We start from the raw sequence: 72,089 nt of genomic DNA, 5'->3' as shown, positions 1-72,089 counted from the left end.
ATGTACGCCCTGCATCCTCTAGAGGTTAAAGGGGTATTCCGGTCTTAGACATCTTATCCCTCCCAGGCGCTGCTCCAGAGACGTGATGTCATGCCACGCCCCTCCATTCATGTTTATGGGAGGGGACATGACAGCACTCCGCTGGGACCCCAACGATCAGACATTATATCCCCTATCCTTTGGCATAGGGGATGAGGCCGGAATACCCCTTTAAGGAAGGGTTTGTATGTACTTATATATGTATAAAGTATGTGCGTATAATGAATCATATATTTATGAAATCAGCAATGGCATAACAAAGATATATGATCTTATCACATCACGTCTGTAGAAAAGATCTATCATCACATGATAAATCTGCTCTTCACCATTTCCATCCCCACCCAAATGTCATCATACATTCTGGGTACACACTGCGGCAAAAGCAGTGCCAGGGGAGAGAAAAAAAGCCTTAGAAGGACAGATTGCAGGCTGAGTGGATAAAGAAATAAATAACTCGTCATAACATTAATTTTGTATTGCTTGGTGTAATATATGCTCATCCAGTGTGTAACTCTGTATCTAACAGTTAAATATGATCCAATAATGCAGTGTGTTGTTATTGTGTATGTAGCTGGTCTGCTCTGGTGCTGTCTGCACGTATCCTATAGTATTGAGAAATCTTAACCCCTCAGCACCCAACTCCACTATGCAAATGAGACCAGGAAAGCTGGGTGCCTTACTTGGAATTGGTGAGTAGTTTGGGTAAACTATGACATCCAAACACTATTGCACTTCTCCAGTGCATTTTCTGTAACAGGCAAACTACTGCCCCAATGTCCATGCCCTCGACCAAACTCTCATCATACAGGTCATCAGCAATTTCTACTCAAATGCTTAAAAATCTGTATACACACTATCCAAATGTCGCCAGACCCCAGCATTTAGCTCTTCCCTCAGGCTCTTACAACTGAGCAGCCTTCTGCCAGACTCAAACAATCTCTTCTAGGACATATGCCAGAACCTGAACCTTCAATTGGGGCTGACAGCTCAGAAGACTCCCATTCTTGTTACAAGCCACAGTGATCCAACATGTTGCCACCAGCCACTGCAACCCTCCATCATGCTGTTCTCCATATAAACAGAGCTAACATACAGTTGTGCTCAAAGGTTTGCATACCCTTGGAGACATGGTAAAATACAGTATGTACAAATTTTATGTGCAACTGTCAATTGAATTACACCTGCTAAACTGACAAGTCTACAGGGATTAGTGCCCCCATTAAAGGCATACCTTTGTAAGTGTATATGGTGGCCTTTACAGTGATATTTATGTCAGGGTGAACTTGAAGGTAAACTTAAGATTGTGCTTAGTGTCAATGTCCTGCTGGGAAGTCCAAGAGCATCCTATTTGCAGCTTTTGTGCAGAAGAATACACATTGTCTGCCAGTATATTCTGATAACATACTTCATTCATCTTGTCATCAGTTCTCATAAGATCCCCCTGCTGCCTTTAGAGTGTACACACTCCCTAAACATCAGTGAACTATAGGCCTTGCCACTCCGAATTACAGTGTGCCAGTAGCTGCGAGGAGTGTCAAGGTGTTATCGTGCATCTTGTAACCAGGCTTTTTTTGTGGCATTGGTGCAGAAAAGGCTCCTTCCTGGCAACTCCACGATGAAGCTAATTTCTGTTCAGGTATCGTCATATCGTGCTTCTTGAAACAACCGTGTGTCTTTTTCCAGAGCAGCCTGTATTTCTCCAGAAATATTTCTTGGTCTATCTGGCCTTGGCTTTGTATTAAGGGATCCCTTAATTTTCCACTTAAGATATGATTGAACAGCACTGACTGGCATTTTCAAGGCTTAGGATTTTATATACACTTTTCCATCTATATAAAGTTCCATTACCTTGTTACTGTTACACCTTGCGCTCCATCCGTGAGCGCACTCTCCCCCCCTCTCCCCTACTGCCGGCGGGGCTGGGATTCGAATCGCGGGACGCGCCTGCATGCGAAACCCAGCCCGTCACTTACTACGTGGGGCGAGGATCTCCTCCAAACTAGACCTTCGAGGTGCCTATAACCTGATTCGCATAAGAGAAGGTGACGAATGGAAGACTGCATTTAATACTCGGGATGGACATTTTGAGTATCTGGTGACGCTATTCGGACTATGTAATGCTCCAGCAGTCTTCCAGGAGTTCTTAATGATATCTTTCGTGACCTCCTATACACCTGTGTCGTGGTCTATTTGGACGATATACTCATCTACTCACCCAATCTTCAGACTCATCGTTCCCACATCCGCCAGGTCATACAACGTCTTCGTGACAACCATCTTTACGCTAAACATGAGAAGTGTGTTTTTGAAAAGTCCAGTCTTCCTTTTCTGGGTTACATTGTTACATTGATGGATCCAAACAAGTTGTCAGTTGTACTGGACTTGCCCCGACCGGCTTAAAAGCTATTCAGCATTTTCTTGGTTTTGCCAATTACTATCGGCAATTTCTTCCGCATTACTCCACCTTGGTAGTGCCCATTTTCTCTCTCACCAAGAAGACTTCTAATCCCAAGGTCTGGACTCCAGAGGCTGAAGATGCTTTTAAACAGTTAAAGTCTGCCTTCACTTCGGTTCCATTCCTGCCTAGACCCAACTGGCAAGCCTTTTCTTTTGGAGGTGGATGCATCTTCGGTTGGGGCAGGAGCTGTCTTAACACAAAAGTCCTCTAAGGGAGTAATTGTAACCTGTGGCTTTTTTTCTAAAACCTTCTCTCCCGCTGTGAAAAACTATTCTATAGGAGACCGTGAACTCTTGGCTATAAAGTTGGCCTTGGAAGAATGGTGTCTTCTCTTGGAAGGTTGAGTACACCCTGTTACTAAATATTTTGACCACAAGAACTTGCTTTATCTTCAGACAGCCCATCGTCTTAACCCCCGGCAGGCCCGATGGTCTCTCTTCTTCTCTAGATTTGACTTTTACATCCACTTCCCTCCTGCAGAGAAGAATCTTCGAGCTGATGCTCTTTCCAGGTCTTCTGATGTGCAAGACTGAGAATCTCCTCCTGAGCATATCATTCCTCCTGAGCATCTCATCCCCGCAGTGCTAGCAAATCTTCAGCACCTGCCTCCTGGAAAGACTTACATGTCTCCCGGTTTAAGGCTCCGGATCTTGAAATGGGGCCATTCCTCTCTTCTGGCTGGTCATTCTGGAACTTGTAAGTCCTTATAGCTCATCTCCAGACAATATTGGTGGCCTAGTTTAAGACAGGATGTCGTTGATTTTGTCCGTTCCTGTTCGGTCTGTGCCCGGGATAAGACCCCTTGTTCTAAACCTGCAGGTCTTCTAAAGCCTTTGCCTGTTCCAGAGCTTCCCTGGACCGATATTGCTATGGACTTCATTACTGACCTTCCGTCTTCTGGAGACAATACTGTCGTTTGGTTGGTAGTGGACCGATTTTCTAAAATGGCTCATTTTGTGCCGCTGCCTGGACTTCCATCTGCACAGCAGCTTGCTAAACTGTTCCTTTGCCACATCTTCCGTTTGCATGGTTTGTCCTCACATATTGTATCTGACCGTGGAGTCCAGTTCATCTCTAAGTTCTGGTGGGCCCTCTGCTCATGTCTCCAAATTAAGCTAGACTTTTCCTCAGCCTACCCCACCCTCAATCCAATGGACAGGTTGAGAGGGTGAATCAGGTCTTAGGAGACTATCTTCGCCATTTAATTTCTGCTCGTCAAGACGGCTGGGTCGATTTACTTCCTTGGGCAGAGTTCTCATACAATCATAAGAATTCTGAATCTACTGGAACTTTGCCTTTCTTCGTAGTTTACGGACGTCATCCTCGTCCTCCTCTTCCTTTGTCCTCTTCTTCTAGAGTTCCTGCGGTTGATGAGCAAGTACAGAACTTTTCCACCATCTGGCAGAAGACATGTTCTTCTCTTTTGCATGCTACGTGTCGAATGAAGTCTCAAGCGGACAAGAAAAGATGTTCCCCTCCCGAGTTCTCTCCTTGTGACAAAGTCTGGATGTCTGCCAAGTATATCCGCTTCAGAGTGCCCAGTTATAAACTGGGCCCTCGCTACCTTGGTCCCTATAAAATCAAGAAACGTTTAAATCCTGTGGTCTATTCTCTCCATCTGCCATCCTTTCTCCGGATCCCAAATTCCTTCCATGTCTCCCTCTTGAAACCAGTCATTCACAATAGCTTCTCTAAAAAAGACATTTCACCTACTCTTATCTCTGGTACCTCTGATGTTTATGTTGTAAAACAGATTTTGCACTCCAAGTTTATAAGAAGAAAACACTTTTATCTTGTGGATTGGGAAGGATTTGGTCCGGAGGAGAGATCTTGGGAGTCTGAAGAAAATATCCTGGACCGTGATCTACTCAGTAGATTTCTGAACTGCAAAAGGTGGGGGAGACCAAAGGTGGGGGGTTACTGTTACACCTTACGCTCCGGCCACTTCCCCTGGCGCACTGTCCCCCTCTCCCCTGCTGCCGGCGGGGCTGGGATTTGCATCGCGGGACACGCCCGCATGCGAATCCCAGCCCGTCACTTACCACGCTCCTCTGCTGCTTCTTCCTCTGCCTCTCAGTCCCTGGCTCCTAGGGCGCGCGCCGGAGCTCTGAAATTTAAAGGGCCAGTACGCCATAATTATGTGAAACACCTGACACTATTCAATAAGTCCCTGCACCTCCCACTCTTCCCTGCCTGAGATTAAGCGTTCCATACTGTCTGTTTGCCTTGCCCATGTTCTGACCCTTCCGCTACGTTATTTGACTACGCACCTTTGCCTCCTACCTAGACCTTCTGCCTCATCCTACTGTACTTCGCCTCGCCCAGTTACCTGTTTGTCGAGTCGTATCGGGGGTAGCAACCTGGTTGTTGCCTGCCACAGCAAATCCATCCTGCCTTGTGGCGGGCTCTGGTGAAGACCAGCGGCACCTTAGACTCCACTCCCCGATACGGCCCGTGTCATCAGCCACTCAGGTCAGTAGATCCACATCCAGCATTGTTACAGTTACACAGGGTTTTTACAGTTCTTTTCTGACTAAGATCTGTTAACAGATCGAAACGCATCGATGTTTCAAGGACCTATTGCTTTTTATATTTTTTTGGAATATGATTCACACATAATGTTTTAAGGATTTTCTAATAAATAGATTTGGGAGCCAGAGACCATTTTTTTCCTCTCTTTTCTGCCTCCCATAAGTAAAAATTATGTAAATAAGTTATGTACAGTAAGGGCCACACGTTAGCCTCGATATAATCACCTTCCGGAGTAGTATAAAAAATACACCTAATATCAAAGAGTGTATAACCAATACCAAAAGAAAAATTGTTAAGTTAAGTTAATTCCATGATTTAAAAAAAAAAATAGCCAACCTTACTATTACAGTGAAACTATGGTAATAGTCTGGTTGGCTATTTTTTTTTTAATCAAGGAATTAACTTATTCATTTTTTCATTTTGGTATTGGTTATACTCATTTTGATATTGGGTGTATTTTATATCTATTATAATTAAAAGCTACGTTTTATGGCACCTGCTTTTCTAGATAATTTTTGTATTGCTCCCCATAGCTAAGTATCTACCCTGATCAGTGCATCCACGAGAGCAGAAAATTAATTGACCATTTATACACAGACACTAATTGCAATTTAAAAAACACAGATTCCAGGTTAACATGTGGGTTAGCCTTGTTGTCATCCAATGAAGCATCCACATTGCAGCCACCCAACATAAGTGACATGACAATTACTTCAACAGTGGATCTCTCTCTCTGTGGCGTCAGCAATGATCAGAAATAGGCAGAGAATTTCTATTGGATGTGAACAGGGATATGCATTACATACAGATTTAGCTACATAATATTACTATTCCACAGAAGATTTTTCCAACAGAAAGTGGTTACTGCAGAAAAGTACACAAAATTTACTGTGTAGTCCTTTGGGCACTGTTGCAGACCTTGAGGGAATTGCATCTGTCAATTCATTAATAAAAAAAATTTCAAAAGATAACATAGTTTTACCAATTGCATCATTACTATATTTCTTAAACAGCAGATGGCAGCATTGTCTTGTAGTTTAGTTTGGGCTTCCTTTCTCTGCTTATCTTTACATATTGGCATATTGTCTCTTGTTTGCAAATGGAACAACTAGTATATGAGTAGGGTTTTTGAATGAATGCATATGAATACAATGTCTTAAAGTAAATCTGTCACCAGTGTCACCTGCACTAACCTGTCAGTACCGACAGGTAGTGCAGGTGACACTGATGACAACAGTATTCACCTTGTCCCATTCCATGCAGGGGATCTCTGGTAATCTCCTCCGTTAGCTTCAGCTCCGGCCTGGCTTGGGGCATGGGCAGAGCTTAGAAATTTGACCGCTGCTGTTCTCTAGCAGCGGGGCCCAGCAGAGAGCAGCAGCGGGGATGTCACTAAACTCCGCCCATGCCCAAGCCGCTGATTTTCTATGTTGAGTCCTGCTGCTAGAGAACAGCAGCGGTGATGTCACCAAGCTCCACCTGTGCCCTGGGCCGGTGCTGAGTCTAACGGAGGAGATTACCGGAGATCCCCTGCACAGAATGGGAGAATGGGACAAGATAAGTACCGGGACCGACAGGATAGTGCAGGTGACACTGGTGACAGATTTCCTTTAAGATGTTCTGTGGTTTCCGAATGTTCAGTTTGTGTTTCTGCAGTAATAAAACATTGCCCTCCAACAGTAATGAGAAATGCCAGTGGATTTAATAATATTTTTTCAGACTGATCAAAAGAAAAGAAAATTTGTAAAAATTGGCCTACGGTAAATTGTAAATGCAAATAACTGAAAGCACTATTTATCCTTGTTACTATGACGCACATAAATCATTGTTACTAAAATAGTCAATTGATCATATAGAGATCAAGAGCAAAAGGCAGTTGTTGATGTTGGTATTTAATGTTTTGTTTAGTACTCTTTATTGCCGCTCTACTTGAGAAATAGATATGGCCCTTTTAATTAATATTGTTTCCTCCTCATTCTGTATGTTTTACCACATTAAGCCAGATTTGTTTGTTTATAAAAAGTTTTTTATTGTATTATTGCAAAATCTACAATTCCATCAATTCCAGATACCGCTCGCTATAGCAGCAGGCTACAGACGTACCAGATTTTTGTTCTGGAATCTGATTATATAAAGGCCTCACTTGCTAGCTCCTTTCTTGCACAGTCACTCAGTTTTGGAATTCACTTGGCTTTATGCTGATTTGCACGATTGCTTTAAAGGGGTAGTCCACTGGTGAAAAACTTATCCCCTATCCTAAGGATAGGGGATAAGTTTGAGATTGCGGGGGGTCCGACCGCTGGGGCCCCCTGCGATCTCTCTGTACGGGGCCCCGGCTCTCGGCCCAGATAGCGGGTGTCGACCCCCGCACGAAGCGGCGGCCGACACGCCCCCTCAATACATCTCAATGGCAGAGCCGGAGATTGCCGAAGGCTCTGCCATGGAGTTGTATTGAGGGGGCGTGTCGGCCGCCGCCTCGTGCGGAGGTCGACACGCCCCCTTCCCGCGGGCTGTCGGGGCTCCGTACAGGAGATCGCAGGGGGCCCCAGCGGTCGGACCCCCGCGATCTGCAACTTATCCCCTATCCTTAGGATAGGGGATAAGTTGCTCACCACTGAGTCACCACTGGATATCTCCTTTAAAGGGGTTGTCTGGGCTTTAAAGGGGTACTCTTCCCCTAGACATCTTATCCCATATCCAAAGCCACTGGGAACCCCGGCAATCTTGGCTGCGGCACCACAGATATCCGGTGCATGGAAGAAACTTCATTCCATGCCGGATGACTGGCGATGAAGGCAGAAGCTCGTGACGTCACAATCACACCCCGTTCGTGACTTCACGGCCACGCCCCATCAATGCAAGTCTATGTGAGGGGGCGTGACGGTGATGTCACCAGCCTTCGGCGCTGCACCGCTCTAAACGAATGCCGGGTGCAGGAGGGAGATACGATGTCTAGGGGCAGAGTACCCCTTTAAGGCTGGGCTCACACTGTTCAGACATTCTATAAACATGTTTCACCTGTAAAAAAAATAAAGGTTACCAATGATCCCATCGTAAAACTGCTGCAATGCACTGTAAAATGCATACAGTTTTTCAGCTTTAGGTTTCCAAAAACTTAGCTAGGTTTTAAAATGCATTACAACATCATACACAAAAAAACACAACGTGAACCCTTTAATATGGTCCCTGTCCTTTCAACAAACTTTGCATAAATCAATAGTACGAACGAATAGGAAAAGCTTATTTGTCATACACCTGTCACATCCCAGAGAAGTAACACCTTCGATACTTGAACTCTGTTTGGGTGGTTAGAGTCTCTCTCAAGGTGCCTGTCTCTATTTTAGGTCTGAGTTTTATTGAAAATGTATTTTATTCTGTTTCTCTGTGCAATAGTTAATTGTGTACACTTGTAAGAGCTGGGGAATAGCCAAAGGTCTCCTGCAGCCAAGCAAGGAAGTCAACCACATTGCCACCCTACCCCTCTGGGAAAGGGAAGAAATTCCCAACTTTCAGTTAGTCACATAGTCACATGATTTCTGCAGCCAGTCAGTAGAGCAATCCTTATTGCTGCCCATACCTCCTGGGATAGGGAATAAATTCCCAACAGTCAGTTAGTTTAGCCTCTGGTCAGGGAAGGAGCAGGAGCTCCTGTGTCAGTCTCCTCTTACCTCACTGAGGAGATTACAGTCCTATTTTCTACTTTTATACCTTTAATGGGGGTAAACACCAAGTCACCTGTTCCAGACTTAGCCGAAGTCCTCTGTGTCAGAGCCCGCTGCCGAGATAGTTCCACAATTTAAGCGGCACTTTAGGGAAAAATCGCTTTGCTGTTGGGCTCTATAGCTTTTGGATGAAGGTACTGGTTATCCTCTGAACCGCATCTATTCCTGTGACAGACTAGCATCTGGGGTCCCTCTATTGAATGCTGTCAGTGGTGTCTCGACTACACCCAAGAAAACGTAGGTGAGGCAGAGGGACCTTTCTTGTTGCCATGCACTGCCTCCGGGAGAATCTCAGGGTGCGCACTTAAATTGGAACTAAAGTCTGACGTTTTCGGTAACCGTTAGTCAGTCAAGTCAAAATCCAGTCTAAAGCCTTTAGTCAGTCTAAGTCTTCAGTCAGCTTTAGCATAAGACAAGTATCAGGATTCGGGTTGGCGGAGGGTGAGGACACTGGAAGTGGATCCTCTGTACCAGAGAGGTGATGTCGTGGGCCGTACCAGGGGAACGGAGTCTAAGGGGTTACTGGTATTCACCAGATCCCGTCGCAAAGCGGGATGGACTTGCTGCGGCAGGTAACCCCCAGGTCGTTCCTCCCAGTAGCGACTCAACCTCTCTGGCGGCTGAGATGGCGCGGTACAAAAGGACTAGGCAAGGCAAGGTCAGACGTAGCAGAAAGGTCAGGGCAGGCGGCAAGGTTCGTAGTCAGGGGCAACAGCAGAGATTCTGGAAACACAGGCAAGGACACACTGGAACGCTTTCACTAGGCACTAGGCAACAAGATCCGGCAGGGACAGGAAGGGGAAGTGATGTTTTATAGGGGAAACAGTGATTGGACTAGATTGGGCCAGGCACCAATTAGTGGTGCACTGGCCCTTTAAATTTCAGAGAGCCGACGCGCGCGCGCCGAGCAGGGACAGAGGAAGGACGGAGCGGGTGAGAAGGGACATGGGATGCGATCCGTGAACGGGCACGTCCCGTCCCACGGATCGCATCCCCTCCGGTGACAGGGTAGCAGCGCTCTCGGTCAGCAGCACCGACCGGAGCGCTGTAAGCAGAGTAACGCCGCGAGCGCTCCGGGGAAGCAGCGGGACCCGGAGCGTTCGGCGCTACAACAAGTCAAGTCTGTAACCAAGTCAGTCTCAAGTGTAAAGTAAAGTAACAAGCGTACTACAAGTACCACAATTGCCTTTAAGTAAGTGACAGTGACTATTCACCATGCTCATCTGCTTCAGTGTAACTTTTATCTCAAGTGAATTGCCTATTGTATGTTACTGATCTGCAGCCATTTAAGTGGACAAAGTCTTAGCGTTTGAGGATTTATTTCTCGGAGCCCTGATCCCCATCTCTACAAAATGTTGGCCTCCTACATATCTTTTTATAGAAAATGGTTCTTTCTTTACTTATAAGCAACTTTCTCCCCTCTGACAACTGTACTTATCATTCACTTTTAATTTACTGCTAAAATCTGTTTTGAAAGACCAGGAGGATTTTTAGCTCAATGAGGGATCAGGTGACATGCTGTCCATATAAGTGAGGAGGTGCAGTGATGGAGATAGAGATGCAGAGAGTAAATTTTTTGCTGTCTTGTTCTGGTGGTGGGCTCACCCTCAGAAGCAGCAGTGACATCATTATTTTCTGTGCTGTACTTCTCCATGTAAACTACAGTGTAAAGTGTTTCTCACTTGTGACACGTCACTTCTGTGATGTCGAATCTGTGCCTGTAGCCATTGAAAATGGCAAAACCATGTTCATAACTTTGGCCAAATATGCAGCATACAATCTGCAAAACTGCAACAAAAATCGGAGGATACTTTAGATTTCTGCTATTGATTTCACAATGGAATTTTCCAAAATAAAAATCTGTTGTCTGAACATGCCCTTAACGACCACGGACGTAAATGCACGTCCTGGTTTGGCAGGACTTCGCACATCAGGACGTACATTTACGTCCTGTGTATGACCTCGTGCATCGGAACGGTGCTCGCGTCATACACGGCAGGTTCCGGCTGCTAGCAGCAGCCGGGGACCTGCCGGTAATGGCCGACATCCGCGATCACACGGATGTCCGCCATTAACCCCTCAGATGCCATGATCAATACAGATCACGGCATCTGCGGCAGCACGGTACTTTGAATGGATGATCAGATCGCCCGCATCACTGCCGTGGCAAACCAATCATCCAGCATGGCGGCCGGAGGTCGTCTCCCGGGGTCTTCTGCTCTGGTCTGAGATCGAGCAGAGCAGAAGATCACCGATAATACTGATTAGTGCTATGTCCTCTGCATAGCACTGAACAGCATTAGTAATCAAATGATTGCTATAGATAATCCCCTATGGGGACATAAAAAGTGTAAAAAAAAAAAAAAAAGTTGAAAAATGTAAAAATAAAAAGTTAAAAAAAGTGAAAAATCCCCTTCCCCCCCAAAAATGTAAATTGTCAGTTTTTCCCATTTTACCCTCAAAAAGTGTAATTTTTTTTTTCATAAACATATTTGGTATTGCCGCATGTGTAAATGTCCGGAATATAATGTTAATGATCCCATACGGTGAATGGCGTAAACGTAAAAAATAAAAAAAGTCCAAAAATGTTGCTTTTTTGTCACATTTTATAAAAAAATAAAAAATTATCTAAAAAGTTTATATATGCAAATGTGGTATTGATAAAAAGTACAGATGACGGCGCAAAAAATGAGCCCTCATACCGCCCTATATGAAAAAGCCATGGCATTTTCTTTGTGTATTTTCTCTTTCCTTTTCTTCACCATCCTGCTCAGACTGCCTTGAAGACTTCTAGCCATGACTCATCACTGCACCCATCTTACCTTTTCTCCAAAATGTCCCATAAAGAAATAATGATGCCACCTGTGGTGGCCCACACAGCAAGGGGGGGGGGGGGGGGGGTGTCGTTGAGGGGTAGGTAATTGGGTTAAAGGAGTATGTAGGTCTTCCCAGTAGGTAGGTAGGTCACCCCCATTAGGCTAGTAGGTTCCCCAAATAGTTAGATCTCCCTACTAAAACAGGTCCTTCTGGTAGAAAGGTAGGCCCCTCGGCCCCTCAGTGCAAAAGCATTTCCACCAGTAGGAAGGCAGGTCTCACTGTAGGTAGGTGCTCATTGGTAAGCAGATTGTCCCTGTCATGTAATGGAAGGCTTCTGATGGTAGAGTGGAAAAACAAATTCACTAATTTAGGCGGAGAGCCTCCTACAGTCTGTAACAGAACTGCAGCATAGGAGATTTATTTTCCAAAAAGACATTGATGCTATGCATAAAACTAGAGCTCCTCACTTTTGGCTTTAAAATAAGAATGCTAATGTCCCGTAGTGGTTTAGTGAGAGTCCAGACCTCAATCCAGTTGAGTATTTGTGGCTGAAGTTAAAAATAGATGTTCACTCACCTGCAACCAGACCAGCAGAGCCTGAATACTTTCTAACAAGGAATATTACATTTGCCCACTTGTATAGAGATCTACATACACAGACTTTTGGCAGTAAATACTGACTAGTAGAAGGCTAAGTGTTATTCATTTGTCATTATAAAATATATCCCTCTTAACCAGTGTAAAAGGTCTGGTTGAATCTTTGGTGATTTCCTATTGCTATACAGAAAGAATTTACAGTCATGGCTCACAGAAAAGGATTGCAGTAACACATGTTTTACTATGCACATGTTTATTCCCTTTGTGTGTATTGGAACTAAACAAAAAATGGGAGGAAAAAAGCAAATTGGACATAATGTCACACCAAACTCCAAAAATGGTCTGGGCAAAATTATTGCCACCCTTTCACAATTGTGGAAAAATAAGATTGTTTTAAGCATGTCATGCTCCTTTAAACTCACCTGGGGCAAGTAACAGGTGTGGGCAATATAAAAATCACACCTGAAAGCAGATAAAAAGGAGAGAAGTTCACTGTCTGAGGACTTTATAAAACAACATTGTGGAAAAATATCAATAATCTCAAGGTTACAAGTCCATCTCCAGAGATCTAGATTTGCACAACATTATCAAGAAGTTTGCAACCCATGGCACTGTAGCTAATCTCCCTGGGCGTAGGTGGAAGAGAACAATTGATGAAATGTGTCAAAGCAGCATAGTCCAGATGGTGGATAAGCAGCCCCTAACAAGTTCCAAAGATATTCAAGCTGTCCTGCAGGCTCAGGGAGCATCAGTGTCAGCGTGAACTATCCATTGACATTTAAATGAAATGAAACGCTATGGCAGGAGACCCAGTAGGACCCCACTGCTGACACAGAGACATAAAAAAGCAAGACTACATTTTGCAAAAATTAACTTGAGTAAGCCAAAATCCTTCTGGGAAAACAGCTTGTGGACAGATGAGACCAAGATTTTTGGTAAAACACATAATTTTGTTTACCAAAAACAGAATGAGGCCTACAAAGAAAAGAACACAGTACCCACAGTGAAATATGGTGGAGGTTCAATGATTTTTGGGGTTGTTTTGCTGCCTCTGGCACTGGGTGCCTTAAATGTGTGCAAGACATCATGAAATCTGAGGATTACCAACGGATTTTGGGTCGCACTGTACAGCCCAATTGTAACGGCTGTGGTCAGGTGGATCCACTGACCTGTTGAGGAAGATGGCTTGGGCCGAACCAGGGTGCGGAGTCTAAGGTGCCGCTAGTTCTCCCCAGAGCCCGCTGCAAAGCGGCAGACGGCACCCAGGTCGCTACCCCTGTTACAACTTGTCCCCACAGGCAGCCGAGGTATATCATGGCACAGGAAGGATGAGGCACAGACGTAGTCAGGACAGGCAGGAGGTCAGGACAGGTGGCAAGGTCAGGTCACGTAGCAGGAGGTCAGAAGGCAGGCGGCACAGAAGCAAAGTTAGTATGCGTATCAAGGGATCAGATACACGGCAAGGCAAGACACAAATATACGCTTTCTCTTGGCAACTAGTTATTTACAATTGATCGCTATGCGATCACTAGTACCCCAAATTTCCCATCCACTATTAAAATATAACTTTTATTGAGCCATGCTTAAAATCAAATTCACAAGTGCTCAAGTAATTATGGTTGCATGCAACTGCATGCTGGTGATCTGTGTGGGAGAACTGTGGCTGCAGTCCACAATTCTCTAAGTGAATAAAATTAAAATCAATCACATATTGCCCGCCCGCCCGACATTTCGCCACAAGCTGTGGCTTTCTCAATGGCTTAGAGGCAAATGGCTCATGGCAGGGGTGGGCAGGAGGAGAGGAAAGCGAGCGAGCATACCCCGCAACCTGAGAAGAAGGTCCACCAGCGATAAATGAGGACAGGGCGGAAGGTAAGCAGCAGTCCGGGGTTCGCATGCGTGCACGTCCCGCAATGTGAACTACGGCACTGCCGGGAGCAGAGGGCAGAGCCCTAACACCAGTGTCAGAAAGCTGGGTTTGCGTCTGAGATCTTGGGTCTTCCATCAGGACAATGACCCCAAACATACGTCAAAAATCACCCAGAAATGGATGGCAACAAAGCGCTGGAGAGTTCTGAAGTGGCCAGCAATGAGTCCAGATCTAAATCCCATTGAACACCTGTGTAGAGATCTGAAAATTGCTGTTGGGAAAAGGCGCCCTTTCAATAAGAGAGACATGCAGCAGTTTGCAAAGGAAGAGTGGTCCAACATTCCGGCTGAGAAGTGTAAGAAGCTTATTGATGGTTATGGTTATTGATTTCAGTTTTTTTTCCAAAGGGTGTGCAACCAAATATTAATTTAAGGGTGCCAATAATTTTGTCCAGCCCATTTTTGGAGTTTGGTGTGACATTATGTCCAATTTGCTTTTTTTTTCCTCCCTTTTTTGGTTTAGTTCAAATACACACAAAGGGAATAAACATGTGTATAGCAAAACATGTGTTACTGCAATCCTTTTCTGTGAGAAATACTTAATTTTCTTGAAAAATTTCAGGGGTGCCAACATTTACGGCCATGACTGTATAGTCTAAAGTTGGATGAACACCCCTTATGGGCATTCGTGGACATAAATACCAGCAACATCTGCTATAGGGACAAACTGCAGGGTCCTTCTCTAAACAGAGGCAAAATGCACTTAGTGATCAGTATCAGTTATGTAAAGGGAGAGCTGAAAAGTGGAGGCTTTATTCCAAGTTTTGCTATGAAGTCACATGGTAACTTGTTGCTTCCCTGCTATGTGCATTATCCTTCTGCAGCATCACATTTTGCATAATAACATCAATGTATGCACTATTAGGTTTTTTTTTTTATAGTAAGACCCTTCATTTTATAGTAAAATGTACGGTGAAGCAAAAAATAAATATATTTTTTTGTTGGGTATAATTGAAAAATTAGAATATGAATATGAAAACCTATTTAGAAAATCACCATATCCTGACTTTATTTTATGTTCTAAGTAGCTGTATGAGGAAGCTTTTTGACCACTTTATGATCAGATTTATTTTTACATGCTAGGTGACCAAAAATCAGCAATTAGGGTATTGAGGTTTATATTTTAAAAAACAAATTTTTACTTTTTAATTTCAATTTTGTAAGTGTGATGGTTAGAGTGCTTGACTAGTTCACTTTAATACATTTGTACTGCAGTAAACTTTCAATTCTACGATCTATAAGAACTGCCTGACTATGGCAGACTATAATAGCAAATCTACCATGGCAGCCACCAAGGCCTTCATAAGGCTCCTGACTGATATAACAACCCATAATTGCATTTCATGAGTAACAATTGGAACACTGACAGGACTACCAATTGTCAAACAGTCTAGATGCCTTAGTCGCTATTGAGTCGCTACCTAGTCACTACCTAGGAGGTTAGTCGCTACCTAGGAGGTTAGTCGCTACCTAGGAGGTTAAATAAACGGAATCAAAGTGATCAATGCCGTTCACTGATATTGAAAGTTGGCTGCAGATAGTTGCTCGCACCGGCCAGGAATGGAGTAGGCTCCCTGAGCATGCATCTGCCATACATGTAACCCATGATAGCTCTATTGACTGTCAATTAAATGGGTTATCCAGCATTAGAAAAACACAGAGCTGATTTATAAAAAAAAACAAAAAACACATTTGTCATCAGGTTGTATATGGTTTGGCAGCTCAGTTCCATTGAAGTGAATTGACCAAGTTTTAATACCACACAAAACCTGTTAACAGGTTTGGTAACCTGCTTAAAGGGGTATTCCAGGAAAAAACTTTTTTGTTTTTATATCAACTGGCTCCAGTAAGTTAAACAAATTAGTAAATTAATAAAATAAATAGATATATCACCCGAGCTGGAGGATACTGTGGGCTAAAGACCCTGCTGCGTTACTCCAGTACGCTTCCATGTGAGGCACACAAAAAAGGAATAATAAAATATAAATAAAATAGGAGTACGCGATGGGAAAGATAGCAATACAAAATGACAAAGAGTGTAAAAGAAACAATGGCCTACCTTCCAACTAGTAGTGCTTCAGTATGTAGTAGCAATATGGATAAAATTCTGAAACACGAATACCGTATAAACGCCAGTATAAGCCGAGTTTTTTTGCACGATTTTTCGTGCTGAAATCACCCCCCCTCGGCTTATACTCGAGTGAACTCTCCACCTTCAGTGGTCTTCAACCTGTGGACCTCCAGATGTTTCAAAACTACAACTCCCAGCATGCCCGGACAGCCATCGGCTGTCCGGGCATGCTGGTAGTTGTAGTTTTGAAACATCTGGAGGTCCGCAGGTTGAAGACCACTGTGGCCTTCGTCATCATCCAGACCCCACCCCCCTTTTGTTTTGTACTCACCTCCCCTCGGCGGGAAGGGAGGGTGAGCTGGTCCGGGCCATCTATGCTGCAGGGACCGTCCGATGGGGAGGGATAGTCGTTCTGGGGTGTCCATCTTCACCGGGGGGGCCTCTTCTCCGCTCCGGCCCCGGACTAGTGACATTGCCTTGACGACGACGCACAGGGACATTGCGCATGAACGTCCCTGTGCGTCGTTGTCAAGGCAACGTCACTAGTCCGGGGCCGGGCCCGAAGCGCGGAGAAGAGGCCCCCCCGGTGAAGATGGACAGTCCAGAACGACTATCCCTCCCCACCGGATGGTCCCTGCAGCATAGATGGCCCGGACCAGCTCACCCTAAAGTCCCGCCGAGGGGAGGTGAGTACAAAACAAAAGGGGGGGGGGGGGTCTGGATGATGACGAAGGCCGCAGTGGTCTTCAACCTGCAGACATCCAGATGTTTCAAAACTACAACTCCCAGCATGCCCGGACAGCCGATGGCTGTCCGAGCATGCTGGGAGTTGCAGTTTTGCAACATCTGGAGGTCCGCAGGTTGAAGACCACTGGATTGACAGGTGGTGATGATGACAGGCGGTGATGATGAAGGGGGGTGTGGGAGGATGACAGGCGGTGATGATGAAGGGGGGGGTGACGGGGATGATGAAAGGCGGTGATGAAGGGGGGGTGTGGGATGATGGCAGGCGGTGATGATGAAGGGGGGGTGTGGGATGATGACAGGGGGATGATGACAGGCGGTGATGATGAAGGGGGGTGTGGGATGATGACAGGGGGATGATGACAGGCGGTGATGATGAAAGGGGGATGACAGGCGGTGATGATGAGGGGGGGGGTGATGACAGGCAGTGATGATGAAGGGAGGAGGATGACAGGGTAATGATGAAGAGGGGGGGATGATGACAGGTAGTGATGATGAAGGGGGGGATGATGAAGGGGAGATGATGAAGGGGGGGATGTTGACAGGGTGATGATGACGGGGGGGGGGGGGATGGGATGATGTATTTCCAACCCATGGCTTATAGTCGAGTCAATAACTTTTTCCTGGGTTTTCGGGGTGAAATTAGGGGCCTCGGCTTATACTCGAGTATATGCGGTAACATTTTTTTTAGGTAACTGTAAAAATAGTTGCAGGTTGGTACTAAATATGTGAGTACTAATTTGCAAATTATTTCATATAAAATACCTGGTAGAAGAAATGCAGTATAATGCAGTTAAGCAGTTATAGAGCAGCAAATAAGTGAATCCTTCCTTTAGTGTAGTGGGCCCGTTTTTGTGGCACTCCAGCGCTGTAATTATGATAAAAACAATCTCCTTAATGTCTTAGATATAGGTAAAAATTGACATCCAAACATCACTTCCCTGGTAAAAAAAGGGTACCTGATGTTTATTGGTGATCGTGATAGTCTCCTTCCAAGGTGGTGATCTTCAAACAGGGTAGTGGGAGAGCGCTTCGGCCGGTAGCGCCTCGACCAGCTAGCGTCCTCGTTGCAAGTAGCTCGGTGATGTGAGTGATAGTGACGTCACTCAGGGTAGATGCTATTTCTTATATTTAGTAGCAACCTGCAACTATTTTTACAGTTACCTTAAAAAAATTGTCAGGATTCGGCAGGCTGGAGGTGGATCCTCCTCTGTGTCAGAGAGGGATTGGCGTGGACCGTGTCGGTGGACCGGTTCTAAGTTGCTACTGGTTTTCACCAGAGCCCGCCGCAAAGCGGGATGGACTTGCAGCAGTGGTAGCAACCAGGTCGTATCCACCGGCAACGGCTCAACCTCTCCGACTGCTGAGATAGGCGCGGTACAAGGGATTAGACAAGAGCAGGGTCGGACGTAGCAGAAGGTCAGGGCAGGCAGCAAGGATCGTAGTCAGGGGCAACGGCAAGAGGTCTGGAACACAGGCTAGGAACACACAAGGAAACGCTTTCACTGGCACAATGGCAACAAGATCCGGCAAGGAAGTGCAGGGGAAGTGAGGTATTATAGGGAAGTGCACAGGTGAAGACACTAATTAAAACCCATGTGCCAATCAGTGGCGCACCGGCCGTTTAAATCGCAAAGACCCGGCGCGCGCCCGCCCTAGGGAGCGGGGCCGCGCGCGCCGGGACAGCACAGACGGGGAACGAGTCTGGTAAGCGAGTCGGGATGCGCACCGCGAGCGGGCGTGTCCCGCATCGCGGATCGTATCCCGGCTGGGAACATTATCGCAGCGCACCCAGTCAGCGGGTCTGACCGGGGCGCTGCAAACAGGAGAACGCCGTGAGCGCTCCGGGGAGGAGCGGGGACCCGGAGCACTCGGCTTAACAGTACCCCCCCCCCCTTGGGTCTCCCCCTCTTTTTAGAACCCGAGAACTTGTGGATAAGATCCTTGTCAAGGATGTTGTCCTCGGGTTCCCATGATCTCTCCTCCGGGCCGCAATTCTCCCAATCTAGAAGAATTTTTTTTTTTACCTCTGACCGTCTTGGATGCCAGAATTTCTTTAACCGAGAAGATGTCAGAGGACCCGGAGACAGGAGTAGGAGCAACAACCTTAGGAGAGAAGCGGTTAAGGATGAGTGGTTTAAGGAGAGAGACATGAAAAGCATTAGGAATACGGAGAGAAGGAGGAAGAAGGAGTTTGTAGGAGACAGGGTTGATTTGGCATTTGACTTTAAAAGGACCAAGATAACGTGGTCCCAGTTTATAACTGGGGACACGAAAGCGGACATACTTGGCGGAGAGCCACACTTTGTCTCCAGGAGAAAAGACAGGAGGAGTTCTTTTTTTGTCGCCATGTTTCTTCATCCGGGATGAGGCCTGTAGGAGAGATTTTTGAGTCTCTTTCCAGATGATGGAGAAGTCCAGAGTCACCTCATCAACAGCGGGCAAACCAGAAGGCATGGGAGTGGGGAGGGGGGGAAGAGGGTGACGGCCGTACACCACAAAGAATGGGGATTTAGCGGAAGACTCAGAGACTTTGAAATTGTACGAGAATTCGGCCCATGGTAGGAGATCGGCCCAGTCATCCTGGCGGGAGGAAACAAAATGTCGCAAATAGCCACCAAGAACCTGATTAACTCTTTCCACTTGCCCATTGGATTGGGGATGATAAGAAGACGAGAAGTTTAATTTGATTTTAAGCTGATTACAGAGGGCCCTCCAGAATTTCGACACAAATTGAACGCCTCTATGGATCAGGTCTGGAGAGTACGGGAGCAGACGAAAAGGCAGTTTTGAGACGGTTGAACGCCTCTTCTGCTTGAGGAGGCCAGGACTTAGGGTTGGTGTTTTTCTTGGCTAGGGCCACAATTGGGGCCACAATAGTGGAAAAATGTGGAATAAACTGTCTGTAGTAATTGGCAAACCCCAAGAAACGTTGGATAGCTCGGAGTCCGGAGGGGCGTGGCCAATCCAATACGGCTGATAGTTTGTCCGGGTCCATTTGGAGTCCCTGGCCAGAGACTAAATATCCTAGGAAGGGAAGAGATTGACATTCAAAGAGACATTTTTCCATTTTGGCATATAACTGATTGTCCCGAAGTCTCTGAAGAACCATGCGGACATGCCGGCGGTGTTCTTCTAGGTTGGAAGAAAAAATCTAAATATCGTCCAGGTAGACCACAACACAGGTATATAAAAGATCACGAAAAATTTCATTTTCAAAGTCCTGGAAGACGGCAGGGGCGTTGCAAAGCCCAAAAGGCATAACCAAATATTCAAAGTGTCTATCTCTGGTGTTAAATGCGGTCTTCCACTCATCCCCCTCCCTGATGCGGATGAGATTATATGCACCTCTTAAATCCAATTTGGTAAAGATGTTGGCGCCACGTAGGCGGTCAAAGAGTTCCGAGATAAGAGGTAGGGGATAGCGTTTTTTTATAGTGATTTTATTAAGACCGCGGTAATCAATGCATGGTCGTAAGGAGCCGTCTTTTTTGGAGATGAAGAAGAATCCAGCTCCAGCAGGGGAGGAAGACTTGCGGATAAATCCCCTTTTTAAATTTTCTTGGATGTACTCCGTCATGGCTTGTGTTTCCGGAGCAGACAGGGGATAGATTCTGCCCCGGGGTGGAGTAGTACAAGGGAGGAGATCAATAGGACAGTCATAAGGCCTGTGAGGAGGCAAAGTCTCTGCTTGTTTTTTGCAAAAAACATCAGCATAGTCCAGATAGGCCTTGGGGAGACCAGGTATCGGAGGAGCCATAGGGTTTTGACTGACAGGACTGGGAGCAGACATAAGACACTTTTTGTGGCAAGTATTACCCCAGTTCTTGATTTCCCCGGTGGTCCAATCGAGGGTAGGGGAATGGCGTTGAAGCCAAGGTAGTCCAAGAAGAATTTCAGAAGTGCAGTTAGAGAGGACCAGAAATTCAATCTTTTCATGATGAGGTCCAATGCACATTAAGAGGGGTTCCGTGCGGTAACGCACAGTACAGTCCAATCTTTCACCATTAACAGAGGCGATGTAGAGGGGTCTGGCGAGACTGGTCCCTGGGATGTTGAACCTGTTAACGAAAGAGGCCAAAATAAAATTTCCTGCAGATCCGGAGTCCAAGAAGGCCACAGCTGAGAAGGAGAAGTTAGAAGAAGAAATCCGCACAGGCACAGTAAGATGTGGAGAAGCAGAGTTCACACCTAGAGCTGTCTCACCTTTGTGCGGAGTCGGAGTGTGTCTTTCCTGACGTGGAGGTCGGATAGGACAATCCTTCAAGAAGTGTTCGGTACTGGCACAGTACAGGTATAGGTTCTCATTGCGGCGGCGTGTCCTCTCTCGAGGTGTTAGGCGAGACCGGTCTACTTGCATAGCCTCCACGGCGGAAGGCACAGAAACAGATTGCAGTGGACCAGAGAAGAGAGGAGCCGGGGAGAGAAACCGCCTCGTGCGAACAAAGTCAATATCCTGCCGGAGCTCCTGACGCCTTTCGGAAAAACGCATGTCAATGCGGGTGGCCAGATGAATAAGTTCATGCAGGTTAGCAGGGATTTCTCGTGCGGCCAGCACATCTTTGATGTTACTGGATAGGCCTTTTTTGAAGGTCGCGCAGAGGGCCTCATTATTCCAGGACAATTCGGAGGCGAGAGTACGGAATTGGATGGCGTACTCGCCCACAGAAGAATTACCCTGGACCAGGTTCAGCAGGGCAGTCTCGGCAGAAGAGGCTCGGGCTGGTTCCTCGAAGACACTTCGAATCTCCACGAAGAAAGAGTGTACTGAGGCAGTGACAGGATCATTGCGGTCCCAGAGCGGTGTGGCCCATGACAGGGCTTTCCCAGACAGAAGGCTGACCACGAAAGCCACCTTTGACCTTTCAGTTGGAAATTGGTCCGACATAATCTCCAAATGCAGGGAACATTGCGAGAGAAAACCACGGCAAAGTTTAGAGTCCCCATCAAACTTGTCCGGCAATGATAAACAGAGGCTGGATGCGGCCACTCGCTGCGGAGGAGGTGCAGGAGCTGGCGGAGGAGATGGTTGCTGAAGCTGTGGTAGAAGCTGCTGTAGCATCACAGTCAGTTGAGACAGCTGGTGGCCTTGTTGCGCTATCTGTTGGGAATGCTGGGCGACCACCGTGGTAAGGTCAGCGACAACTGGCAGCGGGACCTCAGCGGGATCCATGGCCGGATCTACTGTCAGGATTCGGCAGGCTGGAGGTGGATCCTCTGTGTCAGAGAGGGATTGGCGTGGACCGTGTCGGTGGACCGGTTCTAAGTTGCTACTGGTTTTCACCAGAGCCCGCCGCAAAGCGGGATGGATTGCAGCGGCGGTAGTAACCAGGTCGTATCCACCGGCAACGGCTCTGACTGCTGAGATAGGCGCGGTACAAGGGATTAGACAAGAGCAGGGTCGGACGTAGCAGAAGGTCAGGGCAGGCAGCAAGGATCGTAGTCAGGGGCAACGGCAAGAGGTCTGGAACACAGGCCAGGAACACACAAGGAACGCTTTCACTGGCACAATGGCAACAAGATCCGGCAAGGAAGTGAGGGGAAGTGAGGTATTATAGGGAAGTGCACAGGTGAAGACACTAATTAAAACCCATGCGCCAATCAGTGGCGCAACGGCCGTTTAAATCGCAAAGACCCGGCGCGCGCCCGCCCTAGGGAGCGGGGCCGCGCGCGCCGGGACAGCACAGACGGGGAACGAGTCTGGTAAGCGGGTCGGGATGCGCACCGCGAGCGGGCGTGTCCCGAATCGCGGATCGCATCCCGGCTGGGAACATTATCGCAGCGCTCCCGGTCAGCGGGTCTGACCGGGGCGCTGCGAACAGGAGAACGCCGTGAGCGCTCCAGGGAGGAGCAGGGACCCGGAGCGTTCGACGTAACAAAAATTTTATTCATGTTTCAGAATACTATCCATATCGCTAGTCGCTACTACATACTGAAGCACTATTAGTTGGAAGGTAGGCCATTGTTTCTTTTACACTCTTTGTCATTTTGTATTGCTATCTTTCCCAGCGCGTACTACTATTTTATTTAAATTTGTAAATTACTTACTAAAAAATCTTAAACCTTTCAATAAATATCAGCTGCTGAGTTGTTGTTTTCTGTCTGGCAACAGTGCTCTCTGCTGACATCTCTGCTTGTCTCGGGAACTGCACAGAGTAGAAGAGGTTTGCTATGGGGATTTGCTTCTACTTTGGACAGTTCCAGAGACACGTGTCATCAGAGAGCACTTAGACAGAAAAGAACAACTCAACTTCAGCAGCTCATAAGTACTGAAAGGGTTAAGATTTTTTAATAGACGTAATTTACAAATCTGTTTAACTTTCTGGAGCCTGTTGATATATATAAAAATGTTTTTTCCTGGATAACCCCTTGAAGTATGTCTATGCAGGAAATGCAGAAAGGAATTGTGTTTCTCCTATGGAGCCTCTCTATGTAATTTATAAAAACAAATACCGGTAGATGAAAAAAAAAACTACTTTATATCTAATTAATTAAATTAAATACATGATACATTCCTTTTTATATTTAGTCTATGCAATTTGCGCTTGCCTTTCTCAGTGACTCTATTCAATTTAAAGGGGTTATCCAGGAATAGAAAAACAGAGCTAATTTCTTTCAAAAACAGCTCCATGTTTGTTTCCAGGTTGGATGTGGTATTATGACTTGGCCCCATTCACTTTAAAGGGGTACTCCGGTGGAAAACTTTTTTTTTAAATCAACTGGTGCCAGAAAGTTAAACAGATTTGTAAATGACTTCTATTAAAAAAATCTTCAACTTTCCACAACTTTTTAGGGTCTGCATACTACAGAGCAAAGGGTTTTCTTTTTGGAACACAGAGCTCTCTGCTGACATCAGGAGCACAGTGCTCTCTACTGACATCTCTGTCCATTTTAGGAACTGTCCAGAACAGCATATGTTTGCTATGCGGATTTTCTCCTACTCTGGACAGTTCTTAAAATGGACAGAGATGTCAGCAGAGAGAACTGTGGTCATGATGTCAGCAGAGAGCTCTGTGTTCCAAAGAGAAAACCAGCAAATAAGCACTGGAAGGATTAAGATTTTTTTTAATCTAATCTAATTTAATCTCATTTACAAATCTGTTTAACTTTCTGGCACCAGTTGATTAAAAAAAAAAAAAAAAAAAAGTTTCCCACGGGAGTACCCCTTTAATAGAACTGAGCTGTAGAACCACACCCAACCTGGAGAAAGACTGAAACGTTTTTTGCAGGACATTAGCTCTGTTTTTCTATTTCTGGATAACCCCTTTAATAGCAAATGAGGAATGGTCATGGAAGAAGCCAGGTGTTGGCAAAACGTTGGGTAGCAGCGACTCATATCCCCTCTGGTCCACTTGGTAATACTATTTCCTATAATCTGTATAGAGTTGGATGTCTCTTATTTAACCCCTATGGGTTTTTTTTTCTTAGGACCGCACTTGCGGCAACATACTTATGTATTGTTTAGCAATATGTTCACCTTCAACCTGTTACAATATATGTGGGTATGAGTCTCCATTTCTCCGGCTCTCTGCCAGTTGTTTCCAGTTTGTGCTTTTATAGCTTTTTGTGTATTTTTATCACATGTTTGTGTTTTTTTATGTGTTTAATAAAATTTGTAATTATCCCTTATCACGCTGTTGTGCATGTTGTTTTATGGTACTGAAGTAGTTCATAGAGGAGATATTTGCTGTATATCACTTAAAAACGAAAAAAAGTATATATATACATATATATATATATATATATATACATCTATATATGAAATTTTTTTTTATATATATATATATATATATATATATATATATATATATATATACATCAGGGGTCTCAAACTGAGGCTCTCCAGATGTTGCAAAACTTCAACTCCCAGCATGCCCGCACAGCCGTTGGCTGTGCGGGCATGCTGGGAGTTGAAGTTTTGCAACAACTGGAGGGCCACAATTTGAGACCACTGACGTACATGAAAACACATGATTTCAATGAGAATCTAACACCATTAGTTAACTTGTAAATAATTTTCTGAAGAAAATCCCCTGCAATGTAGAAATAGAGCGATAACATTGTCTTTTTGTGCTTTATAAAGTGAAATATTTTTAGATTTCCTCATTCCTCCTGGTTACTAAGGCACCCCCACCAGTGTGTTTCCTCAGGAAAATAAAGCATCTGTAGGCCTATACATCAGGCCAGGCCACAAAACTGCCTTTCTCCCTCAGGCCCACCGCACTCCACTTGGCAGTTGTAAAAGGTATGTCACAAATAGGACCTTAGGGATGTGATGTTTGTAAGAACAACCAAATGCAGGGATTATTCTTTTTTTGTGTAATTTCTTCTGTGAGACAATTTATCAATTTAGCTTGAATTCTTAAAAAAAAATTAAAAAAAATTGTCTTTTACTAGCTTTAACATGTACCTTAAAAATAATGATATATTTATATTTAGTTTGAGACATTTTCTAATGCCCCATACCAGCAGCTTGTAGCTATGGGCTATAGATACACCAGCCATAAAGTCAACATACACAGTTCCTGATAAATAAAAGTGTACAGGGATTTTAGAAACATATGTGTCAGCAGATAAGGACCATTCGGTCCCTCTAGTCTGTCCAATATTATGAATAGTCCCTTGCCCTATTTTATATGAAGGGTAGCCTTATGCCTATCCCCATTCATGCTTAAAGGGTACTCTGGTGGAAAACGTTTTATTTATTTTTTTAAATCAACTGGTGCCAGAAAGTTAAACAAATTTGTAAATTACTTCTATTAAAAAATCTTTATCCTTCCAGTACTTCTTAGCAGCTGTATGCTACAGAGGAAATTCTTTGCTTTTTGAATTTCTTTTTTGTCTTGTCCACAGTGCTCTCTGCTGACACCTGATGCCCGAATCAGGAGCTGTCCAGAGCAGGAGAAAATCCTCATAGCAAACCTATGCTACTCTGGACAGTTCCTGACACGGACAGAAGTGTCAGCAGAGAGCACTGTGGACAAGACAAAAAAGAAATTCAAAAAGCAAAGCATTTCCTCTGTAGCATACAGCTGCTAATAAGTACTGGAAGGATAAAGATTTTTTAATAGAAGTCATTTACAAATCTGTTTAACTTTCTGGCACCAGTTCATTTAAAAATAAAAAAATAAAATTCCACTGGAGTACCCCTTTAAACTCCTTCACTGTATTTGCATCCTCCACTTCTGCAGGAAGACTACTCCATGCATCCACTATTCTCTCAGTAAAGTAATAGGGGGAGATTTATCAAAACTTGTCCAGAGGAAAAGTTGCCCAGTTGTCCATAGCAACCAATCAGCTCACTTCTTTCATTTTTAACAAGGCCTCTGCAAAATGAAAGAAGCAATCTGATTGGTTGCTATGGGCAACTCAACAACTTTTCCTTTGGACAGGTTTTGATAAATCTCCCCCATTGTCTCCAGTACAGCGCACAGTACTCCAATTGAGGTCTCACAAGTGCTCTTTGGTTCGAATAAGCTTTTCACAAGCATGCTTTATTTCAGCAAGCTTGCGTCAAACTGTCCAAGGTAGGCCTCTGTAAGGTTAGGGCCCAATAAAGTAACTTACTTCTGGCTTTCTTTCCTGAGTCCTTACAATAGTGAAGTTTAATTTAACCCCGTAACGACGCAGGACGTATATTTACGTCCTGCGCCAGCTCCCGCGATATGAAGCGGGGTCGCGTCGGTCCCGCCGCTCATCAACGGCCAGGACCCGAGACTAATACCACACATCGCCGATCGCGGCAATGTGCAGTATTAACCCTTTAGAAGCGGCGGTCAAGGCTGACCACCGCTTCTAAAGTGAAAGTGAAAGTATCTCGGCTAGTCAGTCGGGCTGTTCAGGACCGCCGCGGTGAAATCGCGGCGTCCCGAACAGCTTACAGGACACCGGGAGGGCCCTTACCTGCCTCCTCGGTGTCCGATCGACGAATGACTGCTCCGTGCCTGATATCCAGGCAGGAGCAGTCAAGCGCCGATAACACTCATCACAGGCGTGTTAATACACGCCAGTGATCTGTGTAAAAGATCAGTGTGTGCAGTGTTATAGGTCCCTATGGGACCTATAACACTGCAAAAAAAATGTAAAAAAAAGTGTTAATAAAGGTCATTTAACCCCTTCCCTAATAAAAGTTTGAATCACCCCCCCTTTCCCATAAAAAAATAAAACAGTGTAAATAAAAATAAAAATAAACATATGTGGTATTGCCACGTGCGTAAATGTCCGAACTATAAAAATATATTGTTAAATAAACCGCACACTCAATGGTGTACACGTAAAAAAAATTCCAAAGTCCACAAAAGAGTATTTTGGTCACTTTTTATACCGTTACAAAATGAATAAAAATTACTCCTCATACCGCCCTGTACGTGGAAAAATAAAAAAGTTATAGGGGTCAGAAGATGACATTTTTAAACGTATAAATTTTCCTGCATGTAGTTATGATTTTTTCCAGAAGTACGACAAAATCAAACCTATATAAGTAGGGTATCATTTTAACCGTATGGACCTACAGAATAATGATAAGGTGTAATTTTTACCTAAATATGCACTGCGTAGAAACGGAAGTCCCCAAAATTTACAAAATGGTGTTTTTTCTTCGATTTTGTCGCACAATGATTTTTTTTTCCATTTCACCGTGAATTTTTGGGTAAAATGACTAATGTCACTGCAAAGTAGAATTCATGACGCAAAAAATAAGCCATAATATGGATTTTTAAGTGAAAAATTTAAAGGGTTATGATTTTTAAAAGGTAAGGAGGAAAAAACGAAAGTGCAAAAACTGAAAAACCCTGAGTCCTTAAGGGGTTAAAGGCATTATCCTGGGAGTTGAAAAGTTATTACCTTTCCTCATTCTCTGGTGGATCATTTCCAGATTCACTGCACCCAGCTTCACGGCTTGAAAGGGGCATGTTGAGACGGTGCGACAGGTACTATGTTTTGACAGGTACATGCGGGCTAAACCATACCCACATGTGGTAGCCAATGTACACATGATGTTTCTGCAACATTTTGCTGCCATTGCACCACAAGAAGCTTTGAAAACATGTTACATGCCCCACTATCTCAGGCAGCACAAGTGAGCAGCAAGGGGAAAAAAATTTCAGTTCCCTGGATAAACCCTTTAACTAGTGCAATTAAAGTAACCCTATTTGGTGTATGGAATAATGGTATGAAGGGTAAGAATACCCTTTTCCAAAACAATTAAAAATGCACATTGTTACTGAACCTTAAATTGGCAGTAAAAATTAGGCTGGGTTCACACTGTGGAATTTCTGAGCAGAATTTCTGCCAGAGATCGAGACGACGGCACTAGGACCGAGCGGACTACATTGCCATCCCCATAGATGGTAATGCATTTCTGAGAAGATGTCCCAAAAGATCCATCCAGAAATGCATTGCAGTCTATGGGGACAGCAATGCAGTCTGCCCGGTCCTAGCGCTGCCGGTTCGATCTCTGGCAGAAATTCTGCCCAGAAATTCCACAGTGTGAGCCTAGCCTTAGAGTTGAGTGAACTTTTCAAAAGTTCAGCGTGACGGACTTGCCATTCTTTACGAAAAAGTTTTATTCATGGCGAACAGGTTCTCTGTGAACCACCAATGCAGTAAGCCTCAAAACACTTGTATAACACTGCCTAAAAGCTCTAAAGTCCTGTTTAACACTGCTAGGGTGACCTAGGGATGTATTCAAGTAATTTTAAAGTGATTTTGTAGTTATGTTACATCCAGCTACAAATACTATGGCCCAGATTTATCAAACTATGTGAGAGAAAAAGTGGAGTGATTTTCCCACAGTGACCAATCACAGCTCAGCTTTCACTTTACCAGAGCTCGTTAGCTGAGCTTCGATTGGTTGTTGTGAAAAAATCACCAGTTATTCTCTCACAAAGTTTGATAAATATTGGCCTATATGTTTGATTAAACCCAGAAAACACAAGCAACTTGGCCTAAAATGCATATTCCAAGTGGAAATTGGAGTAATTACAAATTGGGCAAGGGTAAACTAGAGAACAAAAAAGGGGTGAAATTGTGAGAAAAAGTAGTATGCCTAGCCACTGTTTCAAAATGTTTTTGGTGTGAGGCATTGAAGGGTAAAATCATGAAAAGGTGCAGCAGATATATGAGGGTGGGGTAGCATTGAGCTACATTTATTTTACATCATGAGTAGAGAAACATGAGTAGAGAAACAAAGATTCCTGTCATTTTGACAGGAATCCCTGCTCCTCTCAAGTAAGCAGGTGCTCTGCACCTGGCCTGTGAGTGTAGTGGTGAATGCCTTTGGATGGGTGAGGGTTTAAATATTTTCCCCTTCTTATAATCCAACCCTTAATATGTATATGTAAGTAAAAAGGCTAATATCACATTGTATCAGCCCTAACTGTTAAATATATATGCCAGGGGAATGACTAATATGTACATCGGACATATAATTATGACTGATAATTATGTTAAACAGAGCCAACTGAACACTTCATAAGACAGTGTGAAAACAGCCTTATCCACACCTTTTGATATGAACAGTATCATGTAGATATATATATACAAGCTTAGAAGAGAAAAGAAAAGGAGAAGAGAGTCAATGCGGAATAGAGATTGGTATGAAGCCATTTCAGAATTATTGGAGTTTGTGATCTTATGTGTATTTCTAATTGAAGGATATAGTTGAGTTTGTTATTTCAACACAGCATTTTTATTTGTCACCATTTGTATTGTGAATCGTGAATGACTAGTCAAGGGAAAGGAATGGTCTTCTGGTCTGTGAGTATATGTCCATTGAGAAAAGAGACACCATAGGCAGGATTGGTTGTTCGCGTTCCTCAGAGTAGTATCCAGCTGTCAGCCGTAATATTTTTCTCCCTTACTCTTTCTGTGGGTATTCAGTCCCTCTGTCATCCTGGCTCCTCTCTGGCTAGTTCCCGCCGTGGGATGAGGTGTCATTTCTGTGGTGAGACAATCAGGGGGTCATCCAGAAGCCAAACCACCAACCGCAGGAGTGTCCACCCCGGAGTGAGTCAGAGCCAAAGGTTAACCCCGTGTGGCCTGTAACCTCATTGAGTTATCACTCTCCCTCCTGCACCTCACACATGCTGTACAGCTGCTGCACGTGGGAAGGCAAGAACCACAGCATTCAGAGAGCTATGTTCTGTTATGGCCAGCATCTTGTATACAAACCTCTGTCATACAGGAACATTCTAGAATACTTCCAAAGACTTAGCAGAATAACTTAGTCTGGCGTTACGTTTAAGGGTGTTCTGCATATATACACCTTAGGACATTAGGGATATTTTGGTAGCACCTGTATTAGAAATTGTGAGCACTACACTACTGTCAGATATACCGGATTTGTGAAAAGCCTCTTTAGAGGAATATATGACGATTGTCACATAAAACGTCTGCTCATCTGTTCTTTAAAATAGTAACCTTTACCACCATGAGAGGTACAATTCTGATCTCACCAGAGTGGGTGGCAATAAAGACCGATTTACCATGCTACTATAAATCACTCACAAATGCAATTTTACTAGGGAGTTCTTAAGTGAAACGTAAGATGATCGACTGGAGGTTCCTAAAATGCAATCGGTTTATTTAAAAAATAAATAAATCATATTATATTTTATCAATAAAAGTTTCAGCAATGTAGACAACTTATATTTATACCCATAGATGTAAATGAGAAAATTATATATCAATTGAATATCAACTGAATTGAATAACAAGACACTGGAACCCTGGATTTCCTTCATATGAATGAATACAGACATGTTGGGGTCAGGTGTATTTTAAGCAAATGTTCTTATTAAACTACATTACATTGCATTACATACATTATATGTCAGTGGTCCAAAGTTTTTAATCACTAAGAAATGTAATTCTTTTTAAAGAACTGATACCAAGACCAAGCAAATAACCCTGATATCTGTAATAGGCCTATTTAATATTTTATTATCTATATAGTGTATAAATGGAAAGATATATAGTACACTGACTTTTTTGAAGTTACATTGTGGGTCCAGAAATAGTCAAAATTATGCAGCTTTCGGGTCTGTTTGGTTTATAAAATTAAGGTTATTTCATACACCATACTGGCAAGAAATCTAACATTTTATACACAAATGTGCAGGGGGGCATGGGGTCTTGTGTAGGGTGGGCATGGGGTCTTGTGCAGGGGGGCATGAGATGTTGTGCAGGGGGGCATGAGATGTTGTGCAGGGGGGAATGTTTTTTTTTTTTTGATGCGGCCCACACAAACTTAAACCTTGTTTTTTTGGGGCTCATATTAGCCTTTGAGTTTGAAATACTTGTCCTATGATAACATATTACATTTGTTAGAACAAAAAGTGTTATCTTTCAATAGGAATCAAATTTAACCCCTTCCTGACACATGGCATTGTCAGCCACTGAGGAAGGGGTTAGAACACACCTGTCCATACCCCGAAACACGTTTGACATTTTATCTGCATGTTTTTATTTTTTCTATATTGAGCACTATTCACCTAAAGCTGCAAAGGACTTGCTTTTTGTCCTATAACCATGTTCTGGACTGTTATCCATTTTACTACATAGGATTGCCATCTTTACTGGAGCCAGGATCTACTGCAGTTGATTCACATTGTACGCCACATTGCATGCATTTGGAGACATCAGTGATCTGCAATATCAACGTTCTGAAATCTCCGCAACTTTGTTATTCCAATACTCTCACCTCACTATAACGCTTCCATCAGCGTTCTACCACACAGCGATTCACTATATCAGCGCTCTACTATACCATCGCTTCACTATACCAGCTGGGGATCAATAAACTGACCCGTGACGTCAGAAGCCAACTCTGCCAAGACTCACAGTTCATGCTCTTGCCGAGCGCTAGATCAGGGAGACCAGATGTGGTCCACACTGAGGCTCGATTGGGGTCTTTCGTATTCTTTGTGTGGAGCCACTGCAGTGAACCCAACAACAAAGAGCGGAGGTGACGACTGGGACCTGCATGCTACAAGCGATATAACGTGCAATTAACCAAGATCTGCACATTAAATTGGTGAGCAGTGGATTAACCACACTATATGTGATTATTATTACTCAGTGATTGATCGCCCCAGGTTATACCTCACCAAGAACTGGTTATCTAATTGTCTTCACAGCAATCCATTTACATTTTTCAGCATTTTTTATTACGACTGTATTTATTACACCACATATTTGAGATCTGCATAATCTTAAGACTTTATTTTTTGGGACTTTTTATTTGAGTGTTTTTACTTTGCAAGATTTCTTCTTCTTTATTATTGTAATATTGGGTATTTGTACATCACAAGGGCTCTGTGATTGCCTATATGTGACCTATTTTTAATGAATTATTAAATTTCCAATTTTTATCAAATATCCATTGTACCTCCATTTTTGGTTCAGGTATTAGAGGACTGGGATTCAGTTTTTTTCTATATATTCCACTGTTTTACCACACCTGTGGGTACAGGTCTACCCAATTAACCTCATACAATTTTTGTTGTTGAGCTGTCCACCCATTTTGATATTACATTTAAAAAGTGGTTGTATAATGCCAATGGTCAATCAACATGGAGTTTATGATGCTCACTGGGAATGATACAACAGTGCAGCTTCTCCTCATCATACAGTACTTCCTTCTCCGTATTTTCTATAATGGTTTATGTTAATGATAAAACTTTAGCCCTTTTTATTCTTCCCTTTTTCTAATGTAAAGAAACTATATCTTAATCATCACATGTGAGCTACAGTCCCACCAATGCTGCTTGTTACTTCACATGTACTCCAAGCTATGTTGCTATGTATTTATATAACTACTAGAGATGAGTGAATCGAATTTGACAAATCCAAATTCGTTACGAATTTCACAAAATATTCGATTCACAACAAATACAAATATCGCCGAGATTCTATCGCGCGAATCGCTTAATTCAACTCCATTTAGTGCGGTCCAGGCTCCAGGGCATCTAAAATGGTGGATCCACATGTGAGGACATGGGGCAAGGAAACATGGGAAGGCGGGAACAAGGGTAGGCGGGATGACCCAGAATCACATGCAGGATGCAGCTTATCAGCAGCCAGTCACCCCTGTGATGTCACAGCCCTATATAATCAGCAGCCATATTGCGGCCAGTCTCTTCATCCTTGCACTGCAGAGAGATAGATTGGGACAGACAGGCCTGTGTGTTACACAGAAAATATTTTTCCAGCAGCAACTGGACAGAGAGCAGTTTGTTTGTCACAGAAAAGCATTCTTACTGCAGCGATGCACCTCCCAGTCACTGTCTACAGCAAACTATTATAGAGAGAATCAGAGAGTAGTGTGTTGCACAGAAGAACAGCAGCGATTCAGCTCAAGCTCAAATCCTGCCTAGAAGCACTGATAGGGAAGGGAGTGAGATTTTCTCAATTTTGGCTGTAGTACACAGCTGCTGTTTTGCACAAAAACTTTTTTAAGCGTATTGTAGCACATTTTTCTGCCCTCATAAGTGCATACCACATACGTACATCTAAGTGTTGCACCATTGTTTTCCTGATAAAGTCTCAAGGGCCTAGATACTGTGAAAGGACAGCCAAAAGTACTCACCGGCTGGTGTTGTACACAAAAACTTTTTTAAGTATACTGTAGTGCATTTTTCTGCCCTCATAAGTGCATACTACATACGCACATCTAAGTGTTGTACCATTTTGTTCCTGATAAAGTCTTAAGGGCCTAGATACTGTGAAATGATAGCCAAAAGTACTCACCAGCTTGTGTTGTACACAAAAACTTTTTAAGCATACTGTAGCGCATTTTTCTGCCCTCATAAGTGCATACCACATACGTACATCTAAGTGTTGTACCATTTTGTTCCTGATAAAGTCTTAAGGGCCTAGATACTGTGAAAGGACAGCCAAAAGTACTCACCGACTGGTGTTGTACACATACTTTTTCAAGTGTACTGTAGCGCATTTTCCTGCCCTCATAAGTGCATACCACATACGTACATACTGTTTTAAGCGTGCTGAAACGTATTGTACTCCCCTCATATACGCACTAAGTATGTCAGGCAGAGAAGTGCCAGGACATGCACAGAGGAGTGGCAGAGGCCTAAATTCATCAGGCGCAGGCAGAGGTCACAGCAGACTAGGGGTGAGTGGCAGCAAGAGTCGCAGCGAGAGGCCTGATCTCCCGGTATCAGCTACAGTCGTGTCTCGACCAGCAACCCATCTGCTGTCATCGATTGGTTAACACGGTCATCCATTTCATCACAAGTGACATCTGATACAGTCGGTGGGTTCCTCAGACACAACCCTCAGTTGGCATGGCCTTAGAGCAGTCCCTGTCCTCCCATTGCATCTATCCTATGCTGTTCCCTCCCCTACAGAAGTATCTTATGCTGTGGGTTCAGCTCCACTATTCATTGAGGGCGATCTAATAGAGGACAGTCAGCAGCTACTGCCCAGCCAAGAAGTGGAGGAGACATCCGCCGCTTCCTCCACTTGGCGGGCATGTAGGGATGAGGAGAGTGACATGAGAGGTGGTGTTGCCAGCATTCAGGGTCCTGAAGCAGACACTGTTGAGGAACCTGAGGAGGACATCAGAGCGGGTGTTTAGTGTGCCGGGGGGCCATAGTCACCCAATGTAGAACTCGTCTGTCCATGAAAAATATGGAGAGACTGACCTTTGTGAAGATGAATCAGCCATGGATCAGCCAGGATTACCACCCACCAATGCCTGATGCATCAGAGTAGATTGACTATGGTGCCACACCAACACTCCACAAATATGGATAGTGCCAAACAGATTTAAGGTACTACCAGTTTGTCACCGGGTACTGGTATTGCCACCCACTGCACCACTCTGTCACCGGGTCACTTTCAGGACTCCTGATGCTGCTGCTGCCACTTCCAGGCTGTCTCATTCTGCCACCATATGTTCTCCACATGCTGCCGCCACCTCCAGGCTGTGCCTTTCAGCTACTATATGGTCTCCTCATGCTGCCGCAACCTCCAGGCTGTGTCATTCAGCCACTATATGTTCTCCTTATGCTGCTGCCAACTCCAGGCTGTGTCATTCAGCCACTATATCGTTTACTCATGCTGCTGGGCACTAGCCACCATAAATCTTCAATTTAAATTTGAAAATTCATCTTTTAACCTTAGGGATTGTGAAGCCCTATTGTCCCCTCATGCTGCCACCAGCTCCGGGCTGTGACATTCTGTCACTATATGGTTTACTCATGCTGCTGGGCCTGGGACATTACCTAAGATATTTTATGGTAGCACTAGCTACCATAAATCTTCAATTTAAATTTGAAAATTAATTGTTTAATCTTAGGGATTGTGAGGCCCTATGGTCTCCTCATTCTGCTGCCATCTCCAGGCTGTGTCATTCAGCCACTATATGGTCTCCTCTTGCTGCTGCCAATTCCAGGCTGTGTCATTCTGCCAGATTGTGGTCTCCTCATGCTGCTGCCACCTCTAGGCTCTGTCATTGTGCCACCATGTGACTCCTTGTTAGATTGGGTTTTGTGGTCACACAGTATTAGTTCAAAGTAAACGCTGGGACATTAAACTTGGGAATCTAATATAAATCTTAAATTGAAAAAAATCGATGTAATCTTTTCAAGACTGAGGCCCCATTGTTGTTGACATCATATTACCTGTGGAATTATCGCAAGATTCCAATGAAACAGCTTGGAGCGATAACAATGAACCATAACTGATTAAATGAAACAGTCACACTTTCACAGTCGGGGGGGAGCGCAGAGAGGCAGGGGCTGGAACGGGTGGTATTTCGCCTGGCGGAGGACCACCAGCTCGATGCTCACCAGAATGGGTAATCAAAAAAAAAAAAAAAATTACAGAAAAAATCTGCCAATTTTAGACGCTCTATGACAGTGATTCTAATAGTGATGCCTGTAATCTGCATGTCATACTGAATAACAGTATTATTTCACTAACACAGCACACTCCCTATGCATGTTAGGACAAGGCAAAGTGTTCTACACCCCTATTGAGCCTCTCTTTTAGGCCAGAAATAGTCATTTTTAATAGCGATTCGCCGCAAATTAAATTTGGACCGAACCAAATTTTTTCGGAAATTCGCTCATCTCTAATAACTACTGCAAAAACATGTCAACTCATCTAATTACTCTACATTATATTATTTCATTAGATACTATTCTAGCTATTTTTAAAGATAGGTTTACTCCGCCATATTTTAATATCCTGTACTGTAACCAACTCAAACAATGGCATTGATGCTATGCTACTAAGCTACGCTCAATATTCTTCTACATTTTTTGTGTTTACTGAACTTTATATGCTATTATCTTACCCTGTAATCATGCCAATTTTTACTTATATATTTCTTTTGTTTTATATCATTGTCAGGAATGCCCCATACCATCAGCTTATGGTTGTGACCTTTATTTCTAAAATCTCCTTCCAGATTATGTTACTAAAAAGTTTGTTGCCTCTTGTGTATGTGTAAAAGTTTTTCTAAATGTCCAAGCTAGATTTAACTACACTTTTACATCTTTTAGTTCAGCCCTATGTGCACTATTGGTTTAAGCAGTTAGGGTATCCAATTTAAAAAAACAAAAGAAAGCTAAATTGTTATACACATTCTCCAACTAGCCAGTGTTGGTGCCCTGCAGAGTGTTAACCTCTTAAGGATCAGGCCAATTATAATTTTTGCATTTTTGTTTTTAAAAGCCATAACTCTTTTATTTTACACTCACAGACCAATACGAGGGCTTGTTTTGTATGCAACCAATTGTATAGTGTGTAATTACATCTTTTATTTTACCATAAAATGTGTGGCGCAACCTAAAGAAAAATATTATTTGTGGCGGGAAATTGTAAACCACAATTTTGCAAATTTTGCAAGGGTTTGTTTTTATGCAGTATACTTTACAGTATAAATGACATGTTCTTTTTATTCGGTGGGTCAATATGATGAAACTGATACCCCTGTTTACATGTTTTTCTATTAAATATATTTCTATGCCTTAAAATAAGGCAAACTTTTTAAAACAAAATAGGTATGTTTAAAATTGCGCTATTCTAATCACCTATAGCATTTATATTTACTTTATGTATATGGGGGCTGTATGAGGGCTATTTCTTGCACTGTGATCTGGTAATTTTATTGGTACCACTTTTGCATGTATATTAGATTTTTTTTTTTTTGGGGGGGGATGTGATGTGACCAAACAGAAGAAATTTTTGACTTTGGGTTCAAATGATTTTTATTGACATTTTTCAGAATGATTACAAAAAGAAAGTTTGGCCAACTTAACACAACGTCCAAAATAAAAAGAAAAGATAATACAGAAGGACATATTAATATTGCATATGCCTTCAAGAGAGTATCACTCGGTGAGGTTATAACATAAAACTGTATAATTGTATTATATCAACCAGATATTGTATAAGCTGGGAGAGTCAATACATTTTCAGGGATATAACAATGAATTAAGTTATGATAATTAATGGTAAAATCATACGGTATTGTATAGTCATACCTGATCACATTAGCAATGAATGCTATCACTCGTTCATTTCTGCACTATAGCAAATATGTTAATGTATTTTTTTTAACATCGTTTAACACTTTTTATTGCTAATACTGATAATAGGCATAGCACTGATCAGTGTAATCGGCGATCTACTTCTATGGTCTGCCAGAAAGCAGACCATAGAAGAAAATTGTCAGAGCAGCATAGGAGCAGTTGAGAAGACCTCAAACACGTTTAAGGTGCATTCGCACCTGGCGTATTTTTCTGCGTATTTGCTGCTGCATATTTTATTTCCCATTGAAGTCAATGGGTTAGAAAATATGCAGCAGCAAATATGCAGCAAATACACAGCAAAATAAGCCAGGTGGGATCGTACCCGTAAGGAGTTTTTCAACTGGTATAGGGCAATTGACATCTGCTATTAAGGGTTTTTTGCCTTTCTTTGGATTAACACAGTAGGGTTATAGGTTGAACTTAATAGACTCAAGTTCACAGTTCTTTCAATACTTAAGCAGAAGAAGAGTAATGTAGTCAGACAGGCAGATAATTCTTGTAATGGTAAAAGATCACAAATTCAGGACAGGCGTCAGGCAGAGAGACGTGGTCAGGGAACTAGTTGAGTCATAAACTGGGTAGCCAGAACAGTAGAACACCTTAACACTTAAATGTATCCTTGAAGGGGTACTCCTTTGGAAAACATTTTTTTTTTTTTTAAATCAACTGGTGCCAGAAAGTTAAACAGATTTGTAAATTACTTCTATTTAAAAATCTCAATCCTTCCAGTACTTATCAGCTGTTGTATGCGACAGAGTCAGTTCTTTTCTTTTTGAATTATTATTTTTTTTTTTCTGACCACAGTGCTTTCTGCTGACACCTCTGTCCATGTCAGGAACTATCCAGAGCAGGAGCAAAACCCCATAGCAAACTTCTCCTGCTCTGGACAGTTCCTGACATGGACGGAGGTGTCACCAGAGAGCACTGTGGTCAGACAGAAAAGAAGTTCAAAAAGAAAATAACTTCCTCTGTAGTATATAGCAGCAGAATAGAAATAGAAGTAATTTACAAATCTGCTTAACTTTCTGGCACCAATTGAAAGAAAAAAAAATTCCAACGGAGAACACCTTTAAATGACTTTCGTCAAAAGGAAATTGGATGAGATAAAATAACTTCTGCATGCATTGGCCCTATAAGAGGATGGCAGCCAACTTGCACATATGCTATGCAGCACTAGAAGTTCCAGCAGAGGGAGAGCAGTGGTGGGTAGGACACCATGCATGATGGTCGGAGGCAGAAAAGGTTGTGGCAGTGAGTAGTTGTGGACAGCAGAACACAACTAGATCAAAACAAAATAAGTTGAAATTTCTTTTTTACATATGAAAAAAGGTGACATTTTTAGCACTGTATTTTCTTTAAAACAAGTATTTGCCATATACACATTCTGAAGATGTTGCGATGCTTTTTGGATATATATCGATGCATCACTTTTATTAGTTTTTCACTCGCAGTGAATGGAATCCACTTGTCATAGTGAATGTACAAGCATTGCTCCTAATGTGGAAATTGTTGAAGTGTCCTTGTAATTTCAGGGAGGTGACAGACCCAAGAGTCCCGTTCACCCCCCCCCCCCTTAGTTAAGGGCTGCAATTCTCAGCATTGTGCGTGTGAAAGTTTCATTGTTCTGGGGCTGGAGCCTCAGATAATTAGCTCAATTAGTCACAATAGGAGTGTAATAAATACCGGCTTAGTGACTTCCATCCCGTTCTGACATCCAAGATTAATGCAGGATGGACGGGCGCACCTGAAAAGCGTGATAGACAATTCATTACTTTGCCTGAGCGACACACAGTCTCGCCGTGACGCTCCACATTAACCCCCCAGGAGGCAGCTTTGTCTACTGTAGCCACTAGCCAGAAGCCCCTCACCAGCAGGGCTGGGATATTTGGCTGCTTTAGCAGTGTCAGGGATTAGAGGGAAATGTATAGGGGGGGTGGGTGTTGCCCTGGAGTTGCTGCCATGATGAGTAAGAATGTGTCCAGAGGTGATTAAGGAAAACCAAGATAGTAACAGGGTGGGAAGGGTACAGAAGAGAACATGGGTGTCTGTTAACCTCACAAAATCAGAAGGAATTGATTAAACCACTGGTTTGGGAAATAAGAAAAGGAACAGTAATAAAACTCCCATCAACTCTGATAAGCTCCATTGCACTGGAGGATTAACCCAAAACTATTCAGACCCATTACATTGGGAGATGACCCCCTGGGATTCCCTCCCAATCCATTTGTGCCCACACATTCCCATCCGTTTTAGGATTTAAACTCCTCCGAAGAGACTTAATTTTCAATGCTTTTACTCACTACACACACTTACTCTGTTGTCATTGTGTCTCATGTGCACACTGGGATTCACTCATTAGGGGCCTTTGTTCTATATACCAGGCCTGTGAAATGGCATCGCACTGCCAGCTGTCAGAAAAGGTGTGCAGGGTGTATTATTTATACCATACATCTGCTCATATGAGAATACAAATAATGAACAGATGTAAGGTAATCATTTTACTATTTATTAGGAAACATATTTATTACATTGTAGAGTATTCCTAAAACTAGATATTTAAAGATACCTCAAGGTGTATACAGTTTTCTTGTTTACCTCCATGAGCAACATCTTAGGTTCACAAGGGCAAGTGATATTTTTAAATTTACATTTAAACTATTTACATAGTTTATGTTGTATTTTCAGTAAACCTGTACATGTAGGCCCACTTTTGATAAACAATCTGGTGATGTAAAATATTGGCTGGCCCATGAATCTACCCTCTGTGGCAACCTTAGGGCACTTCGAGGCACGTGGTGTCTCCTTATTGGTCATTTACAACAATGTTCCACTCAAACAACCATGAAACCTTGAGTTAAAGTTGACAGCAGGTGACTGGTTATTCAATTCACCAGTTGTAATGGGCTTCCCGATACTCGTAATTGCTTGTGTCAAAGGGATGTTTCTTATCCATAAGTTTATGTAAGCTAATACACAAATTCATTGTATCTATTCATTCATATAAATAAATGAGTTGGCCTTAGAAATAAATAAAAAAATGAAAACATTTACTTAAAATACATTTTACTTAATTGATTAAAATTAGACGGGGAGACTGTGAGCACATAACTTCTTTTGAACTGTATTTTATGGCTTGATAAATATTCATTTTTTTCAAACTTTTTCAGACTTTTGAGACTTTTATGGGCCATTTCTATAGCTGTTTTAGGGGAAATATTTGAAGAAATTTTTGGAATGTAATCTGAGCCTTTTTAGACCCAGGCTTTATTAATCTGGAATGCAATCTCAGATTTTTTAAGTACATCCCAAATTATGTCCTTATTTTGGAACGCAAATGGACAAAAATGCCTAGTTTAATTTATGAAAAATGTATCTTATGGCCATAGCGAGTGCAGCCATGAATTAAACAAAAATGTTTTCCCATTAGATTCTATATAATCCAATGGGAAATATGTGGCCATTTTTTGGGGCTGTAAAACAGTCCAAAATACAATCCAACTGGTAATAGTTATTTTTGTGGGCTCAAATTACTGTGTGGGAAGATAATGTGCGAAACAATATAAATGTATTTAATTTCGACAATTTTGGCGATTTGCTGTTCGAAAAGCATTCTTATAATAACAAAGGCCTTATAAATCATGTTAAGCTAAGTACAAGAACTTGCTTAGAATTGTAAAGTTAACATTTAAACACTAAGTATTAAGATATACCATAAGATATATACCATAAGGACTGTATCTCCTATAAGGCAAGTTTCGGGTAGGCCAGTTAAACTCTGACCACTGTGCCCCCTTGCAGCAGCTTCTACACAAGAGCAGAGAGTCCGGCTGTGAACTGGGGTGCCTGCTCCTGTACTTAAATTACACCAATAGCTTAACATGCTACATGATGTACATATAGAAGCAGGGCCCCCTGTACTTGACAGCATAGCCTTATGTTACCGGCCACATGATGAATTGACGTCAGGCTGGAGAAGTCCTTTACTGCTCCAAGTGACAGAGTGGAGGTAATCAGAACCATGGCTCAGTGTGGGAGCTGAGGGAAAATAAATAAGATTATTTTTTTTTGGGGGGGGGGGACCTACTGAGGGAGGTAAGATTACCAACCTACCTAAATAAATACATACTGGGGGCTTTTGGCTGAAAGAAGGGGAGAATTACCTACCTGCAGAGGACAGATACTATCATATCCAGTTTAAAGAAGTGTTACAAACCGCTATATACACTACAGAGTAGTATGGGACCCAGCAGAGCTTCAGGTGGTGACCAAAAAGGTTACCAATGTCCCCAAGATGTATGACAAAACAAAAACAAAATATTGGTGAAGTAATCATTGGAAAAAACAAAGCTATATAGGGGGTCATTTCCTGTGCCATTATCTTAGTATTTATTAGTACCATATTGCCATTGATCAGTATTTTGTGATTGCTTTTTATTGCATTTTATGTGCAATGTTATATGAAAAAAAAAAAAAACACAATTCTAGCAATTGGTACTTTTTTCACATTTATGCCATTCACAATTCTGCCTGATAGTACTCCTCTGTGCTCTCTCCTGTCCGATAGTCCTCCTCTGTGCTCTCTCCTGTCTAATAGTACTCCTATGTGCTCTCTCCTGTCTGATAGCACTTCTCTGTGCTAACTCCTGTCTGATAACACTCCTCTGTGCTCTCTCCTGTCTGATAGCACTCCTCTGTGCTCTCTCCTGTCTGATCGCACTCCTCTGTAATCTCTCCTGTCTCATAGTACTCCTCTGTGCTCTCCCCTGCCTGATAGCACTCCTCTGTGCTAACTCCTGTCTGATAACACTCCTCTGTGCTATCTTCTGTCTGATAGGACTCCTTTGTGCTCTCTCCTGTCTGATAGCACTCCTCTGTGCTCTCTTCTGTCTGATAGGACTCCTTTGTGCTCTCTCCTGTCTGATATCACTCCTCTGTGCTCTCTCCTGTCTGATAGCACTCCTTTGTGCTCTCTCCTGCCTGATAGCACTCCTCTGTGCTCTCTCCTGTCTGATCGGACTCCTCTGTGCTTTCTCCTGTATGATAGGACTCCCCTGTGCTGTCTCCTGTCTGATAGGACTCCTCTGTGCTCTCTCCTGTCTGATAGCACTCCTCGGTTCTCTCTCCTGTCTGATAGGACTCCTCTGTGCTCTCTCCTGTTTGATAGGACTCATTTGTGCTCTCTCCTGTCTGATAGGACTCCTCTGTGCTCCCTCCTGTCTGATAGGACTCTCTGTGGTCTCTCCTGTCTGATAGGAGACTCCTTTGTGCTCTCTCCTGTCTGATAGTAGTCCTCTTTGCTCTCTCCTGTCTGATAGCACTCCTCTGTGCTCTCTCTGTCTGATTGCACTCCTCTGTGCTCTCTCCTGCCTGATAGGACTACTCTGTGTTCCCTTCTGTCTTATAGTGCTCCTCTGTGCTCACTCCTGTCTGATAGCACGCCTATGTGCTCTCTCCTGTCTGATAGCACTCCTCTGTGCTCTCTCTTGTCTGATAGGACTCCTCTGTGCTCTTTCCTGTCTGATAGCACTCCTCTGTGCTTTCTCCTGCCTGATAGGACTACTCTGTTCTCTCTCCTGTCTGATAGGACTCCTTTGCGCTCCCTCCTGTTTGATAGTACTCCTTTGTGCTCTCTCCTGTCTGATCGGACTCCTCTGTGCTCTCTCCTGTCTGATAGCACTCCTTTGTGCTCTCTCCTGTCTGATAGCACTCCTCTGTGCTCTCTCCTGTCTGATCGCACTCCTCTGTAATCTCCACTGTCTCATAGTACTCCTCTGTGCTCTCCCCTGTCTGATAGCACTCCTCTGTGCTAACTCCTGTCTGATAACACTCCTCTATGCTCTCTTCTGTCTGATAGGACTCCTTTGTGCTCTCTCCTGTCTGATAGCACTCCTCTGTGCTCTCTCCTGTCTGATAGTACTCCTCTGTGCTCTCTCCTGTCTGATAGCACTCCTTTGTGCTCTCTACTGCCTGATAGCACTCCTTTGTGCTCTCTACTGCCTGATAGCACTCCTCTGTGCTCTCTCCTGTCTGATCGTATTCCTCTGTGCTTTCTCCTGTCTGATAGCACTCCTCTGTGCTCTCCCCTGCCTGACAGCACTCCTCTGTGCTCTCTCCTATCTGATAGCACTCCTCGGTGCTCTCTCCTGTCTGATAGGACTCCTCTGTGCTCTCTCCTGTTTGATAGGACTCCTTTGTGCTCTCTCCTGTCTGATAGGACTACTCTGTGCTCTCTCCTGTCTGACAGGATTCCTCTGTGCTCTCTCCTGTCTTAAAGCACTCCTCTGTGGTCTCTCCTGTATGATAGGACTGCTCTGTGCTCTCTTCTGTCTGGCATGACTCATCTGTGCTCTCTCCTGCCTGAGAGCACTCCTCTGTGCTCTCTCCTGTCTGATTGCACTCCTCTGTGCTCTCTGCTGTCTGATGGGTTTCTCTGTGCTCTCTCCTGTCTGATAGGAGTCATCTGTGCTCTCTCCTGTCTGATAGCACTACTCTGTGCTCTCGCTGTCTGATAGCACTCCGCTGAGCTCTCTCCTGCCTGATAGGACTCCTCTGTGCTCCCTCCTGTCTGATAGTACTCCTCTGTGCTGTCTCCTGTCTGATAGCACTCCTCTGTGCTCTCTTTTGTCCGATTGGACTCCTCTGTGCTCTCTCCTGTCTGATAGCACTCCTCTGTGCTCTCTCCTGCCTGATAGGACTACTCTGTGCTCTCTCCTGTCTGATAGGACTCCTTTGTGCTCCCTCCTGTCTGATAGTACTCCTTTGTGCTCTCTCCTGTCTGAAAGCACTCCTCTGTGTTATCTCCTGTCTGATAGCACTCCTTTGTGCTCTCTCCTGCCTGATAGCACTCCTCTGTGCTCTCTCCTGTCTGATCGGACTCCTCTATGCTTTCACCTGTATGATAGGACTCACCTGTTCTCTCTCTTGTCTGATAGTACTCCTCTGTGCTGTCTCCTGTCTGATAGCACTCCTCTGTGCTCTCTTTTGTCCGATTGGACTCCTCTGTGCTCTCTCCTGTCTGATAGCACTCCTCTGTGCTCTCTCCTGCCTGATAGGACTACTCTGTGCTCTCTCCTGTCTGATGGGACTCCTTTGTGCTCCCTCCTGTCTGATAGTACTCCTTTGTGCTCTCTCCTGTCTGATAGCACTCCTCTGTGTTATCTCCTGTCTGATAGCACTCCTCTGTGCTCTCTCCTATCTGATAGCACTCCTATGTGCTCTCTCCTGTCTGATAGAACTCCTCTATGGTCTTGTCTATCTTATACTACTCCTCTGTTCTCTCTCCTGTCTGATAATACTCCTCTGTGCTCTCTACTGTCTGATAATACTCCTCTGTGCTCTCTACTGTCTGATAGGACTGCTCTGTGCTCTCTTCTGTCTGGCAGGACTCATCTGTGCTCTCTCCTGCCTGATAGCACTCCTCTGTGCTCTCTCCTGTCTGATAGCACTCCTTTGTGCTCTCTACTGCCTGATAGCACTCCTCTGTGCTCTCTCCTGTCTGATCGGACTCCTCTGTGCTTTCTCCTGTCTGATAGCACTCATCTGTGCTCTCCCCTGCCAGACAGCACTCCTCTGTGCTCTCTCCTGTCTGATAGGACTCCTCGGTGCTCTCTCCTGTCTGATAGGACTCCTCTGTGCTCTCTCCTGTTTGATAGGACTCCTTTCTGCTCTCTCCTGTCTGATAGGACTCCTCTGTGCTCTCTCCTGTCTGACAGGACTCCTCTGTGGTCTCTCCTGTATGATAGGACTGCTCTGTGCTCTCTTCTGTCTGGCAGGACTCATCTGTGCTCTCTCCTGCCTGATAGCACTCCTCTGTGCTCTCTCCTGTCTGATTGCACTCCTCTGTGCTCTCTCCTGTCTGATGGGACTCTCTGTGCTCTCTCCTGTCTGATAGGAGACTCCTCTGTGCTCTCTCCTGTCTGATAGGACTCTCTGTGCTCTCTCCTGTCTGATAGGAGACTCCTCTGTGCTCTCTCCTGTCTGATAGGAGTCCTCTGTGCTCTCTCCTGTCTGATAGCACTACTCTGTGCTCTCTCTGTCTGATAGCACTCCTCTGAGCTCTCTCCTGCCTGATAGGACTCCTCTGTGCTCCCTCCTGTCTGATAGTACTCCTCTGTGCTGTCTCCTGTCTGATAGCACTCCTCTGTGCTCTATTTTGTCCGATTGGACTCCTCTGTGCTTTCTCCTGTCTGATAGCACTCCTCTGTGCTCTCTCCTGCCTGATAGGACTACTCTGTGCTCTCTCCTGTCTGATAGCACTCCTCTGTGTTATCTCCTGTCTGATAGCACTCCTCTGTGCTCTCTCCTATCTGATAGCACTCCTTTGTGCTCTCTCCTGTCTGATAGAACTCCTCTATGGTCTCGTCTATCTTATACTACTCTTCTGTTCTCTCTCCTGTTGGAAAGGATTCCTCTGTGCTCTCTCCTGTCTGATAATACTCGTCTGTGCTCTCTACTGTCTGATAGGACTGCTCTGTGCTCTCTTCTGTCTGATAGCACTCCTCTGTGCTCTCTCCTGTCTGATAGCACTCCTTTGTGCTCTCTACTGCCTGATAGCACTCCTCTGTGCTCTCTCTTGTCTGATAGCACTCCTCTGTGCTCTCTCCTGTCTGATAGCACTCCTTTGTGCTCTCTACTGCCTGATAGCACTCCTCTGTGCTCTCTCCTGTCTGATCGGACTCCTCTGTGCTTTCTCCTGTCTTATAGCACTCCTCTGTGCTCTCCCCTGCCTGACAGCACTCCTATGTGCTCTCTCCTATCTGATAGCACTCCTCGGTGCTTTCTCCTGTCTGATAGGACTCCTCTGTGCTCTCTCCTGTCTGATAGCACTCCTCTGTGCTCTCTCCTGTCTGATAGGACTCCTCTGTGCTCTCTTCTGTCTGACAGGACTCATCTGTGCTCTCTCCTGTCTCATAGTACTCCTCTGTGCTCTCTCCTGTCTGATAGCACTCCTCTGTGCTCTCTCCTGTCTGATAGGACTCTCTGTGCTCTCTCCTGTCTGATAGGAGACTCATCTGTGCTCTCTCCTGTCTGATAGGAGCCCTCTGTGCTCCCTGCTGTTTGATAGCACTCATCTGTGCTCTCTCCTGTCTGATAGCACTCCTCTGTGCTCTCTCCTGCCTGTTAGGACTACTCTGTGCTCTATTCTGTCTGATAGTCCTCCTCCGTGCTCTCTCCTGTCTGATAGTACTCCTCTGTGCTCTCTCCTTTCAAATAGCACTCCTCTGTGCCCTCTCTTGTCTGATAGGACTCCTCTGTGCTCTCTTCTCTCTGATAGGACTCCTCTGTGCTCTCTCCTGTCTGATAGGGCTCTCTGTGCTCTCTCCTTTCTGATAGGAGACTCCTCTGTGCTCTTTCCTGTCTGATAGGAGTCCTCTGTGCTCTCTGCTGTCTGATAGCACTCCTCTGTGCTCTCTCCTGTCTGATAGCACTCCTCTGTGCTCTCTCTTGCCTGTTAGGAGTACTCTCTGCTCTCTCCTGTCTGACAGTCCTCCTCTGTGCTCTCTCCTGTCTGATAGTACTCATCTGTGCTCTCTCCTGTCTGATAGCACTTCTCTGTGCTCTCTCTTGTCTGATTGGACTCCTCTGTGCTCTCTTCTGTCTGATAGGACTCCTCTGTGCTCTCTCCTGTCTGTCAGTACTCCTCTGTGCTCTCTCCTGTCTGATAGCACTCCTCTGTGCTCTCTCCTGTCTGATAACACTCCTCTGTGCTCTCCCCTGTCTGATAGCACTCCTCTGTGCTCTCTCCTGTCTGATAGGACTCCTCTGTGCTTTCTCCTGTATGATAGGACTCCCCTGTGCTCTCTCCTGTCTGATAGCACTCCTCTGTGCTCTTTCCTATCTGATAGCACTCCTCGGTGCTCCCTACTGTCTGATAGGACTCCTCTGTGCTCTCTTCTGTCTGATAGGACTCCTCTGTGCTCTCTTTCCCGTCTGGCAGGACTCATCTGTGCTCTCTCCTGTCTGATAATACTTCTCTGTGCTCTCTCCTGTCTGATAGGACTCCTCTGGCTCTCTTCTGTCTGACAGGACTCATCTGTGCCCTCTCCTGTCTTATAGGACTCTATGTGCTCTCTCCCGTCTGATAGGAGACTCCTCTGTGCTCTCTCTTGTCTGATAGGACTCTATGTGCTCTCTCCTGTCTGATAGGAGACTCCTCTGTGCTCTCTCCTGTCTGATAGGAGTCCTCAGTGCTCTCTCTGTCTGATAGCACTCCTCTGTGCTCTCTCCTGTCTGATAGCAATACTCTGTGCTCTCTCCCGTCTGATAGGAGACTCCTCTGTGCTCTCTCTTGTCTGATAGGACTCTATGTGCTCTCTCCTGTCTGATAGGAGACTCCTCTGTGCTCTCTCCTGTCTGATAGGAGTCCTCAGTGCTCTCTCTGTCTGATAGCACTCCTCTGTGCTCTCTCCTGTCTGATAGCAATACTCTGTGCTCTCTCCTGTCTGATAGCACTCCTCTGTGCTCTCTCTTGTCCGATAGGACTCCTCTGTGCTCTCTCCTGTCTGATAGGACTATTCTGTGCTCTCTTCTGTCTGATGGGACTCCTTTGTGCTCCCTCCTGTCTGATAGTACTCCTTTGTGCTCTCTCCTGTCTGATAGCACTCCTCTCTGCTCTCTCCTGTCTGATAGCACTCCTTTGTGCTCTCTCCGGCCTGATAGCACTCCTCTGTGCTCTCTCCTGTCTGATCGGACTCCTCTGTGCTTTCTCCTGTATGATTGGACTCCCCTGTTTTCTCACCTGTTAGATAGTACTCCTCTGTGCTCTCCCCTGCCTGATAGCACTCCTCTGTGCTCCCTCCTGTCTGATAACACTCCTCTGTGATCTCTCCTGTCTGATAGGACTCCTTTGTGCTCTCTCATGTCTGATAGCACTCCTCTGTGTTCTCTCCTGTCTGATAGCACTCCTTTGTGCTCTCTCCTGCCTGATAGCACTTCTCTGTGCTCTCTCCTGTCTGTTCGGACTCCTCTGTGTCTCCTGTATGATAGGACTCCACTGTGCTCTCTTCTGTCTGATAGGACTCCTCTGTGCTCTCTCCTATCTGATAGCACTCCTCGGTGCTCTCTCCTGTCTGATAGGACTCCTCTGTGCTCTTTCATGTCGGATAGAACTCCTTTGTGCTCTTTCCTGTCTGATAGGACTCCTCTGTGCTCTCTCCTGTCTGAGAGGACTCATCTGTGCTCTCTCCTGTCTGATAGGACTCCTCTGTGCTTTCTCCTGTTTGACAGCACTCCTCAGTGCTCTCTCCTGTCTGAGAGGACTCCTCTGTGCTCTTTCCTGTCGGATAGGACTCCTTTGAGCTCTTTCCTGTCTGACAGGACTCTATGTGCTCTCTCCTGTCTGATAGGAGACTCCTCTGTGCTCTCTCCTGTCTGATAGGAGTCCTCTGTGCTCTCTCTGTCTGATAGCACTCCTCTGTGCTCTCTCCTGTCTGATAGCAATACTCTGTGCTCTCTCCTGTCTGATAGCACTCCTCTGTGCTCTCTCTTGTCCGATAGGACTCCTCTGTGCTTTCTCCTGTCTGATAGAATTACTCTGTGCTTTCTCCTGTATGATAGGACTCCTCTGTGCTCTCTCCTGTCTGATAGGACTCCTCTGTGCTTTCTCCTGTTTGACAGCACTCCTCAGTGCTCTCTCCTGTCTGAGAGGACTCCTCTGTGCTCTTTCGTGTCGGATAGGACTCCTTTGAGCTCTTTCCTGTCTGATAGGACTCCTCTGTGCTCTCTCCTGTCTGAGAGGACTCCTCTGTGCTCTCTCCTGTCTGACAGCACTCCTTTGTGCTCTCGCCTGTCTTATACTACTCATCTGTTCTCTCTCCTGTTGGATTAGGACTCCTCTGTGCTCTATCCTGTCTGATAATACTCCTCTGTGCTCTCTCCTGTCTGATAGGACTCCTCTGTGCTCTCTACTGTCTGACAGGACTCATCTTTGCTCTCTCCTGCCTTAAAGCATTCCTCTGAGCTCTCTCTTGTCCGATATTACTCCTCTGTGCTCTCTTCTGTCTGATAGCACTCCTCTGTGCTCTTTCCTGTCTGATAGAACTCCTTTGTGCTCCCTCCTGTCTTATAGTACTCCTCTGTGCTCTTTCCTGTCTGATAGAACTCTTCTGTGCTCTCTCCTGTCTGATAGTACTCCTTTGTGCTCTCTCCTGTCTGATAGCACTCCTCTGTGCTCTCTCCTGCCTGATAGCACTCCTCTGTGCTCTCTCCTGTCTGATAGGACTCCTCTGTGCTTTCTCCTGTTTGGCAGCACTCCTCAGTGCTCTCTCCTGTCTGAGAGGTCTCCTCTGTGCTCTCTCCTGTCTGACAGCACTCCTCTGTGCTCTCCCCTGTCTTATACTACTCATCTGTTCTCTCTCCTGTTGGATTAGGACTCCTCTGTGCTCTATCCTGTCTGATAATACTCCTCTGTGCTCTCTCCTGTCTGATAGGACTCCTCTGTGCTCTGTTCTGTCTGACAGGACTCATCTTTGCTCTCTCCTGCCTTAAAGCATTCCTCTTAGCTCTCTCCTGTCTGATAGCACTCCTCTGTGCTCTCTCCTGTCTGATAGGACTCTCTGTGCTCTTTCCTGTCTGATAGGACTCTCTGTGCTCTCTCCTGTCTGATAGCACTCCTCTGTGTTCTCTTCTGTCTGATAGCACTCCTCTGTGCTCTCTCCTGCCTGATAGGCCTACTCTGTGCTTTCTTCTGTCTGATAGCACTCCTCTGTGCTCTCTCCTGCCTGATAGGCCTACTCTGTGCTCTCTCCTGTCTGATAGTACTCCTCTGTGCTCTCTCCTGTCTGATAGTACTTCTCTGTGCTCTCTCCTGTCTGATAGAACTCTTCTGTGCTCTCTCCTGTCTGAGAGCACTCCTCTGTGCTCTCTCTTGTCCAATAGGACTCCTCTGTGCTCTCTCCTGTCTGACAGGACTCCTCTGTGCTCTCTCCTGCCTGATAGCACTCCTCTGTGCTCTCTCCTGTCTGATAGGACTCTCTGTGCTCTCTCCTGTCTGATAGGACTCTCTGTGCTCTCTCCTGTCTGATAGGAGACTCCTCTGTGCTCTCTCCTGTCTGTTAGGAGTCCTCTGTGCTCTCTCTTGTCTGATAGCACTCCTCTGTGCTCTCTTCTGTCTGATAGCACTCCTCTGTGCTCTCTTCTGTCTGATAGCACTCCTCTGTGCTCTCTCCTGCCTGATAGGCCTACTCTGTGCTCTCTCCTGTCTGATAGTACTCCTCTGTGCTCTCTCCTGTCTGATAGTACTTCTCTGTGCTCTCTCCTGTCTGATAGAACTCTTCTGTGCTCTCTCCTGTCTGAGAGCACTCCTCTGTGCTCTCTCTTGTCCAATAAGACTCCTCTGTGCTCTCTCCTGTCTGACAGGACTCCTCTGTGCTCTCTCCTGTCTGACAGTACTCCTCTGTGCTCTCGCCTGTCTTATACTTCTACTCTGTTCTCTCTCCTGTCCGATAGGACTCCTCTGTGCTCTCTCCTGTCTGACAATACTCTTCTGTGCTCTCTCCTGTCTGATAGGACTCCTCTGTGCTCTCTTCTGTCTGACAGGACTCATATGTACTCTCTCCTGTCTTATAGCACTCGTCTGTGCTCTCTCCTGTCTTATAGCACTCCTCTGTGCTCTGTCCTGTCTGATTGGACTCTCTGTGCTCCCTCCTGTCTGATAGGAGACTCCTCTGTGAACTCTCCTGTCTGATAGTAGTCCTCTGTGCTCTCTCCTTACTGAAAGCACTCCTCTGTGCTCTCTTCTGTCTGAGAGCACTCCTCTGTGCTCTCTCTTGTCCAATAGGATTCCTCTGTGCTCTCTCTTGTCTGATAGGACTCCTCTCTGCTCTCTCCTGTCTGACAGGACTCCTCTGTGCTCTCTCCTGTCTGACAGCACTCCTCTGTGCTCTCGCCTGTCTTATACTACAACTCTGTTCTCTCTCCTGTTGGATAGGACCCCTCTGTGCTCTCTCCTCTCTGATAATACTCTTCTGTGCTCTCTCCTGTCTGATAGGACTCCTCTGTGCTCTCTTCTGTCTGACAGGACTCATCTGTACTCTCTCCTGTCTTATAGCACTCCTCTGTGCTCTCTCCTGTCTGATAGCACTCCTCTGTGCTCTGTCCTGTCTGATAGGACACTCTGTGCTCTCTCCTTTCTGATAGGAGACTCTTCTGTGAACTCTGCTGTCTGATAGGAGTCTTCTGTGCTCTCTCCTTACTGATAGCACTCCTCTGTGCTCTCTCCTGCCTGATAGGACAAAACTGTGCTCTCTCCTGTCAGATAAGGCTCCTTTGTGCTCACTCCTGTCTGATAGTACTCCTCTATGCTCTTTCCTATCAAACACAGAGGAGTACTATCAGACAGGAGAAAGCACAGAGGAGTACTATCAGACAGGAGAGAGCACAGAGGAGTGCTAACACACCCTCACTTACTGGACTTTGTCCATGCCTGTGCTTCAGCCTGGACAAAGCCATGATTTTATACGCCATGATTTCTATAAAAAGGAAATAAAATTTTCTTATGAAGTATATTAGAAAGGTTAATGTTTTGCCATAATATACAACATATAAATGGTTTTTGTATCTGACGGTGACCATTTAATATTATTGAGATATTTTATATTTTTATAAACTCTGACCTTTGGTAAAATCCAGTGTGCACTCCTGATGAGCGGAGATGCATAAACTGTATGTAAACTCTCACTACGCCACGACATCTTGCTATACCATGACCATTTCACAGCTTGCATATCTTTTTACATTAGGAGTGTCTGTAAGGGCCTCATGTTCAGGTTTCGTTTAAGGCCTCACAAAGTCTACAGCCACGTCTGTGTGTATTGCTGGGATCACCACTATATGGGCACTGTATGATGGTTATATTGGTTTGTGTATACTGGTTTTTATTCAGTATCAGTATGGTACTAATATTATCGTGTCATTATGTGGTGGTATTGGTAGTTGTCATGGTATGACAGATGTCCCTTGTATAATGGTGTTATTGGTGATATTGGTCTCTGTATACTGGTGTTATAGGTGATATTGGTACATCATTCCTATGATGGTATTAGTAATGAGCAATATATCATCCTGTTATAGAGGTATAATTTTAAATGTCAACCCTTGAGAAAACTCTGCATGCACTGCATCACCACTTTCTTCCACTCTCACTTTCTACATTCAAGGAGGGTGTGAAAGGATCTAGCTAGGGCTCTGAGCATAAGATAATATTAATAGTATTCTGTATGCATTTACAAAATAAAGTCAGTAAGAGAATATATTTCCAGGGACAAAAATATGCGTAAACTCTAAACTAATACCTGGGGCTGCCATAAATAGCAGTGAATATCCCTACAGTGTAGAAATATTTCCATTTGTGGACACAATGCAGGGGATCATTTGGAGACTATGGAGACATAAATAAGTATACTAGAAGAGAGGAGGTGGGTGTTGAGGGTGACAGATGAGGCTGTAGTTGATTGTACAGTGTTTCAGAACTCTACATATCATTCACATAGAAGATCTGTCTTTGGATTGTGTTGGAGTCCCATGACATCATGTCCCTTGTACTTCCCAGCAGGCGATCAGTGCAGAGTACTCTGAAATGAGAGTTCTATTGAGCAGCTCTGTTAAATGTATTGGTTGGCACTCACTGGCCTCAGGTTAATGATATTACTGGGTTGCATATAAATAGGCGTAAAACACTTTAAAAAAATCATTGCAATAGCTCACCATGTGCGTGGTCATAGCTGATGGATAGTACTATGAATGGGCTATTACACACACACAGTGTTCCAGACCCGTAGTTAGAATTGAAATAGAAGAAATAGCAGTGAGTTTACAGCTAGCAATACTCAATTACTTTTCTGTATGAGATATTTTCATTTTTATAAACTTAAACTTGTATTGTGTTATACCTGTTCATTTAATATGGGTGAAATAAAGATCTGCAGCAGGAAAAGTTCTGTAAATTTAAGGAACATGTGTAGTGAACCAATGGTTGTCCTTCTGCTGCATCATGGTTTTCTTAAATTGATTATTACATTCATTACAGAACATGGAAGACAGTGTTTCTGCATTACCAGGGTTCTGGTGTTATGTATGTAACTAAGGGCAATATCTGCATATGGCGTGTGTATTTAACATGAGTGGTACATTCTTTCTTACTGTGTGCACTTCAGTTTGATGCTGCAGATCTGATGCTGATGCAGATTAGCTTGATTTAACAGCATTAAATCCTCAGACTTTGCGTGAATGTGCACTTATATGTTAAGTAATTGCATATACAGTTGTTCCTTATTTTAATATTGGTTTGCTTCTGCAAATATAAAGTAACAAACACACACACATATATATATATATATATATATATATATATATACAGTGAATATATATATATATATATATATATACACAGTACAGACCAAAAGTTTGGACACACCTTCTCATTCAAAGAGTTTTCTTTATTTTCATGACTTTGAAAATTGTAGATTCACACTGAATGCATCAAAACTATGAATTAACACATGTAGAATTATAGACATAACAAAAAAGGGTGAAACAACTGAAAATATGTCATATTCTAGGTGGAAAGGGTCACCAAGTGCAGTCACAAAAACCATCAAGAGCTACAAAGAAACTTGCTCACATGCGGACCGACCCAGGAAAGGAAGACCAAGAGTCACCTCTGCTGCGGAGGATAAGTTCATCCGAGTCACCAGCCTCAGAAATCGCAGGTTAACAGCAGCTCAGATTAGAGACCAGGTCAATGCCACACAGAGTTCTAGCAGCAGACACATCTCTAGAACAACTGTTAAGAGGAGACTGTGTGAATCAGGCCTTCATGGTAGAATATCTGCTAGTAAACCACTGCTAAGGACAGGCAACAAGCAGAGGAGACTTGTTTGGGCTAAAGAACACAAGGAATGGACATTAGACCAGTGGAAATCTGTGCTTTGTTCTGATGAGTCCAAATGTGAGATCTTTGGTTCCAACCACTCTGTCTTTGTGCGACGCAGAAAAGGTGAACGGATGGACTCTACATGCCTGGTTCCCACCGTGAAGCATGGAGGGGGAGGTGTGATGTGTGGGGGTGCTTTGCTGGTGACACTGTTGTGGATTTATTCAAAATTGATGGCATACTGAACCAGCTGCCTACCACAGCATCTTGCAGCGGCATGCTATTCCATCCGGATTGCGTTTAGTTGGACCATCATTTATTTTTCAACAGGACAATGACCCCAAACACACCTCCAGGCTGTGTAAGGGCTATTTGACCAAGAAGGAGAGTGATGGGGTGCTGTGCCTCCACAGTCACCAGACCTGAACCCAATAAAGGCAAAAGGGCAAACAAGTGCTAAGCATCTCTGGGAACTCCTTCAAGACTGTTGGAAGACCATTTCAGGGGACTACCTCTTGAAGCTCATCAAGAGAATGCCAAGAGTGTGCAAAGCAGTAATCAAAGCAAAAGGTGGCTACTTTGAAGAACCTAGAATATTACATATTTGCAGTTGTTTCACACTTTTTTGTTATGTCTATAATTCCACATATGTTAATTCATAGTTTTGATGCCTTCAGTGTGAATCTACAATTTTCATAGTCATGAAAATAAAGAAAACTCTTTGAATGAGAAGGTGTGTCCAAACTTTTGGTCTGTACTGTATATATATATGTGTATTGTATAAGTGTATTGTGAACAGATTCAATACATCAGTGGAGCTAAAAAGTTAAAATAATGAATTGGTAAAGCATTAACCTGTGCTGTCTAAAATGTTTAACCCCTACAGGACCCATGACGTAACGTTACGTCCTGACACCCTGGGTCTTAAGGACCAAGGACGTACAGTTATGTCATGGGCAGTTCTGGTTCCCGCCGTGCGCCGGGCGGGGATCGGACCGGGATGCCTGCTGAAATCATTCAGCAGGCATCCCATGCAAATGCCCAGGGGGGTCATTAGACCCCCCCCCCCATGTCGGGGATTGCCGCAAAACGCATGTGAATTCACACATGCGATTTGCGGCTATTCCGGCGATGCGGGTCACGTGTGACCCGCTGACCCGGAGATACAAGGTGATCGGGGGTGTATGATACACCCCCTATCACCGACTGTATCTATGGGGAGGTGGCAATTTCGCCACCCCCCCCCAGGATCGCTGCTATTGGCTGGACGATGGTCCAGCCAATAGCAGCCGGCAGGGGAGGAGTTAACAGCATCCTCCTGCAGCTCCCACGGCTGGCTGGGTTCAGTCAGCGGTCAGAGCTGCTGGAGGAAGCCGGGGACCCCCCTCTGCCGAGATCGGAGCCCCCAGAGAAAAAAAATAAGCCCCCCATAGATCAGGGAAAGCATACAGCCCAGGGAAAGGTAGGGTAAAAAGTAAAGTTTTAAAAAAGTTTTTTAAAAAATCCCCCCCCTGACCCCCTAAAAGGTCCCCAAGGGTCTTCTGCAGTTTTTCAGTGTGACCCAGGCCCTTATTAGGGGTTCAGGGCACTGCATTAGCCCCCCCCCCCCCCCCCGTTTTTTTTTGTTGGCTGCAGCATTCCCCCCCCCCCCCCATATAACGGTATGTGATTTCTAATCACACACCGTTATATATAGTATACACCAAGCACGCACACAGTACATAACCCCCCCCCCCACACACACACACACCCTCCCCCCCCCCCTGCCACAGTAGAAAAAAGGCGATGGCTCACCGGGCATTTTCGGCAGCGGAGGCATACGCTTTTCTTGCCTCCGACTCCGAATCTGTCAGTGAGGACGATGAAGATCCAACATTTCTGTGTTCTTCATCGTCCTCCTCATCATCTATCAGTGATGATGAGCCCCCTGCACGGCGGCGGAGACGCCGCCAGGCGAGGCCACGCACCCCCCATGATAGTGGCCCAGTGGCCGGCACTAGTGCGAGTGGTGATGCCGCTCGTACTAGGAGTCCGACCCCCCAGACAAGTTTACCGGAGCCCCCTTCTGGTGAACCTGTCTGGAGACCCCCAGAGGGTTATCAGCCACGGGTTCCGGAGTTTGTTGGCGACTCCAGAATCCGGACTGACAATTCTGGATTCACTGAAATTGACTATTTCAGTAATTTTTTCAGTGACAGTTTTGTCAATCACATGGTGGAGCAGATGAATCTGTACGCCAGGCAGTTCATCACCCACCACCCTGATTCTTTTTTGCCCAGGTTCAATGAATGGTGCGCCATTGATGCAGCAGAAATGAGGACATTTTGGGGCCTCTTGCTGCATATGGGCCTGGTCAAAAAGCCCAGTGTCAGACAGTACTGGAGCGGGGACATCCTATACCAGACCCCGCTTTACAGTATGGTCATGACACGGAGGCGGTTCGAGGCCATTTGGAAATGCCTGTATTATGCAGATAATGAGGCATGTCCACCCCGAGGTGATCCCGCCTATGACCTGCTTTACAAAGTGAGGCCAGTCATCGATCACTTAGGGGCCAAATTTTTGGAGGCCTATGTACCCCTCAGGGAGCTCTCGGTTGATGAGTCTCTTATCAGTTTTAAGGGGAGACTCATCTTCCGCCAGTTCCCCCACTCTGGGTGTTAGCAGGAAAATCGTTTGGGAGCTTGTGCACCCATTGCTGGATAAGGGTTACCACGTGTACGTGGACAACTTTTATACCAGCATCCCTCTGTTCACATCCCTTGCCGCCAGATCCACGTCCGCTTGTGGAACCGTGCGGAAAAACCAGAAAGGCCTCCCTCTAAATTTTGTTAAGACACCTATTCCCAAGGGTGAGTCCCGTGCCCTTGCCCATGAAAACCTGTTGCTGGTCAAGTATAAGGATAAGAGCGATGTCCTTATGCTGACCACTATTCATGGCAACGGCAGCTCACCTGTCCCTGTGCGAGGTACCACAACACCGGTCCTCAAGCCCGATTGTATTCTGGACTACAATCGGTATATGGGGAGTTGATCTTTCTGATCAAGTCCTCAAGCCATATAACGCCATGCGGAAAACACGGGTATGGTACAAGAAAGTGGCGGTCTACATGGTACAGGTTGCCATGTACAACTCTTTTGTACTGTCCCAGTACGCTGGCAACACAGGGACATTGCTCCAGTTCCAAGAAGAAGTCCTAAAGGTCCTGATCTTTGGCGACCGGGAAAGAGCAGGCCAGACTTCCCAAGGAACTGAAGTAATAGGTGCCAGGATCGTCCCAGGTCAACACTTTCCAGGTGAGGTCCCCCACACTGGAAAGAAGGGACGAGCCCAGAAAAGATGCAGAGTGTGTCACAGGAGGGGGATACGGAAGGACACCACCACTTAATGTGACACTTGCCCAGATAATCCGAGCCTCTGCATTAAGGATTGCTTCAGGGAGTATCACACTTCCATGGGGTTCTAAATTTTCCCTCTTCATTTTAATTTTCCACAATTTGACCCAAATGTACCAATTCCAGAGTACATTCCAAGTTTTAACCCCATAAAACCACTAAATTGCCCCCAAAAATATTTAATCCCAAAAAAAAACAGAAAACTGATAAGACCTCTGGGGGTATTTTTTTTTAATAAAAAATGGGTCATGGGTCACATAGTCACTATCATTGGGGACTTTTTATGTTGCCTCAAATGCACAGCGCTCTCTCTCCACCTGAGCGGGGTGCGCATTTGAGGCAACAAGTTAGGGACGGCCATACATATCACATTACAGAATGATGATTCAGAGCATAGGGTTTGGGGCGGGCATATTTTTTTGTTTTGGCTATGCTCTGGGTCATCATTCTGGGAACATAATCTGTTTTATAATCTTATGTCCCACTGTACCCCATTTTAGTTACTTAGTGTACCCCAGTTATTCACCCCATTTAATGCCCCTTGAGGGGGGGTCCCACTGTTCTGGCTCCACAGGAGAAAGCCAAAGCTCAAGGACCCTGTCTGATCTCCGGCACCTCTGAGACCGGTGTGCACGCTGTTTACGCCCAGACATGAGGTATGTGCTTACTCCAAAGAAATGTATTTACGCATTAACAATGACATTTTCTCCTTTTCCCACTTGTGAAAATGAAAAATTTGGGGTAACCCCAGCATTTTAGTGTAAAAAAATCAAATTTTTCATTTTCACATCCCACTTCATGAATATTTATCAAACACCTGTGGAGTGTTAAGGCTCTCTGTACCCCTTGTTATGTTCCTTGAGGGGTGCAGTTTCCAAAATAGTATGCCATGTGTTTTTTTTTGCTGTCCTGGCACCATAGGGGCTTCCTAAATGTGACATGTCCCCCCCCATTTCAGCAAAATTTGCAAATGTGACTCCTTCTCTTCTGAGCATTGTAGCGCTCCCGTAGTGCATTTGACATCCACTTATGGGGTACTTCCATACTCAGAAGAGATGGGATTACAAATTTTGGGGAGTATTTTCTGCTATTAACCCTTGCAAAAATGTGGAATTTGGGGGGGGGGGGGGACACACATTTTAGTGGAATTTTTTTTTTTTTTTTACATATGCAAAAGTCGTGAAACCCATGTGGGGTATTAAGGCTCACTTTATTCCTTGTTACATTCCTCAAGGGGTCTAGTTTCCAAAACGGTATGCCATGTGTTTTTTTTTTTGCTGTTCTGGCACCATAGGGGCTTCCTAAATGCGACATGCCCCCCGAGCAAAATTTGCTCTCAAAAAGCCAAATATGACTCCTTCTCTTCTGAGCATTGTAGTTCACCCGTAGTGCACTTCAGGTCAACATATTTGGTACCTCCATACTCAGAAGAGATGGGGTTACAAATTTTGGGGGGTATTTTCTGCTATTAACCCTTGCAAAAATGTGAAATTTGGGGGAAAACACACATTTTAGTGAAAATATATATATTTGTTTTTTACATATGCAAAAGTCGTGAAACCCCTGTGGGGTATTAAGGCTCACTTAATTCCTTGTTACGTTCCTCAAGGGGTCTAGTTTCCAAAATGGTATGCCATGGGGGGATTTTTTGCTGTTCTGGCACCATAGGGGCTTCCTAAATGCGACATGCCCCCCAAAAACCATTTCAGAAAAACGTGCTCTCCAAACTCCGCTTGTCGCTCCTTCGCTTCTGAGCCCTCTACTGCGCCCGCCAAACACTTTACATAGACATATGAGGTATGTGCTTACACGAGAGAAATTGGGCTACAAATGCAAGTATAAATTTTCTCCTTTTACCCCTTGTAAAAATTCTAAAATTGGGTCTACAAGAACATGCAAGTAGAAAAATGAAGATTGTGAATTTTCTCCTTCACTTTGCTACTATTCCTGTGAAACACCTAAAGGGTTAAAACGCTGACTGAATGTCATTTTGAATACTTTGGGGGGTGCAGTTTTTATAATGGGGTCTTTTATGGGGTATTTCTAATATGAAGACCCTTCAAATCCACTTCAAACCTGAACTGGTCCCTGAAAAATAGTGAGTTTGAAAATTTTGTGAAAAATTGGAAAATTGCTGCTGAACTTTGAAGCCCTCTGGTGTCTTCCTAAAGTAAAAACTTGTCAATTTTATGATGCAAACATAAAGTATACATATTGTATATGTGAATGAAAATTATTTTTTATTTGGAATATCCATTTTCCTTACAAGCAGAGAGCTTCAAAGTTAGAAAAATGCTACATTTTCAATTTTTTCATCAAATTTTGGGATTTTTCACTAAGAAAGGATGCAAGTTACCACAAAATTTTACCACCATGTTAAAGTAGAATATGTCATGAAAAAACAATCTCAGAATCAGAATGATAACTAAAAGCATTCCAGAGTTATTAATGTTTAAAGTGACAGTGGTCAGATGTTCAAAAAACGCTCTGGTCCTAAGGTGTAAAATGGCCTGGTCCTTTTAGGGGTTAAACACTGTTTATAAAATACAATTTGCAGTATATCAGTAATGGACATGTAAATATTGACAGTAGTCATTTTGGCCTCTTCACGTCTATAGCAAAGCTAGTGAATGTGTAATTGTTTGTGAAGGCATCCAAACTAAGGGTCCCTCTCGAGATCGGTTTGGTAGTATGAAATCCGATATCACCTTCTAGTGCAAACAGTCTATTTCTATCTCCCTGTACCCCCAGGGCTCTCTACCACACAGTGGGTGTTATTTTCTTATTCCAGGCTTCTAGGTGTGCCCTTTCTGGAAGGAATGAGTAAGACATCTCTGATATTCTCATTATACCTTTTTTTTACTCATCGTCCCTGTGAAGTTTCGTTATTTATTTCACTTATTTTGCAGAATTTACAGGGAATCTCCCAAAACTTATGACACGGACCTGGGATTATTTTTGGACCAAATGACATGTTTGGCCCAGGAGTCTTGTTTATTTTGTCACCACATGAGGAATTATGTATTTTAGGATCCAATATTTCCACTCATCACTTGCTCCAGTGGGTATTTGCAGAAACATTCAAGCGTTCAAGATGATTGTATTCCTCGCACCCCTCTTAGAAACCTCCTGCCAAAATACGCCCACCCACCCACAACAATGAACAATAAACTCTTCCATAAACCTCCACTGTAAATAGATAGCTAAGGATGGACAAAGGCAGACAGAGAGCAGTGCACATGCTGTGTATGTAATTATAAACATGAGCAATTACAAAAACACGGGAAACCAGGGGCCCAAAACTAATACAACTTTGTGGTTTTGCAATGTAGGGTGAAAAAAAACCTGAAAATTTAGATTGCTGTGACTTATGAAATAAAAATAAAACTCTCAGTTGTACTCGGAGCTATAATGCAGGGGATAAAACATTCCAGAAGACTTATCAAATATGTTTAGGCCTTAGATTGATTACATGAATTTCAGAATAATATAAAAAGTGGAACTCTCGTATACAATATCATGGGGTTTTCCAGGATTCTCAGAATGATGTTTTATAAATAAACAACTCTTCAAAATTATTATGACCATACTTTACACACACAATACTGCCATGCTGAAGTGTTATTCATGTATTGAAGTCATATTGATCAGTTGTAAATACATCACCGAATGCAAAAAAAAAAAAAAAAAAAAAAAAAATATATATATATATATCCTTAACTTTGCAACAATTTACTAACTTATATGAATTTTTCTTTTTTAAAGTATTTTATTTTCTACACTTTATTTCCTTTGAAAGCAGGGCTCCGTGGACCTATCATGTCACTCTAATCTTTAAAGATTTTGTAAATATAATGCTTTAAATTTGGGGCTAATAAAAAAATAAATTATGATTAAAGGATGAATTGCGATACTAGCGAAAGCACTTGCAAGGAGATTGGATAAAGTAGTGGAGGTAGTGGTGGGCGGTGACCAGGGAGGGTTTAGGTCAGGAAGAACGGTTCATGACAATATCCATCAGGTGTATGAAGCAATCCAGAGTGGATCCCGGGGCCCCCGCTCCATTCTGTCATTGGATGCTACTAAAGCTTTTGACAGGGTGGAGTGGGGATACCTCTGGGAAGTTTTTAAGAGGGTTGGGGTGGGCCCGAGGTTTTTGAGTTATATTCAGCTACTATGCACTAACCCCGAGGCGAGCGTAGTGGTGGATGGAACTCCCTCCTACCCATTCAAACTAAGTAGAGGAACAAGGCAGGGCTGCCCCCTCTCACCCTCTTTATTTTTAATTTATATTGAACCCTTAGCGGCTTGGATAAGAGATAATGATGTCTATGAGGGATTTGGAGTAAATGGAGAGAAGAGTAAGATCTTGTTATTTGCAGATGATATCCTCCTTTTTGTAACTAACCCACAAGAAAAAATACATCGTATCATTAAGATGTTCGAGGCATTTGCCCCTCTATCTGGGTTGGATGTTGGATGTTGATTAGACATACTCTTGGATGTAAAAAAGTATGGCTTCTATGGCTTTTGCTTTTCTTCCGATTGGTGATGTTGTTTTATCGGATTTGTACAATGTATTTTTGTAATTGTTTAATATTAAAATAAAAATTTTAAAGAAAAAAAAAAAAAAAGGATGAATTGCTTTTACACCATATGAATGAAAAGTTTTTATCGGTGAAATATCCTTTTTCCGACAAACCCAACATGTTCACATAAATGGGCATGGCTTAATGCATGAAAAGTTTTTCTAGGGCATAAACAAACACATTTCACAGTTTTTTGGTGCATATTTTGGCTCACGTCTTGCAGGTTCTAATATTTTGATAACCTTACATTGTCTGCTGGATAGTTTTTGGACAAAGTTTTTAGCACAGATTTGTGAAAAGTGGCACACCTGCACCACTTTTTAAAACATGCAAACCTGCAGAAAAATATTTTTAAGGGTGTGTCATTCACAGAAATTCACCCCAGTGAGTACATGAGTTTTAAATAAGCAGATTCTTAATTTATGAGGTGAAACAGAGTTTTAACTATTAGTGAATTGTTTTCACAATACACTTTTCACGCTTTTCCTTTTAAAATGTATTCCCTTATGTCTGTGTAATGCAGGTGCAACCTCTGGGACTCGCACCTATGTTAAAAAGGGCCCCTTGATCCACTTCGGCCTACTTGTGGCTGCCAGAGGTGGTTTGAAAGCTGAAAACAACCAAAAGGGCTATTTTACCCAATTTTCCTAACTTCCCTAGAGGTTATTGGGTTTCTATCCTGTTACAAGCACAGGATCCTAATGGATCCGGCTTTTGTGTAATGCCAAAGTGTATGGCAACAGGAAGTTTCAGGATAGGCATCCTGTTGCACCATCTTGTTTGATATCTTTTTTTTCTCAATGAAAGTATATGGATACAAAGAGATGCAAACCCCACCTTTACATGGCGGCCAATTGCATTACGATTTTGTTAGTGACAATGCTATTGCAGGCCACCATATACCGTATGGATGTGGGTCCATTTTCATGTGGCAGCCACATTGTGGAATGTCCCCCTTATCAATACTCTTAGTATGAAAAATGTATGTTTTGGAGCCTACCTTACAGCCTGCCAATGCCACTGTGTATACAGTGAAGAAATGTTTATTCTTCTACATTTAGAGAGTACCCAGAGGACAGGAAGGAAGTTAGATCTTGTCTGCCAATTTAAGTCTTGTGCTGTTTATTTTACGCTCTTTTGTAGGAAGCCAGTGCAGTAGAGAGAAAAGACATAAGACCTGCAGTACTTAGCGTGATACCTGGACCTGTGCCCAGGGTGCTAGCAATACTCCTGGAACCATTACAGGATTAATTGGCACATAGTTCCTTCATCTTCTAAAGTCCCTGTATGAGAGTTGCTAATGTAAAATTTACCATTGGTTACTACAATATGCTGTACTCTTATGTGTGCCAAATGTGAAGAACATTAACTGAGGCTCTGTTTTGCTATCCTGTTAAAATATCTGCATGTTTTTTGCTTTTTCCCCCAAACCTTTTTATAGATCCAGTGGATTTCAATGCATGGCCCTCCATTTTAAAAATGCATCAGGGTGCAAATTTTATAACAGAACAGACAAATGGACACTGGCTCATTTTTCTGTCCTATCAAAAACTGGATCTGTTTTTTTATACAATGCAAATCAATAGCAACAAGATGCTGCTCAATAGTAATCCTGTTACATCCTGCTGAACCATCCTGTTAACACCTGTTTTTACTAACTAAGACTTGTGACAGACTTTAAAGGGGTACTACCGTGGAAAACTTTTTTTTTTAAATCAACTGGTGCCAGAAAGTTAAACAGATTTGTAAATCACTTCTATTAAAAAATCTTAATCCTTCCAGAACTTTTTAAGGGCTGTATACTAAAGAGAAATAAAAAAAGAAATGCATTTCCTGCAATGTCCTGACCACAGTGCTCTCTGTTGACCTCTACTGTCCATTTTAGGAACTGTCCAGAGAAGTATATGTTTGCTATGGGGATTCTCTCCAGTTCCATCACAGGAAATGCATTTCTTTTTTGAATTTATCTTTAGTATACAGCCCCTAAAAAGTACTGGAAAGATTGAGATTTTTTAATAGAAGTGATTTACAAATCTGTTTAACTTTCTGGCACCAGCTGATTTAAAAAAAATTTCCACGGTAGTACCCCTTTAAAAGACAACATTAAAGGGATACTCCACTGCTAGACATCTTATCCCCTATCTAAAAGATAGGGATAAGATGTCTGATCATGGGAGTCCCACTGTTGGGGCTCCCCGTGATCTCCCGCAGCATCCAACATTCTAAACAAACACCGGGTCCCTGCAGCAGTGGTCGTGACACCCCCCCTCCCATAGACATGAATGGAGGGGCATGGCGTGACATTGCGAGGGGCATGGCTGTGATGTCACAATCATGGCCTCCGACTCTGAGTGTTCTGAACAAAATGTTCAGAATGCTGGAGCACCAGCGTGCCACTTTTAACTCCTTCAGGACCAGGACAATTTTTAGGTTTTAAATTTTTTCTTTTCAGAGCTGTTTATATTTGCAGGACCAACTGTACTTTGTTATGACACCATAAATTTATAAAATGTACATTGAAACAGAAAAAATATTTAGTGGAAACTAAAAAAGTACTTTAGCAAATTGTAAGGAGTTGTAAGGAGCAAAACTAACATGTTACCTGTATGCTGTAGGTCAGTATGATTACAATGACCTCCTATTTATATAGCTTTATTTTTTTTTACATTATTTAACTACTTATCCCCTTAATGACCCAGGACATATATTTACGTCCTGCGCCGGCTCCCCGGCTATCAACGGCCAATTGCAGTGATGCCCGGTATTAACCCTGCAGACATGGTGATCAAAGTTGATCGCCGCATCTAAAGTAAAAAAAAAAAAAAAGCATTCCCAGCAGCTAGATCGGGACCACCGCGGTGAAATCAGCTGTACGGACACGAAAGGGGTCCCTACCTGCCTCCTCGTTGTCCGCTCGCCGAATTACTGCTTCGGGCCAAAGATCCAGACAGGAGCATTCGAGCGCCAAAAACACTGATAAATGCTATACTATGGCATAGCAATGATCAGTGCTGGCAATCAGTGTATTGCATGTTATAGTCCCCTATGGGACTTTGCAAAAAAAAAGTGGAAAAAATAAAAAAAGTTAATAAAGATGATTCAACCCCTTCCCTAATAAAAGTTTTAATCACCCCCCCTTTTCCCATAAAAAAACTGTGTAAATAAAAATAATATAAACATATGTGGTATTGCTGCATGCATAAATGTCCAAATTATAAAAATATATTGTTAATTAAACCGCACGTTCAATGGCGTACACGTAAAAAAAATTCCAAACTTTTTTCACTTTTTTATACCATAAAAAAATAAATAAAAAGAGATTAAAAAGTCCGATCAAAACCAAAATGGTACCGAGAAAAACTTCAGATGACGGCACAAAAATGAGTCCTGATACTGCCCCGTATGTCTAAAAATAAAAAAGTTATAGGGGTCAGAATAAGACATTTTTAAACTTATTAATTTTCGTGCATGTAGTTATGATTTTTTCCAGAAGTATGACAAAATCAAACCTATATAAGTAGGGTATCATTTTATTTGTATGGACCTACAAAATAAAGAGAAGGTGTCATTTTTACTGAAAAAGGCACTGCATAGAAAGGGAAGCCCCCAAAAGTACAAAAGGGCATATTTTTTTCAATTTTGTCGCACAATTATTTTTTTTTTGTTTCGCCGTAGATTTTTGGGTAAAATGACATGTCATTAAAAGAAGAATTGGTGGCACAAAAAAAAAACATTATATGAGTCTGTAGGTGCAAAATTAAATGATTTTTTAGAAGGTGATGAGGAAAAAACGAAAATGCAAAAACGGAAAAACCGTACATCCTTAAGGGGTTAAGTACTATTATTTTTTTAATCTTTCCTTCTGCATAAGTGTATGAGGGCTTATTTTTTGGAGCCATGATCTGTAATTATTTCAATTTTGGTTCAGATAGGACTTTTCCATAGCTTATTATCATTGTAGTTATGAAAGGGGTACTCCGGTGGAAAACTTTCTTTTTTTTTTTTAAATCCACTGGTGCCAGAAAGTTAAACAGATTTGTAAATTACTTCTATTAAAAAATCTTAATCCTTCCAGTACTTATTAGCTGCTTAATACTACAGAGGAAATTTTCTTTTTGTAACACTGAGCTCAGTGCTCTCTGCTGACATCTTTGTCCATTTTAAGAACTGTCCAGATTAGGAGAAAATCCCCATAGCAAACATATGCTGCTCTGGACATTTCCTAAAATGGACAGAGATGTCAGCAGAGAGCACTGTGCTCGTGATGTCAGTAGAGAGCTCTGTGTTCCAATAAGAAAATAATTTCCTCTGTAGAATGGAGGATCAAGATTTTTTAATAAGAAGTAATTTACAAATCTGTTTAACTTTCTGGCACCAGTTGATATAAAAAAAAAAGTTTTCCACCGGAGTCGGTGGATAGGCAGGGGCAGAGAAGCGGACAGCGACGGCAGGTCTCTGGACCTGCAAAAGCCACTGCAGTTCATTGATTTAAGGCGCCCGCCTTAAATCATTGAACTGCAGCAGCTTATTGGCGTATAACACGCAGATAGACTTTTTATATTTTTATACCTCAGACTTCCAAATAAAAGTTGTTTGGTTTACAAATTTTATTTGAAAAATGGAATGAGGGGTGATTGGCTTTTTTATTTTTTTTAGAGAGGGTTTGTTTAAAAAAAAATGTCCCCTTATAGTGAACTAGTATGAGTAATCTTTACATTACATGTACTTCTTAAATGGGCACTGTTGAATCCCAAAAATTTTAAGATGTTGTTACTGATGAAAATGTAAGAATTTTGTAATGTCTAAATTTTGTAAAAAATTTTTATAAAGAAAACGGCTCCTGAAAATCTCACCACTAGGGGTCCCCATACCTGCTGGACACTAAGGCTAGGTTCACACTATGGAATTTCCGCCTGCAATTCCACTTTGAAATTGCAGGTAGAAATTCCAATTACTAAAATGTATAGTATAGGGAATGGGTTTCTGTTCACAAATTCACACTTCGGAATTTGTGAACGGAAAATCCACTTGTAAATTTCAGCCTGAAGAATGGCGTTGCTCATTCTTCAGGCGAAAATACTCGCGGAACACATTGCAGTCTATTGTAGAATGCAGTGTCCGCACGGTCCTAGCGCCAACTGATTCAGTCGGCACTGGCCGCACTCGAAATCTCCGGGCGAAATTTTTTTGCCTGGAGATTCCGCAGTGTGAACCTAGCCTAACCAGTCCAGCAGCAGCATCAGGCTTGTCTATAAGTCATATATATTGTGCACTGTTTGCAAACTGACTGTATGGGTCCCGCAGCATCTCTCAATACTGTTGCAGGACCCAGCATATCGAGTATATGTACCATATGGATAATATGTAACAATATATACTGTAGATGTAGACTTTTACATTAGACTATATATATATATATATATATATATATATTTATATATATTTGTCATATAAATATATATATATATCCATATCTCTCTCTTTGTCTATATATATATATATATATATATATATATATATATATATATATAGATAGATAGATAGATATATAAATCATTCATATATCTGTATACATATATATATATTTTAATTAAAAAATTAATAAATGGGGCTAAAAAAGTAAAGTGAAAATTTAAATTTTTTTTGATTTAGAACAAAAACTAGAAAAAAAATTATGAAATCCACTCCTCATTCATATTTAATATTGAGCTCTAAATTTTCTGGTCCCTGCCTGCTCCCGAAAATTGAAAGACAAAAAAAAAAATTGTTAATGTTAATTTTTAAACAGGGATCAATTTATGTGGGTGGGCAGGGACCAAAAAATTTAGCCGACAATAATAGAAATGTAGAAAGGGGCCATTTAAATGTAAAAATTATATATTTTTTATAAATAGTTTTTTTTATTAGTAATGTATTTTAATATTGTGTTTAATAAAGTGTGTGTGTTTCACTTTTTTTAAAAACTTTTTTATAGGTAGTACTACTACTCCCAGCATGGAACAGACTGTTCCATGATGGGAGCTGTAGTACCTGTACTAATAGACAGATCGCCCTGGGTGTCACTCCTGGCACCTGATGCGATTGTCCTATCTATTGCAGAGATGGAGCGGCTTTCTCCTGCGCTCGCATCACTGCACTATACTCTGGCCGGCCAGTGATGTGAATAGAATTCACATCACTTATTCATGTTTCTCGCAGAGAGCTGTGATTGGCCAGATGGTTCCAGCCAATCACAGAGCAATTGACATCTGTCCTTTAGCCAATTAAATGCCGCAATCGCTATTGATTGGGGCTTAAAGGGTTAAATGACTGACGTTAGCATGATCAGGTAAAAAGTGAGCTCATCTCCTGAGTGCACTTTATACACTCCAATTGTGCATGTATGGTGGATCTTGTGAAGGGGTTAACAAAAAATATCAGTGTAAAAATGGATATAAGTTGATGCAACAGATCCATGAATAAAACCAGTCAGTTGAAATTCTTTTCCAATTGTTTCCTGCAAAAAACAGCCCCTGATGTTCATAAATATGGTAAACAAAGGATAAGTTCACAGGATGCAAAAATGTGATGTGAACCTACCCTTAATAAACTAGATGTACAGTATATTACAAAATATTCTAAGACATAAAGTGATCTACTCTGCTCCAATTGTCATCTCTTTTAGAATCAGCTGACAAGAACTTTTGACCAGGACCATCTGTACATGCATTATTTGTGGTCATCTCATACATGGGCGTAGCTAAAGAATACAGATTAACACTGGCCACACACGTATAAAACACTACCACTGAGTTACTGGCGGTCAATCCTTCACTTTGTGAATCTGACGGTGGTCGAGTCCGGGAGTATTGAAACAGAAGTCTAAAAGAGGATACTCTGCTGTCATTCTGAGGTCAGATAATGACATGTTCAATTATAAATTTATATATGCTGATCTGGTCTGTCAACTAAAATGTCATTTATCCAGATGGATCTCACTTTAGGATTCTCCCTACAGGACGTTAGTAAGGTTAATGGGGGGGGGGGTTTATCAAAACCTGTCCAGAGGAAAAGTTGCTGAGTTGCCCATAGCAACCAATCAGATCGCTTCTTTCATTTTGCAGAGGCCTTGTTAAAAATTAAAGAAGTGATCTGATTGGTTGCTATGGGCAACTCAGCAACTTTTCCTCTGGACAGGTTTTGATAAATCTCCTCCAATCAACCTATACTTCAATTACTGAGGACTAGTAAATTATAGGAAACCCTATAGCAACAATCCATGTGGGGTGGTCTTCTGATGTTGGGTCATGTCATCTTACCCCAGCGTTCCAAGACGGGAAGGCTTTACATTTCCATCATCCTCTTCTTCATGATTCTTGCGGATGTTATGATAAAAGGTATGGGGAGCTCTGTGTATGTGAACGTATAGGAAACTTGATCCCAAAGCAGCAGCGTTTGCTGTTCCTATAGTTTGTCCTTGTATAAGACTAGAATTTATGCTGCATTATATGGACATAGGATTTACTTTTTTTTACTTACTTCTAGATTTTATCATCAATATTTCATCAATATAAATTGGTGAAGTTACTGTAGTTAGGACAGTGATAAGACTTTATTTCAACTAAAGCAAATATAGTGTCATTTTGCATTGACCTACATATATTTTTCTGAAGCAATAGTACAGTCAGTGATAAAATAACCAATAACCAGAGTAATTTTCTGAAACATGAACAATGAGATGACAGATGTTCCACAGATGGAACAGGGAGTGTTACAGCCCATTACTGCTTGAAGGTGGATGGTGTGATAGTGGAAGGATTTCTCATTAGCTGCAGTGAGCTAGATGGAGAATTGTTGTGTGTACAATATTATAATTAAATTTCAGGCTAGTATTCTTTTAAAGGGGTATTCTTGATACATGACTTATACATATACGTTGCTGGGTATGATATAAAAATAAAAATAAACTGTGCATTATCACATACCTCATTCCATCAGGTCACCCCCTTTGGTCTTTAAGGCTCTGCCTGTAAGAAATCTTTTTTTATTTTTATTTTTAGAGAATTTTATTTCTCACTTTAGCATATATCTGGGTTTGTACACATTTTCAGATGTTTAGTTGGCCTGTAGTAAAAGCTTTAGTCCAAAAAGTCTACCTGGCTTTGCTAGGAGTTGTAGTATTACAACAGCGGGAGAGCCACAGGTGAAGGATCATTGCCCTATTGAGACTATATGTGAAGGTTGAACACACATGTAGTAGTAGTGAATTATTTGGAGTGATAGGTAGGGCACGGGAGAGGTGCAGATGTGCCCATAAACCTGAAATGAACAAATAACTCCATACATAATAAATAGTGTATACGGCATTTTTGCTATAGATCTTAATGCCATTGTAAACTTAATCATGGAATATATATATATATATATATATATATATATATATAAAAATAGAAAAAATATGCAGTACTACTTATCCAATATAACAGCGGGTGCCAGCGCCCCAGACCCGATCAAAGTCCATGTAATATAGATGTAGAAAAAGCGCAGCACTCTGCTGCTATGCTGCTATGTGAGCCAATAAACCACTATTTTTACACGTACCTGAGGAGTGCTGTGCTTTTTCTACATCTATATATATATATATATATATATATATAAAAGTCTTTGAAAACACATACAAAAATAGCAACCTTAAAAGAAGATCGAGAAATAATGGAATTTGTGCTGAATGTATCTCTTAGTTACCATATCTGCCATGAGACAACAGCTTATAAAACCTTTCCATACAGAGCTGCTAATGTGACTCTTCCAGGGGTGGCAGCAGTTCACCTGTCTCTCTGTACCTCCTGTGCTGTAGCTGTGCTGGGCAGCAGCTGCCTGACCTCAGCGTGAGGTTACTAGGACTAGGCAGAGAGCTCGCCCTCATAGCTGGTAATTACCCCTCCCCCTCTTACACAGAACCGACCTCTGAAAATTAAAAGCAGAGCTGGAGAAAAAATGAGCAATTTCCCTGTGTGTCTTCTTGTGTGACGCGTGTGTTGTGGGGATATTGGGCTCTTCCCAGGAACCACATCTTAATTCAGATGCCAGTGTGTGTCCATCTGCCCTGAGAGCACTGGCAAGGTACAAGGAGGAGAGCTACGCCCAGTCTGGACCTAATTGGAAGCAGGTGAAGAACATGCTGAAATCTTCAGCTTTTATTTTAGGAAGGGGCTGTCTCCCTGTTTTAGACTGCAGGGCTGCTTGGTGTGCTTTTCATCCTAGTATCTTCAGCTCCTTATGCTGTTGGGTGGGATGTGACTAAAATCAGGGTGTGGACTGTTCATGTATAGTCCTATCCTTTCTTCTTCTATAGTCCCATATTATGCACTATTATTGCATCATTTTGGTTGGATCCCTCTCTGGTGTCCTTTCTGGCTGGTTCAGCACCACCACTATGGACAGCTCCCATTGAGACTCCACTTAACCAAGCCTTGTCTTTACATTGCTAATCAATAGGGGACGAAGTGAGTCCCTCGCTCAGAATAGTAGCTGTGTTATGGTACATGGAGGGGTTATGTTCCTCCAGCGTATTTATTTTTATTGACACTAAGTAATAACTAACAGTGTCATAGCTGCAGTTCTTCTGCCGTACAAGCATAGACCTCATGGTTATGCTTTTTCCCATCACCCTTTCTGTGTCTGGTATTATATTCGTGCAAAAAAATTAATAAATAAATAAAAACCATCTGATAAAACATAATTCGATAAATAAAAAAAAGTTAACTAAAAACAAAAAT

The 72,089-nt window shown here is 43.3% G+C and overlaps 1 long non-coding RNA gene across 1 annotated transcript; it reads left to right on the top strand.

The window, feature by feature from the left end:
- The first annotated feature begins 26,321 nt into the window (after nt 1-26,321).
- Nucleotides 26,322-69,211, top strand: LOC130358678 (uncharacterized). Its single transcript, XR_008889615.1, has 3 exons — nt 26,322-26,439; nt 29,367-29,506; nt 68,996-69,211. It is a non-coding gene; the product is annotated as an uncharacterized LOC130358678 (long non-coding RNA).
- The last annotated feature ends 2,878 nt before the right edge of the window (nt 69,212-72,089 follow it).

The sequence above is a fragment of the Hyla sarda genome, chromosome 2 (assembly GCF_029499605.1).
Source record: "Hyla sarda isolate aHylSar1 chromosome 2, aHylSar1.hap1, whole genome shotgun sequence".
Lineage (NCBI taxonomy): Eukaryota > Metazoa > Chordata > Amphibia > Anura > Hylidae > Hyla > Hyla sarda.
Note: the sequence above shows the minus strand (reverse complement) of the source record. Positions and strands in the feature narration are given on the sequence as shown.